At 35.0% G+C, this 72,089-nt stretch overlaps 3 protein-coding genes and 1 long non-coding RNA gene across 4 annotated transcripts; 3 read left to right on the top strand and 1 right to left on the bottom strand.

The window, feature by feature from the left end:
- Nucleotides 1-14,963: 14,963 nt before the first annotated feature.
- LOC120117101 (uncharacterized mitochondrial protein AtMg00810-like) lies at nt 14,964-15,776 on the bottom strand. The gene is made up of 3 exons (XM_039137439.1): nt 15,638-15,776; nt 15,438-15,544; nt 14,964-15,329 (listed from the first exon to the last, which is right to left on the bottom strand). Exons 1-3 carry the CDS (start codon nt 15,774-15,776, stop codon nt 14,964-14,966), a joined length of 612 nt encoding a protein of 203 aa, XP_038993370.1.
- A 25,942-nt stretch (nt 15,777-41,718) lies between these two features.
- Nucleotides 41,719-42,262, top strand: LOC120116647. Its single transcript, XR_005515576.1, has 4 exons — nt 41,719-41,769; nt 41,852-41,974; nt 42,083-42,120; nt 42,217-42,262. It is a non-coding gene; the product is annotated as an uncharacterized LOC120116647 (long non-coding RNA).
- A 9,915-nt stretch (nt 42,263-52,177) lies between these two features.
- On the top strand, nt 52,178-53,819 carry LOC120117980 (low-temperature-induced 65 kDa protein-like). The gene is made up of 4 exons (XM_039138132.1): nt 52,178-52,236; nt 52,320-52,529; nt 52,618-53,055; nt 53,137-53,819. Exons 1-4 carry the CDS (start codon nt 52,191-52,193, stop codon nt 53,802-53,804), a joined length of 1,362 nt encoding a protein of 453 aa, XP_038994063.1. The 5' UTR covers nt 52,178-52,190; the 3' UTR covers nt 53,805-53,819.
- Nucleotides 53,820-59,430: 5,611 nt separating this feature from the next.
- Nucleotides 59,431-60,141, top strand: LOC120116638 (pentatricopeptide repeat-containing protein At1g55630-like). Its single transcript, XM_039137065.1, has one exon. It carries the CDS (start codon nt 59,447-59,449, stop codon nt 59,918-59,920), a length of 474 nt encoding a protein of 157 aa, XP_038992996.1. The 5' UTR covers nt 59,431-59,446; the 3' UTR covers nt 59,921-60,141.
- The last annotated feature ends 11,948 nt before the right edge of the window (nt 60,142-72,089 follow it).

Below are 72,089 nucleotides of genomic sequence, written 5' to 3'. Positions count from 1 at the left end.
TAATTTGGGATCTTTTGTTTCCCATTCTCCTTGCAATTGATACACCACTAACGATGAATCTCCATATATTTTGAGACATTTGATTTTTCTTTCTATAGCTGCTTTCAATCCCATGACACAAGCTTCATATTCCGCCATGTTATTGGTGCAAAAGAACTCCAGTCTACTTGTAAAGGGATAATAAATATTTTCTGGAGAAATTAACACTGCCCCGATTCCTCGTCCCAAAGCATTAGATGCTCCGTCAAAGTAAAGCTTCCAAAATGCAGATGCATCATTTGTTCTGACTTCTTCATTCATGGATATGCACAACAAATCTTCATCGGGAAAATTGAAGTTCAAAGGCTGATAATCATTTGATACACGACTGGCCAGAAAATCAGCTATTACACTTCCTTTTATTGCTTTTTGGTTGACATATACAATATCAAACTCAGATAATAACATCTGCCATCTAGCCATTCTGCCTGTCAAAGCTGGTGATTCCATTAAGAATTTCAAAGGATCAAGTTTTGATATCAACCAAGTAGTATGGTATAACATATATTGTCTGAATCTTCGAGTAGTCCACACCAAGGCACAACATAATTTTTGTATTGGTGGATATCGAATTTCACAATCAGTAAATTTCTTGCTCGGATAATAAATAGCTTTTTCTTTCCTTCCAGATTCATCATGCTGTCCTAGTACACATCCCATCGAATTTTCGAAGACCGTCAAGTAGAGAATTAACGGTTTATCAGGCATTGGTGATACTAAAATGGGGGCATTGGATAAATATTTCTTAATAATATCCAAAGTTTCTTGACATTCTTTATTCCAGACTTCAGGATTATTCTTTCGAAGTAATTTAAACACTGGATCACATTTGTCAGTTAATTGAGAAATGAACCGAGATATATAATTTAATCTTCCCAAAAAGCCTCGAACTTCTTTTTTTGTATTGGGTGGTGGAAGATCTTGAATTGCTTTTACTTTATCTGGATCAATCTCGATTCCTTTTTTGCTGACCACAAATCCCAAAAGTTTTCCAGAAGTTACCCCGAAAGTGCATTTTGCGGGGTTGAGCTTTAATTGATATTTCCTCAATCTCTGGAAAAGCTTTCTCAGATTTTGAATATGTTCTTCTTCAGTTCGGGATTTGGCAATCATGTCATCTACATATACTTCAATCTCTTTGTGCATCATGTCATGAAACAAAGTTACCATGGCTCTTTGATACGTTGCCCCTGCATTTTTCAATCCAAATGGCATCACTTTATAACAGAATGTGCCCCACATGGTTACAAATGTTGTTTTTTCCATGTCTTCAGGATTCATTTTTATCTGATTATATCCTGAAAAGCCATCCATAAATGAAAACCATGCGTGTCCTGCAGTATTATCTACCAATGTGTCTATGTGGGGTAATGGAAAACTATCTTTCGGACTAGCTTTGTTGAGATCTCTGTAATCCACACACATTCGAACTTTCCCACTTTTCTTTGGTACGGGAACAATGTTGGCTACCCATTCTGGGTATTTGGCTGCCTGTAGGAAACCTGCATTGATCTGTTTCATCACTTCCTCTTTGATCTGCAACAACATTTCTGGTCTCATTCGCCTGAGCTTTTGTTGGACCGGTTTATATTCTGGATTGATTGGAAGCTTATGCATCACTATATCTGTACTCAAACCAGACATATCTTGATAAGACCAAGCGAAGATATCTTTGAACTCTTAAAGGAGATTTATCAATTCTTGTTTTATCTGGATTGTCAGAGTAGTACCAATTTTCACCTCTTTCATTTCTTCATCTGTTCCCAAATTCACAGTCTCAATCTCTTCTTTGTGGGGTAGAATTTGTTTGTCTTCTTTTTCTACCAATCTTAATAGTTCAGTAGGAACATCACATTCCAGTTCATCCTCACACCCATTGATTTCTTCCAGACATATGGGTTGCTCTAAATTAATCTCTTGATTAAATTTAGGAATAAACATGCTATTAACATGGTGACACCTGCAAATTTAAGTCGGACATATTTCTGAAAGAATATAGTAAATTTATGAAATAAATAAATGTAAAAATGTAAGAAAATATAAAGAATGATTGCTATCTGAAAATTTTAAAGAAAATTTCTTATATTTAACATAATTTCCTTTACAAGATAACAAAAAGTTTTCATATTTTTGAGCTAAACATAAAGATTAGTTCTGAATATTACTCTGCGTTAATATTAAAAACTATATGAAGATCTTCAGTGGTCCAATTGTTGAGTGTTTCTCCAGGAAAACATGGGCGAATCCTATCCAAGTATTTGCCAGTCTTGTTGTCATTCATGATCATGTTGATAAATAATCCATTCATAGCTTCTTCAACTATGTTTTGATCTTTCGTCAACTTTTCTTCTTTAAAGGCTTCAACAAGCTGCTGTTCTACATTAATTGTTCCCCCTGATCTGAATGTGGTCTTCAACTGTGGGAAAAACATGTGTTCCCAAAGGATTTCTTTCCCTTTCAACCTTGCCTTTCTGTCTTCACATCTTCTTTTCATCTCTTTGTTCTTTTGCTGAAAATTGGGCTTAAATCCAAGCCCAAAACGATCTTTCTTCATCTGTATATTTATAGGAACCGAAATCCCTTAAAGACTCTTTCCTAAACCTTTCCCAGCTTTAGCTCCGATGCCTAAAGTTTGTCGTACCGTCATCTTGGTGCAATCAGATAATCTGGGATATGGAATTTTGCTTCTTTCTGCAATAAAGGTTGCATTGACAAATTCAAGGGCTCGGAAAGAGCATTCAAGTGCATCATCATTGGTTTCAATATATGGAACATCACTTGTTATAGACGCAATGATTTCTTCTTCAGCTCCTACGCATATTAGTTGTCCATCAACAACAAATTTCAATTTCTGATGTAATGAAGAAGGAACGGCTCCTGCTGAATGAATCCATGGCCTCCCTAATAAACAATTATATGTAGGGTGGATGTCCATCACCACAAAGTCAATATTGTACACGACTGGTCCAATTAACAACGGTATTTCCATTTTCCCAAGCACCTCTTTTTGAGTACCATCAAATGCTCGCACTACATTCTGATAACTCTTCATGTGTGATTGATCCACAGGCATTCTTTGAAGTGTGACTAGAGGCATCAAGTTGAGAGCGGATCCATTGTCAATCAATACTCCTGGCAACACATGACCATGACAATGTGTCGTGATGTTCAAAGCTTTTACTGACCCCATTCCGCCTTCCGGTATTTCATCATCCGTGAACGTTATGTAATTGTCAGCGGCTATATGTCCCACAATTCTGTCAAGTTTATTGAGGGATATATCCTCAGGGATAAATGTTTGATTGAGCATTTTCATCAAAGCATTTCTATGTGCTTCTGAATTCATCAATAGATCAAGAATAGAAATTCTCGCTTATTGTTTGTGTAGTTGTTCAACCACACTATACTCACTATGTTTCAGGAATTTCAAAAATTCTTGGGCTTGTTTTTCTGTCACAGGGTCATTGAATGCTGGAGGGGATTCATCATCAAATACCTTCTGAGGTATTGCCATGGCTTTTCCTTTTGCTTTCACTTGTTCTGAAGCATTGGATGTTTCGGGAGAGTAACATCTCCCACTTCTTGTAAAGAATCCGACTTCGCTTACTGCTTCAGACGTCGATGTTGTACCCAAACTCTGTATTTTCTCTTCTGTTTTTTCTAGAGAAACAGATCCTCCTACCATTGAAACATTGGTAGTATAATTCCAAGGTACCCTACGGGTATCTTTGTATGGAAATGGTAGAGGAGTGGTGATAACTACTTTCGGCTTTATTGGTGCAGGAATCACCGTAGATGATTTCACATTAATGATCACAGGATCATTTATTCTTTGACTAGGTTTAGAATCCTCTGATGAGCAAACATCATCTTCTTTTTTCCCTGGTTCTTCTTCGAAGAATTCTATTTCTCTGTTGTTCATCAATTTTTGCACCAAATCCCTAAACTCAGGACATAGTTGAATTTTATGCCCCTTCTCTTGATGATATTCACAATAATTCTTGCCTTCATTCTGCTTTGGCCTGAATTGTTGTGGAATTATACCGGCTAAAGAGAGTTGTTGGAATACCCAAACAAAAGGAGATTTAATTTCAGAAATGTCAGGTTTTGCTTTCTTTCTGTTCTCTTCCTGAATTGCATTCACGTTTTTATCTCCATGATTTGGCAATGGATGATTTGATGCAGATGGTGTATTGAATTCCAACTTTCCAGTGTTGATCAAATTTTGAACCACCCTTTTGAATGCCAAACAGTTTTCAATAGAATGACCCGTAATTCCTTCATGGTAAACACAGTGTGCCTTTGTATCATACCAAGGAGGGAATGGTGGTTGTATGGGAACCAAAGGATAGGGCCGTATGACATCTGCTTTTAACAGCGAATCATAGATCTCAGCATATGGTACTGGTAAAGGTGTAAAAGACAACCTTTCATTTTCCTTTCGAGATCCTCTGGACTCTGCTCGATTAGTGTTTGTTTCTTCTTTCTTAACCCTTGGCTGGGTTATTGTAACACTTTTCGATGAATCCTTGTTGTAAGAATTTGCATTGTTGACTTCATTCTCTTTTTTCCGGTACATAGGTCTTTTGGAACTAGACCCCTCATTTGATTCAATTTTACCACTTTTCAAGACATTTTCAATGAGTTCTCCAGAAATGACCAAATTTGCAAAATTTCTGGTTGCATTCCCCATTAGATGATTTAAATAAGGAGCTTTCAATGTATGGACAAATATTACTGTGGCCTCTTTTTCTGACAAAGGTGGTTGAACTTGGGCTGCTGTGTCACGCCATCTCTGAGCATACTGTCTGAACGTTTCGTTATTTTTTTTCTCCAAATTTTGGAGAGTCCATCTATCAGGGACCATGTCTGTTACATGGCGGTATTGCTCTAGGAATGCTTTAGCCAGATCTTTCCAAGATCTAATGTTGGCTTTGGTCAATTGAGTATACCATTTTAAAGCTGGTCCTGTCAAACTATCCTGAAAGCAGTGAATTAACAATTTCTTGTCTTTCACATATCCTGCCATTCTGTGACAAAACATAGTAATGTGGGATGAAGGGCATGTAGTACCGTCATATTTATCAAATTCGGGAGCTTTGAACTTGATGGGGAGGATTAGGTCTGGAACCAAACTCAACTCACTAGCGTCAAACCCATAAAATGATTCAGTTATTTCCACGGATTTCATTCGTTCTTCTAAGCTCTTGATCTGTCTGGTCAGTTCTTCATTTACTTTTTCTTTCTCATTCAGCTCATTCAAATCTGGGATTAAATGCTCAGTATTAAAATCCCCTATTTTCACATCTGATATAAGTGGATTTTTGCTTGAAGATGCAGGATCCACTTGTCTATTTTCATGTGGTTTGGCTTCTTGAAATGCTGATGTACGAGCATTGATTTGTATAGGTGTAGTACCAGAATGATAAATTGGTTCTGGTGGAAAACCTAGAGGATACATAGGTTCTTGGTCGAAAGATACAGGATTTTCATGCATTTTTCCAATGATAGCCTGTCTTTTAAACATGTCCTCTATTTTCTGCATCATGCTGTCTTGTGAATTTGCAATACTCTCTTCAATTTTTTCCAGCTTCATTCTCATTTCTGCTTGTTCTTTATTATGTTGTTCCTCAATACGTTGTATTTTATCCTCCATAATTCTCTTAGTAGCTTGTCTAGTACCGTAGTGATGTTGTATTTCTCTTTTGGCCAGAATAACTGCGATTGAAAAATCTTTTAATATTATTATTTTTTTTTCAAATTTTAATTAATGAATTTTATCTTAATAATAAAAATTATACATAAAGAAAATCATGAAATGAATAATGAATGTATGCAAAATGCATGTATGCAAAAAGGTATTGATCCCAAAAAGTTAACTGTCATAGAACAACTTTCATCGGCATACAAAAGTTTCTTTATAATAGTTCATAACTACAGATAAGGCGTAGCTTTCCTATTAAGCTCTATAATTTCTTTCATTAACCATGACACCTTCTTTCCGCACTTAGAAACTGGATCAACGTGATGCTCAATTATTTTGGCTTCAACAGCTAGTTCCCCAACATATCTAGCAACTTCGCTCATTTGTACCATGGCCTCGAACACCATATTACTTCTTTCTTCACTTCTTTCAACATAGAAATCAGTTGACTTTTGCCATTGTTCATTCGTTCCTTCAAGAGTTTGCTCTAACTCAGTGATTCTGACTTGACAATTGTGCATAATTTTTTCAAGATCTCTAATGCGTCTTCGCTGTGAAGAACTTTCCTCATTACTTTCTTTGAGATCATTAGGTCCTAGACAAACCTTTTCTTGAAATAATGATTCTTCAAGTTGCAAAATGTAAGCGTTAAACTCTGAGTTTTTGTTTCTAGACTGATCCAGATCTTCTTCAAGTTTTGTTCGTGCTTCTTGCGTTCTTTGATTAATCTTCTGGATTTGAACATTCTTGTTTCTGCATCTTTGCATCCAATTGCTAGCCACTTCTTGCTCTACCTCAATTTTGGTGTTGAAATTCTTTCTTTCCAACTCCCATTTTTCTTTTTCAATATTGAACTCTTCAATCTTTTGGCCCCTGACTTCAAGTTCAGCAATCAGCTGGTTCATTTCAGATTCAAATCCCTTGAACATGATATTTTTCTCACCTTCAAATTTATCAAAGATGCCATTCTTCATTTCTTCTAAATCTCTGGCTCGATCCCTTTATCTTTGCATTTCATTCATGATCTCGCGGTATTCAGCCTTGTGTTTTATAATTCGCTCTCTTCTGTCGACCTCAAAATCTTCCATTTTTTGCTTTCCTTTCTCAAGGCTTTTGAGTAGACGGCTATTTTTTCCTTTCAGATCTTCAACTCGACTTTTCTCGATGTTCAACTCTCTGGTCATCTGTACCATTGATTGGCTTGGTCCTGATGCTTTCCAGGATTTATATAACTCTTGGTAATTTTTCTTTAATGTTCTAAATTCACCATCAATTTTTTCTTTGTTTTCTCTCAACATTGCACATTGTGATGAATGAAAGTCAATATCAACACCCAACATAGCTTTATCTCGTCTCATTTGCTCTAATTCTCTTGACCAACCTTCTTTTTCTGCTTCAAACTCAACTCTCAGGATTTCAATCTCTGATGGAACCACCTTAATGCGATCTTCCATAGAGATATTTCTTTTGCTGACATATCTCCATTCCTCATAATCAGGAGTTAGTATTTCTTTTGCTGCTTTAGCTCGGATACAAAAAGTTGTTTTCCAAGCTGTAACGGCTTCCATGATATTTCTTTTATATTTTTTGCTGTGGAATGCGAACTCAGATGAATGTAATCCAGTGGTGACAGGTACAAATTGACGACCTTCATACTGTCTTATGACCAGAAGTGGTGCATATCCAATTCCTCCCCATAATCCGAGCAGCATTATCCAATTGTAATCACCACATTTGTAAAAGAATTCCCTTTGGATTTGCCACGGGGCTCGCCAAACAACGTCATTACTTTGCAGATTTCGAAAAGCATTAATACACATATCTTTCTTAATTTCTTTCGGCCATTCTTGCTCCAGAAATTCTTTTAATGGTGAGTAATCCGTGTTAAAGCGTCGGTATGAAACCTTTTCTGTCTTCTAGAAATGGCTACGGACCCAAACATATAACAACTGGGTACACCCTGAGAATCGTCCACCTCCTAGCTTTCTACAAGCATTTAACGATCTGAAGGTCTCTGCTAGAATTGCAGAAGCAGGATTAATTTTTTTCGGTAGCTGTTCAAACAAATCTACCACTGCAGCTTCAACATATCCCAATACTTTTGGGAAGATGACCATACCATACATACTCAGAGCAAATAAATCGAATCGTACTTTAATATCTGGATGGCTCTGAATAAGTTCTTTAATGTTGGTCCAAGCAATGCCTTCGCTTTCGTCTTTTTGTTTTGTACGGGATGCCACCCATTCTTCTCGTACACCGGCAATCTTTGCTAATTTAACTCGAAAGGGTTGAGTTTTAATTGACTTTGAATAGATTCGATTCTCCAAAGCCCCTTCGATATGTAACAAAGTTGTGTACTCTTCAATAGTAGGGACCAAGTCCTCTTTATTGAGAGTGAAGCAATGGTACCCTGGATTCCAGAATTGAATTAGGGCTCTGAGTAATTCATCATCAACTTCGACATAGAGCAAATATGGGATGTCTCCGTAAGTCTGATAAAACTGCAATTTTTTGTTTGAATCCCAACTTTCCCAAATACTTCGCAAGTCTTGCATATCATTTCTTTTTAGCGAAACTGGAGCATAACTGGCCAAGTCAGATACATAATCATCCTGCAGACTGTCTCCTTCTTGTCTTTGTAAGTCCTCAGCCCACTGTCTTACTTCTAAGTTTAGAATTATTTGATTTGAACACTTTTTATCCATGTATGAAGGCTTTCCAATGAGACAATTAACACGAGGATCAATGCCTTTTATCCTGTATGATGCTATGCAAACAAAAGAAATAAAGAACACACAAAAAGAAATGAATTAGTTTACATAATAAAGAAATTTAATAATAACATTTACCTAAATATTTTTATTTAAACATGCTTTTTCATAATTTAAATAATTTAAATATACATGTAATTTAATCAATAAAATAAATAAATTAACAGGAAAGTTAGAATTCATTTCTCCTGTGTGTACACCTATTTTGGACAAGATTTCGGCATGACTTCGGATTGGAAGAGTTTCTAGGGTTTATTATATGCAGGATTTCAGATCTAGGAGTAAAGGTACTCGAACTGTCCTTGTTGATGCCCCCTTGGGCTATCAAACCCTCAATCCTAGTCCATTACAGACTTAAACGGACCGAGTTCAATTCGAGGGGATACATTTCTCTATGACTAACACGGAGAATAAATTCTCACGAAGACATAGAGCATATGAACCCCGAAAGTTACTTGCTAGGTCTGACACGGAGAATAAATTCTCACGAAGACGTCGCTTTCACTCCCACTTAAAAGGGACAAACTCAATTATAGAGCTTTATGTTATGCAATGCAAGTGTTGTGTGTGAGGAGAAATGTTCAAACCTTTGACAGAAAAATAAATAACGAAATAAAATACTTACAAGTAAAATGAAACATATAAATATTATGAAAATAATAAGTAAATATAAAAAATTTTGAAAAGAAAGAATTAAAAATTAAATATATGAACTTTTAATTTTTAATTAATAGAGACAATTTATAATTGATTTTAAAGTTTGACCAGATCCCCAGCGGAGTCGCCAAGCTGTCGTAACCGGTTTTCGTCCGAGCACAAAATATTTATTTGGCGGAAAAATTGATGTGAATAAATGGTTTTTGAAAATAATTTGGGAGTCGCCATTGGCCTTTTGGGTCAGGTAGGTCGAATACCTAAAAAATATTATTTTTTTTAAAAGAGTTTTAAGAAAACATCAATTAAAAAAAATGAATTGATCTGCGTTTATAACCAAAAATTCGTTCTTTTTAATAATAAAAAGGGATTTGTGGTCGGTTACGTTTAGGGAATGATTAGCACCCCTACAACGCCCAAAATTGGTACTTTTTAATTATAAATTGTCTCTATTATTAAAAATTCAAAATATATTTAATTTATAATCCTATTATTTCAAAATTATAAAAAAAATATTTAAAAATATCGGAAAAGGACTTCTAGGTGCCTTAAGACAGCTCTTTTCTTTGATATTAATAAATATTAATTTGAATAAAATTAAATAATACTTTTTTATAATATTTAATTTTAAAATACCAGAATAAGACATCCAGTTGTATTAAGACTGCCATTTTCTTCGATATTGAAAAATAAATGTTAAAAATAATTTATTTAAAAAAAATAAATAAATAAATATTTATTTATTATATATATATTAATGACTACATAATAATAAAAAATATTTAAAATATATAAACAAGTAAAATTAAAATAATAAAAATACAATTAGAACTATATATTTAAAAGCAATAAAATAAATAAAAATACTTAAAATTATTGACTAAATTATATTAAATTAAAATTAAAAACCTAATTCAATATTAATCAAAATTACAGGGATTAAACATGCTATTTTCTTATTTTATTAATTTAGTTACTAAAATAAAACTTATCTAAAATTAGAATATCAGATTAAAATAAATTAAAAAAATAAACTTGGGATTAAAATATTAATTATTAAAATTAAGGGATTAAATCTGTTATTTACCCTAAATATATTATTTTAATACAAAGGACTAAAATAAATAAAATTAAAATTAAAGAACTGAATTAAAAGGATTATAAATTCGATTTAGTGACTAAAATGTAAAGTTTATAAATTCAAGGGATGGCGGACAGAATTTAACAATTTAAAATTTACACAAATAGCCCTCCCCGAAACGACGTCGTTCGGGAAGGGCTATTTAAAGCCAAATCCGGCTGGCCGGAAGGGCCAGCTTCATTTCTCTTTTTTTCCTCTCTCTCTCTTCTCTGAGAGAGAGAATTTTCTCTCGCTTCTCTCTAAAACAGAGAGAAGCTAGCCGGCCGGCAGCCGTCCACCGGCATTCTTCCGCCGCCGGCCACCGCCTTCGGTGGCTGGAAAATATTTTTTTTTGTCTTAAAATATAGATCGGACCGTCCTAATGACGGTTCCGATGATCTTTTCTTTTAAATGGCTCCCAATCGGAGCAAATCTAAGAGATATACCTTCGGTTTTCGAAGGTTGTTGGTGATGTTTGGAGGCCGGTGGTGACTCCGATCAAGGCAGTGACTTTCGCGGTGAGTCTCTCTACTTCCTTTCCTTGCTGTGTTTGTGAGGTTTTCTTTTTTTTTGTTCTCTGTTTTTTTTTCTTCTCTATTTTTGCTGGTCTCTCTCGGTCTCTCTCTGTCTTTCTCTTTTTCTTTCTTGGCAGGGGCTCGATGGCTTTTATAGCCACCACTGGTGATAGCTTCGGACCGGTCCCAAAAGGGGTTCTTCGGTGAGTCACCGGACTTCCAGTGGTGACTCACCATTTGGGGAGACGTGTGCGGCTGGTGTTGAAGCAGCAAAGCTTCTGGATTCTTCAGCTAGGCGGCGGCGTCGCGGTGTGGCACTGGCAGCTGGGACGTGTCCCTAGGGTTATGATACCCTAGGGTTTCCTTGTTGGGTATATCTGGACCGTTGAATCTTGCCAGATCCAACGGTAGCAAGCTGAGACGGTTGGGAAGAGGGAAACCCTAATCTGTTAGGGTTTGTTATGGGCCATTTGTAATTGGGCCGGTCCAATCTGGGCCTGTTTGTAATTATTATTATTATTATATTTTTTTTAATAATAATATATATATATATAATAATAATAATAATTATGATAATAATTATAATAATAATAAAATGGGTAAAAAATTTAGTATCTTCAGCAGGGACACGCTAAAACCAGGACAAAAATTTAAGAGAGCACCCTACCCATGTCAACCATCACCTACGGACTACCCGAAGAACACAAAACACTGTAACCGGGTAGAATTCAAAACAGCAGCACAGGCCTAATCAATCAACAGTCTGCTGGGAACAGTGAAACACCTTGTAATCAAAGACCTCGAAAACCAGCCACATAGAAGAATATCCAAACCACTCCTCTCCAAAGGAAAATCTCAACAGTCACCGAAGAGCCGACGCCCCGATTCACTCAAACACAGCCACAACCCACAGCAAAGACTAATTTCTCTCTTCACAGCACCGCTACAAATTAATACAATAATTCAGACCAACCCAATCGGAAGCAACTCCAATACTGAGAATGAACGAACCAGCAGCTATCAGACTCAACAAGACACACCACACTCCGGATCAAGTGACCTCTAAACTTAACTGCAGCAAAAGAACCACCCAATCTTCACATATTTCGCCTAATCGATATCACAAGATTAGGAGACCTATAGAAATCCAACATTGAAAAACTAGACTCGGGATAGGGCCACTTTAACCAAGTCCCAATCATGGTCACAGCCGCTTCATATATTTGGTTCTCACTACAGCTTCTATTTTTGAAGATTACCTCATTTCTGTATAAGTATGTGAACCAAATGAAGCCATGCTCCAATGTTTTTTGCATGAATAAGAAACCGGGAAACCATACCAGAATTATACAAAAGCTTTGAAATCCCCTGGACAAACGCAGTGAAAATTCCAGCAGGCGAACCATCTTTGCCACAGCCGCCACGCTACTTCAGAGTGACAAAACAAGTGATCTTTGGTCTCAGACTCCTTAGCACAAAGTACACGTAGACATAAATCCAAAAATACAACATCCCTCTTCGCTAATTCACCTAGCACCGGAATTCTATTCAAACTTGCCCGCCATACAAAAGGACTCTACTTTTGGGGTATCTATTGTAATCTACCCTTGCTAATATTGTAATAGATTATAGATAAAAATATACCGACAGTTATGAACTATGTCAAAAATGATCATTTTAATTATTAAATTCTTAAAAATAATAGAACTATCATTAAAATATTTAAATGGTTAAAAATAATTATTAAATTTATAAATTCATTATAACATAATTATTAAATTTTATTAAAATATTAATAATTATTAAATTTATTGAATTTTTATGATTAAATATAATATCTCAATGTTGATCCAATAAGAATTCAATAAGTTTAAAAATTCCCCAATAACTCAACAAGTGCACCACTGTTTTTCATTTGCATTGCAGGCACACGTTATATATATATATAGATCACACACAGAGATAGATCAAAGGGGGCAGGTGAGGGTGAGTGCTCATTTGAAAATTTTAAATTAGTATGTATTTAGATTATTTTTAATATTTTTTAATTAAAAATTCATTTCTATCCCTTAAAATTTTATAAGTTCATTCCTTTTAAAATTTTAAAAAATTTATCTCTTAATATAAAATATTGTGTCCGTCTCTGATCAAGTAAACTTTAAAGTCGGAAACGATCAATCAGTATCAAAAACAGATTGTATTTCGAATGAGAAAATGTAGACTTGGATAGGAAACAGATGAAAATCACTTAATAGACTCACTTGTTGCACGTGTATGCATAATAGAGACATCGTCTGCCTTGGGAGAATTGAATTGAATTTTGAAACCAAGAATTTATAAGCATCAAAATCCAAATTCCCTGGCACACACCACACTTTTCAATTTAATAAAACTGTACATGCTTGTTGCTCCACAAATACGGGTGTAAATTAATAGAGTGTTCGATAAATTGTTTGTGAATTGTTTATATAATATTTATATATGTTCGTTTATTAAGTTAAATAAACGAGTATAAACAAAAATTTTATATTCATTTAATAAACAAACACAAACATAAGTGTATTCAGTTCGTTTATGTTCACGAAATAAGCTTGTTTATAGACCTATTTATAAGCTTGTTTACTCATTTCTCATTTTTTTTATTGATGAAGGTATGTATTAAATTGAATATAAGGTGAACTTTAGAGTTCAAAATGTGAAGCCTAAGGGACTCAAAGACTATTGGCATAATTTCACCACTTTCTTTGGATTGCAAATGAATATGGTTACAAACGATAAACGAACGAACACTAACACCATCAAAAATAAATGAATACAAATACAATATAAAAAATTAAACGAACACAAACATAATATAAACACCTTTAAAAATAAAAGAACATAAACACATTTTTATTTGTTTAAATGTTATTTATTCATAGTTGGGTCCACAAAGGTGGGTGGGTGTACGAGAGTGGTCCAACACACACTTATTACATTTGAGCGAAATCACAGCGGCCAGCTCTCAGTCCCCTACACGCCATCATTCATTGGTTGCCGCATGCAGATAAGTTTTGATGTTATTGTGATACGATACAAATTTGTATATTAGATTTGATCTGATTTAAAAATTTGGAATATTCAAAAAATTTAAATACTTTAAATAGTGATTCGTATTTGATTCGGAAAAATTGAATATCCGAATTTATTCTACCAAACATACTTCAGTGTGAATGTTGTAATTGATTTTTCAAAACAAAATCATTAACTGAAGTTCTAATCTAACCATCAACCTAGAATTAAGTGTTAGCTCAAGTTTAACATAAATCATATGTTATGATTCCATCATTCTTAAGTACGTCTTTCGAAATTTGATCCCACGTTACATCATATCACAACAACATATGAGTACTCTTCATAGAACAATTAATAAAACAAATAGATTACACATATTTATTATATAAATAAATTAGATATGATATTTATTAAAAGGTAACCTTTTTAAAATTAATTAAGTTTTTTAATACACTATATATAAAATAATCATATGACGAATGGATACATAATTTTTGATTGTATGTTTTATTTTTTTATTTTTTTGTTACAAAGAAGCTGTTAGACAGTGGTTTATTCATTATCGTCGACAATTATATCCCTATTAAGGAAGCATTGAAGACTGACGAGCGGATGAGATAGGACTATCATGCCCGAACAACTTGTACGCCTCAAGCGAGCCAGAGAATCAGCTACACTGTTCACGTCTCGCAACCTCGTTGTTGTTGATTCCCACTTTGTTAAAAGAATAATGCCTCACATATTTTATTTCCCTACTACTTTAATTTATAATACATTGTTCATGTAACTATACAAGAATTGGAAACTAACTGCTTCTAACTACTTCTAATAGCCCACCAAGTAACTCCTAACAAACTAACTAACATTTATTATCTCAACACTACCCCTCAAGTTGGTGGGTGAAAGATATCTGAAACCCCCAACTTGGCTGTCAAATACTCGTGCTGCAAAGTGCCAAGCGCTTTAGTCAAGACATCTACAGGTTGCTCCTTTGAAGGTATGTGTTCAGCTGTGATAAATCCTTCTTGAATTTTGTCTCTAACAAAATGGCAATCAATTTCGATATGCTTCATTCTTTCATGAAAGACATGATTAGAAGCAATCTATAATGTTGTTTTACTGTCACAGAATAGCTTAGCAGGATGATCTCGTTTCACTCCAAGTTCATTCAGCAATCCACTTAGCCAAATCAACTTTGCTGTAGTCATGGCCATACTTCTGTACTCAGCTTCTGCTGAAGAACGAGCCACTGTGTTCTGTTTTTTTGACTTCCATGATATCAAAGAATTCCCAAGTTTTATGTAGTATCTTGTTACTGACTTCCTTGATATTGGGCAAGTTGACCAATCAGAGTCGCAAAAGGCAATTAAACCACATGTACTTGAAGAATCTAGCCAAATTCCCTGCCATGGATTCTTTTTAATATATCGTACAACTCTCAATGTTGCTTCCATATGCACCTTTCCAGGCTGATGCATAAATTGGCTTAGGTGTTGTATTGAATAAGCTATATTAGGCATGATGTGGGTTAAATATATGAGCCTTCATATGAGTATTTGTAATTGCGTTCTGTCTACCATGCCTTCTTCATTCTGCTTCAAACACTTAGTATCTAAAGCATCAAAGAAATTATTATTCTGCTCCAAAGGTGTTGGAGAAGGCCTTGCTCCCCTTGCCCCAATATCTTTTATTAATTATAAACCATATTTGCGCTGACTTAAGACAATTCCTTTCTCTGATCTCAAAACTTCGAGCCCAAGAAAATACCTTAACTCACCCAAATATTTCCTCTTGAACTTAGAATTCAGTGTACACTTGAGCTGTTCTATCATATCAGTATCACTGCCAGTAATCAACAAATCATCTACATACACAAGCACAATGACCAACTTGTTTGCTACTTGCCTTGTAAACATCGAGTAATCATGCTTACTTTGCTAAAATCCTGTTGATATAAGTGATTCAGACAGCTTCTTGTTCCATTGTCTGGAAGCTTTCTTGAGTCCATACAGAGACTTTTGCAGCCGACAAACCATATGCTCCCCTAGCTGGAAAAGACTTCAGGTAACTTCATGTAAACTTATTCAACTAAATCTCCTTGCAAGAACGCATTGTGAACTTCCATTTGCCACAATGGCCAGTCAAAGATAAAAGCAAGATCCAAAATCAATCTCACAGTAGTGAATTTAGCAACAGGAGAAAAAGTCTCCACATAGTCAACACCCTCCTTCTGATTATACCCTTTGGTCACCAATCGAGCCTTGAACCTTTCAACCTCACCTGAAGCATGATACTTGATTCGATAAACCCACTTGCAACCAATGGGAACTTTACCAGAGGGAAAAGGTACCACAGTCCAAGTATTATTCAATTATAATGCTTGAATCTCTTCTCTCATGGCATGTTGCCAATGTGGATTTTGACAAGCTTCTTGATAAGTAGTGGGTTCATTAAGATGAGAAATTGAAGCTAAAAAAGGTTAAGTATATGAAGGTAAATGAGAATAAGAAATATATTCAGAAACAAGATAAGTAGTAGAAGGTGAAGTGGATTGGCAGTGCAGACATAATCCTTTAACCAATTCGGAGGATTGGATATTGTTGAAAACATTTTGTTGTTTCGATATAACAAATTAAATTAAAAGAATTTTAATTTTGAAAATGATTTTTCTAAGCATATTCGATATATTAAATCGAATATCAAAATATTACTCAAAGTATTTCAAAGTTCATTTTAAATCCTTACTCAAGTGTAAAATTAAGTTTTAATCTTAAAATAATTTCAAAACGATTTTACAAAATATTTCGAACCATTTCAAAGCCAAAAATTCCAGATTGCTCAGAGGGAACCGATTCCCCCGTGAATGGTTTGGCTCCAAGAATTCCAGTATGCTCGGAGGGAACCGATTCCCCCCACTGTTCAACGGTCGAAATATTTGAATTTTACACTTAGGGAACCGATTCCCCTAATAGGGTACCATTTCCCCCCACGCTTCAAGCAGAAATATTAATTGTTTTCACACTTAAACGGCTCCAAAAACTTCATTAATGATCCCCAACGTTCAGAAGTGATTCAAGGTGTATTTAAGCAAGCTTAGAAGCCATTGATCAAAAACAAGAAACATCAAGCAACAAGAAATCATAGAGAAACAAGAGAAAAAGCATCAAACACCAAGTTTGTGCAAATCAAGCCAATTTTCCTTTCAATATTCATTTTGCTTTCAAGAACACCATTTGTGCTCATTTGTAATTATTTTTGAGTGTTCTTTTCTTGTTCTAGAATTGTGCAAACATCTTACCTTGTGAGGTTTTCCTTGTAAGTTTGCAAATTTGTGTATTTCTCTTTGAAAAAGAGTGTGCTCAAGAATTTGGGGTATAATTCTTGAGGGAGTTGTAAGGTTACTCTTTGTCCTCAAAAGAAAGAACAAATTAGTGAATTTGTTGGAAAATCCTTAGTGTGGATAGCTAAGGTAGTGGACGTAGACTTTGGTTGAGAAATTTGAACCACTCTAAATCGTTGTGCAATTACTTTCAAGTTTCTGCAAAAGCTTCCACTAACATTTTAATTGCCAATTCACCCCCTCTTGGCCGATTTCGTCAATCGATTAACTCAACAATTGGTATCAGAGCCTCACTCATTTGAAGGTTTAATCACCTCTTGAGTCGATCCGGGAAGAGTTAAATCGATAAAGATGGCATCTACTTCCGGTTCATTCTCCATGGAAGAATCCAAACCTATTGACGTGCCTCCACACTTCAATGGAATAAATTATCGTCATTGGAAGAGGTGTATGATGATATTCATCAAATAATTTGATATGGAAGCTTAGATGATAATCAAGAAAGGATATTCCTCTCCTACTAAGAAGGCAAAGAAGTGGAGTGTTCAAGAACGGAAGGAAACTCAACAAAACTCAAAGGCTATACACATGTTGTGTTGTGCAATTGATCCTAATGTATATAAAGGAGTTTCTTCTTGTTCAAGTGCCAAGGAAATGTGGGATAAGCTTAAGGAGATCTATAGAGACAAGGAAGAAGAAGAACCAATAAAAGTGATGTGTCTATTAGCTCTCACAGAGCCAAAGGTATCTTCTAACTAAAATATATCAAATTCAAAATCTTTTAATGAGTTACAAGATGCTTATGATAAATTATTTTCGGAGTTTGAGACCATGAACTCCAAATACAATAAATTGATTTCTAAATTTATTGCTAAAAATGATATTCTTTTAAAAGCTAAAACAGACTTGGAAAATCAAAATGAAATGTTGAGAAATAAGTTAGAGCTTTCAAAAATAAAATCTGAAAACTTTGAAAAAGAAATTTTCAAATTAAATAAACTTCTTCTAGAAATGAAAATGGATTTTGAAAATCAAAAATGAAATCTTGAAGAAGGATTTAGAACTCTCAAAAATGAAATTTGAAAGTATCGAAAAAGAAAATTTCAATTTGAAAGATAAGCTTGAATGTTTAACAAGAGAAAAAGAGATCATTCTAAATAATTCATCTAGTTCAATAATGACAATATGTTCACATTGTCATTATCATGGTCATAAGGAACATACTTGTCCTTTAAAGAAAGGAAAACGATTTAAAATTAGACAAATATGGGTTCCAAAAGGAACAAGAGGCATTGAAACTAATGTTTAAGGATCCAAAGCAATTTGGATACCAAAATCTACTTAAATGTCTCTTGTAAGTGTGTGAGAGCAATGGTGATAAAGATGATGATATTCAAGATGCTCTAGCCACACATAAAAAGGGAATGGGTAACCTCTAAACTTAATATTTTTATTATTTGGTTGCTCATTTAGTTTATGCATGCATGAGGTTTTAAAATGTTGAATTATGTTTTATCTCATGTATGTTAAAAAAAATATTGTATGATGAACATGTTAATTTTTGGTAATGTTTTATAAACTCTAGTTCATCATATTATTTTTTGGTCAAAATTGTTTTTAAAATGTAATTGATATCTCTTTAACAATTGATATCGATTTTTCAAGAACTTTGGTTTTGCAAAATTTTGATCTAAAATTTTTCTTAATGTTTATGCATAGATTTTTGTTTAAATATTATAAAGTTTTAATGCATAACATTTTCAAAAACTTTATGCATGTGCTCTTAATCTCTATAATCAACATTGCATAATGTTTTATATGTGAATGGGTTAAAAGCATAATCTTTTGAAAAATAAATTTGATAAAAGATACAATGTTTTATTTTAAATGATTGCAAAATTGATTGACATTGCATCTATTTTTGATTATGCTTGTTGGTCATAAAATAAGGATATATACATGATGCATTTAGATTTTATTGATATGAATATTTTGTGCCTAGTTGCTAGGGATGAGCATGATAATTTGTTATGTTATAGGAGACTAGGACATGCTAGTATGAGTGTTTTGCAACGGCTAATTCAAAGTGATTTAGTTCGAGGGTTGCCTAAGCTTAAATTTGATAATGATAAAATCTGTGATGCTTGTGCTAAAGAAAAACAAAAAGAGTTTCTTTTAAATCCATTAATGACGTATCAACTGGTAGAGTATTACAATTGATCCATATAGATCTTTTTGGGCCAACTAGGACTACTAGCTTGGGTGGAAAACAATATGCATTTGTCTTGGTAGAGGACTATTCTAGATATACTTGGGTTCTATTCTTAAGTACTAAAGATGAAGCATTAGAAAAATTCATCACGTTTTCAAAAGTAATCCAAAACGATAAAGGTTACTCTATAACTAGTGTTAGGAGTGATCATGACACTGAATTTGAAAATCTTGGATTTACTGAGTTTTGTAATTCTAATGGTATTAGTCACAATTTTTCAGCACCTAGAACTCCTCAACAAAATGCAGTTGTTGAGAGGAAAAATCGAACTTTAGAAGAAATGGCTAGAACCTTGCTTTGTGAAAATAATTTGCCAAAATATTTTTGGGCCGAAGCCACAAATATCGCTTGTTATGTTATAAATCAAGTAATGATTAGGCCTATTTTAAAGAAAACTCCATATGAAATTTTCAAAAATAAAAAGCCTAACATTAGCTATTTTCATCCTTTTGGATGTAAATGTTTTGTTTTAAACAACGGTAAAGAAAACCTTGGCAAATTTGATTCTAAAAGTGATGAAGGAATTTTTTCTGGGTTATTCCTTAAATTCTAAAGCTTATCGACTATTTAATAAAAGAACTTTAGTTGTAGAAGAGTCTATACACGTTGTTTTCGATGATAATCCCCTTCCGAGGAAGGATTCTTGTGTGAATGATGATGTAGGTATTATAAATACAAATGAAGTTAGACATGACGTTGAAGAACCATCATCAAAGGAAGAAACAAAAGATGAGGTAACTCATGATCCTCTTGAGAATTCAACCATTGAAGAAAGGGAAGTATCTTATCCAAGAGAGTACAACTATGTCAAGGATGGTGAGATTATAGGTGATCCATCCAAAGGGGTAACAATTCGATCTTCTCTCAGAAATATTTGTAATTATGTTGCATTTATTTCATGCATAGAGCCTAAGAATATTAAAGAAGCATTAAAAGATGAACATTGGATTATGGCTATGCAAGAAGAATTAAATCAATTTGAGAGAAGTAAAGTATGAACATTAGTTGAAAGGCCTAGTAATAAATCTACTGTAGGTACTAGATGGGTATTTAGGAATAAGCTTGATGAGAGTGGTAATATAGTGAGAAACAAGGCTAGACTTTTTGTTCAAGGGTATACTCAAGAAGAGGGCATAGACTATGATGAAACATGCGCTCCCTTAGCTAGGATGGAAGCAATTAGAATGTTATTAGCATTTGCATGTTTTCATGAATTTAAATTATATCAAATGGATGTTAAAAGTGCAATTTTAAATGGTTTTATAAAGGAAGAAGTGTATGTGGAACAACCTCCAGGTTTTGAAGATTCAAAATTTCTGGATCATGTTCTTAGATTGACAAAAGCGCTTTATGGTTTAAAACAAGCTCCTAGAGCTTGGTATGAAAGATTGTCAAACTTTTTAATTGAAAAAGGTTTTTCAAAAGGGAAGGTTGACACTACATTGTTTTTAAAGCATAAAGGTAAATATTTATTAGTATTTCAAATTTATGTTGAAGATATAATATTTGGTTCTACTAATGATGTTCTTTGCCAAGAATTTTCTAAGCTAATGCAAAGTGAGTTTGAGATGAGCATGATGGGGGAGCTCTCATTTTTCTTGGGACTCCAAATCAAGCAAAAAAAAGATGGCATCTTCATCAATCAAGCTAAGTACGTCAAAGATATGCTCAAGAAGTTTGAACTGGAAAATGGCAAACCTCATGACACTCCAATGAGCTCTTCAACAAAGCTTGACTTAGATGAAGGAGGTAAATGTGTAGATGTTAAATTATATAGGTCAATGATTGGATCTTTGCTTTATCTAACTGCAAGTAGACCGTACATTATGTTTAGTGTTTGCTTATGTGCTAGATTTCAATCATGTCCTAAGGAATCACATTTACTAGCTGTTAAGAGAATCTTTAGATACCTTAAGGACACTCCTAGTTTAGGACTTTGGTATCTTAGAGACTCTAGCTTTAGCTTGCATGCTTTTTCTGATGCGGATTATGGAGGATGCAAATTAGATAGGAAAAGCACCTCCGGTACTTGCCAATTCCTTGGAAATATATTGATTTCTTGGTTTTCAAAGAAACAAAATTATGTTGCATTATCTACCACTGAAGCAGAATAGATTTCAGCTTGTAGTTGTTGTACACAAGTTTTATGGATGAAACAACAACTTTTTGATTATGAAATTGAAGTAGGTACCATTCCTATCAAGTGTGACAATACTAGTGTTATTTGTCTCACTAAAAATCCCATCCAACACTCTAGAACTAAGCACATTGAAATAAGACATCACTTCATTAGAGACCATGTCACTAAGGAAGATGTAGTTCTAGAATTTGTTGATATTTTGCATCAATTAGCGGATATCTTTACAAAACCTTTAGATAAGGAAAGATTTTGGACACTTAGGAGAGAATTAGGTTTAACTGACATATCTTCACTTAGCGTTTAAAAATAATTTGTAGCACTTTTAAGAATAAATGAAAAATGCTTAAAATAATATTTTTGATTGCATTCTTGTTATTAGTTAGGGGGAGTTTATGATTATTAGTGAAAATTAATTGTTTGTTCAAATGATGTTTAATGACAAATTTGATTGTTTGAACATAGTTAATTTTTGAAATATAAGTTGCCAATACCACTAGAATTAATTATTTTAGCACTATTGGATGTTTAAAATACAGATTTTTTTAAATATTTGACAGAGGGATTTGATACCCCCATAAGGGAACCGATTCCCCCTGTAGGGGAATCGATACCCTCATGGGGTTCTGGTTTTAACACGAGCAGAACCCAATATTTGCTCAAACCCTCTCTTCTTTCTTAAACATCGTTCACTCACTCTTTCTCTCTAAATCTCTATTTTTGCCAAAATCATCAAATACAAGTCAGAATTAGATCGTTCTTCAACTTCTAATCCTTGCAAACAACATCACATTCTCATAAAATCCAAATTTTCAAGGTAATATTTCAAAATCCTCTATTTCATTGATTTTTGAACTTATGACTAGTTTTGATTAGTTCTAAGATGAACATTATATCGGGCATTGGTTATATGATGATTTTACAACCAATTTCGTCAAAAACACTCAATTGTTTAAAACTATCTTTAAATTTTGAAATAAAAAAAAATCAAAAATTGTTGTTTTAATTGATGTTTTTGATTCAATTATGTTTTCATAAAAACTATACGTATTATGATTTTCAAACATTATTTTCCAAATAGTTTTTCAAAACATTTCCCTTTAGGATTCAGTTTAGAGAACCTTGAAATATTGAGGACACATTTGAGTTTTGGGTTTGATTATATTGCATACATGTGTTTAAATTTACAGGTTACATATTCTATTCTGATTCTTAAACCATGTCAAATCCTAAATGACCTAGGACATTGTCTAGTAGCTCAAGCCAAAATCGACCTCTTATTCCTTCACCCAATCCAAATAACCCAAATATGACCATTATGAACTCTTGTTTCAATGTACCTGGTTGTGGACAAGATCTATACCGTATGTACCATACTTGTTTTGAGTCATACAAAATCCGGGAAGAACGTATCCCTTCGATCCAAGCTATAGAAGATATGAACTTCCAATATCTTCCTACTCTTAAATCCTAGAAGTTTGATAAACTCTTTAAACTCAAACCTTTGGTTTATCATCAATTACTCCGCATTTTCTATTCCAATGTGGTATGTGTCCAAAACGAGCGTCGATCTGAAACTATAGGAATTCGATCCTATCTTTTAGGACAATTCATTTTTATTGACTCCGGCACAATCGCTACCCATTTTGGACTAGATAACTCATGTTTAATGAAAAAGAGACTGTAGATTCACCCTATAAGTCTAAGGATAGTGAGAGTACCCTAAGAACTCATCATGATAGATTCATTCATTATTTCATCTCTTGGTGGTTTAGACCATCCGGAGGTAGGTACTCCTCCCTTAGGAACATAGATATATGGTGGATATATTGTATCCAACATAAAAAGAAGATTAATCTGCCACATATCATCTTTAGTGAGTTTCCATAAACATTATTCCTTCCAAGAATATAGAAACCTTGGTTTATGGTTTTCTCCTTAGTAATTTGTTTATCAAACTCGGTCTTTGGGTCAATGTGTTTATCGTCCCGAACTCAGAACTTTTAATTGTGAAACATTTTGATGTTCATGGATTGTTTTATTTTGGGTGTTTTTTTTGGATAATTGGATATTTGAACTTACATGTTTATATATTTGGTTTGATTTTCACTTTCATTTTGAGCTTAATGTTTATTTTTGCATCATTTACATATTAGTTGCATTATGACCAATTTTTGTCATTTCACATTGTTTATGAATATTGGATTATGGAACTAATGGCTAATCTTTCTCTTGATTATGATCTTAGCAGCTTACGCTATATTTAGTTATTAATTGGCTAAATGATTTCAAAACCTTGTTTAAAATCTTTTAAAATTCTTTTTCATTTAACAAAAAGGGGGGAGAAATGTTTGTGTTTTTAAAAGAGGAGTAGTGTTAAAGTAAGGGGGAGTAGTATTTTTCAAAATCAAAATTCATTTTGAAATTAGAAAATCTTAAAATGTTTTGTTATATCAAAAAGGGGGAGGTTGTTGAAAACATTTTGTTGTTTCGATATAACAGATTAAATTAAAAGAATTTTAATTTTGAAAATGATTTTTCTAAGCATATTCGATATATTAAATCGAATATCAAAATATTACTCAAAGTATTTCAAAGTTCATTTTAAATCCTTACTCAAGTGTAAAATTAAGTTTTAATCTTAAAATAATTTCAAAACGATTTTACAAAATATTTTGAACCATTTCAAAGCCAAAAATTCCAGATTGCTTAGAGGGAACCGATTCCCCCCCAAGGGGGTACCGATTCCCCCCTGAATGGTTTGGCTCCGAGAATTCCAGTATGCTCAGAGGGAACCGATTTCCCCCAGGGGGTACCGATTCCCCCCACTGTTCAATGGTCAAAATATTTAAATTTTACACTTAGGGAACCGATTCCCCTAATAGGGTACCGATTCCCCCCACGCTCCAAGCAGAAATATTAATTGTTTTCACACTTAAACGGCTCCAAAAACTTCATTAATGATCCCCAACGTTCAGAAGTGATTCAAGATGTATTTAAGCAAGCTTAGAAGCTATTGATCAAAAACAAGAAACATCAAGTAACAAGAAATCATAGAGAAACAAGAAAGAAAGCATCAAACACCAAGTTTGTGCAAATCAAGCCAATTTTTCTTTCAATATTCATTTTGCTTTCAAGAACACCATTTGTGCTCATTTGTAATTATATTTGAGTGTTCTTTTCTTGTTCTAGAATTGTGCAAACATCTTACCTTGTGAGGTTTTCCTTGTAAGTTTGCAAATTTGTGTATTTCTCTTTGAAAAAGAGTGTGCTAAAGAATTTGGGTATAATTCTTAAGGGAGTTGTAAGGTTACTCTTTGTCCTCAAAAGAAAGAACAAATTAGTGAATTTGTTGGAAAATCCTTAGTGTGGATAGCTAAGGTAGTGGACGTAGACTTTGGTTGAGAAAGTCGAACCACTATAAATCGTTGTGCAATTACTTTCAATTTTCTGCAAAAGCTTCCGCCAAAATTTTAATTGCCAATTCACCCCCCTCTTAGCCGATTCTGTCAATCGATTAACTCAACAGATATACGAGTGGATCATCTAGACACAAGGAGATCCTTAGCTAAGGGAGAAATATCAACATGAGAAGACTCTGAAGCAAAAGGAATATCAGATGCACCTGTTGAAAATTAGATATAGAAATGGAATGAACATGTGACACAACAGGAATTTCTTGTGAAAAACTTGAAGAATTATCATCGTGAGATACAGGAATAGGTACTGAAGAATCAAGGATTAAAAAATCAGAATCAGAAATATGAGAATGTGAAGGGAAAAAAGGAGAAGATTATGCAATAGAAAAATGAAAAGGAAAAACAATTTCATGAAACACAACATCTTGACTTACAAGAAATTGTTTTGATTAAAGGCTAAACAAAATGTACCCCTTTTGAGTTAAAGAATATCCCATAAAAACACAAGGGTTTTAACAAAAGTGATGAATTTGTTAATAGTTAGAATAGTATCAGTCTTCAATCTCAACAAGAGCACCCAGGTCATACGAGTCATCAACGATGGTTAAAAAATACCTATGACCACTATGTGTAGAAATTCGATAAGGACCCCACAAGTCTATATGAATGAGACAAAAAGGAGCTTGTGAAGAAGTAAGGCTGACAGGAAATGGAAGTCTAGTTTGCTTTGCTAAAGGACATATAGGACAAGAACGTAGTAATTTGGAATCTAAGTTAACAGAATACAACAAGGGTAACTTGGTCATTGTCGAAACAACAACATGTCCCAAACGAGAATGCCAAATGCTTGTATTAGTACTAGAAATAATTGGCATACATTCAGATTACACATGACCACAATCAAACAAATTTGAATCACATGACATGCTAAAGGAAATATCAGAAGACAACTCATTTGAACATGTATGTGTAGATGACAAACCAGAAGGTGAAGCTGATGATTAAAAAATTAAAGCCCTATGTACTCTTTACCAATCCCCTTCATCCTTCCACTTGAGAGATCCTATAGGATGAAAAAGTCAGGATAAAAGCTAACAAAACAGTAAAGGTCACGGGTAAGTTTTGATATGGAAAGTAAATTGTGAGTGAAATTGGGTACACATAACACATTAGAAAGACTTGTGGTCGAATTTAAAAAGCAAGAACCAACATATGTAATTGGGACGATATTACTATTTGCAATTAAAAGGACCGTGAAGAACACAAGATATGAGATTTCAAGCATTGAAAATCAGATAATACATGATCTGTAGCACCTGTATCTAAAATCCATGTAAGTAATTTATTAAAGGCAGGTAAACAACTATCAACTATACCTGCAAGATTCACAACGGAATCAATAGTAGCAGTAGAAGACAAAAGGCTAAGGATTTGGTTGTATTGCTTCTGGTGAAGGTATGTGCCATGGGAGCAGAGGAATTCAATTTGTCTAGAGTAACATTAGGGTCAGAGGCAGCAGGAGGTTCAGAAACAACCATTACAGCTTGAGCATTCTTTCGTTTAGAAAATTTAAAATCGGATGGAAACCCTATAAGTCAGTAGCAGCTATCCCCTTTATGGCCCTTGATCTTGCAATAATCACAAACACCTTGAAACCGACGACGATAAGGAACAACAGAACTTTTGGAATAGAAAACAAACGAATCAAGATTTGAAGACATCAGAAATCTGAATGCGCTGAGTTTCCTCTTGAGCAATCATGGAATATGCCTGGTTTATCGAATGAATAGACTGCTTCAATAGGATTTGGCTTCGAACCGATGAATAGGTTTCGTTTAGACCCATCAGGAATTGAAGAAGCTGCTGCTGGGCAAGATGCATAGAATTCTGATGCGAACTTACACACTCAAAAGATGAAACCGGCACAAGTGTAACATACTCATCCTATAACATTTTTAACTTAGTGAAGTAAGTAGATACACTCAAATCACTTTGAGAAATAGTAGCAATTTCACGATTGTTGGGTTATGGGGTCCAGCGATCACCCTTAGGGATTCTATCGTGTATGGGCGCGATATTGGTGCGTGACTGCCCAACCTGCCGAGGCCCACTTGTGCCTTGCGAAGCCCCTAGGCCCGCCCGCAGCACGCTATAGATGTGGGGCTCTGCAATGCCATGGAGAACTGTGGGGGGTGCCCCATAAGAATCCACCTTGGCTTGGGGGAACCCAGTGATCACTCACTACTAAGATATGAGGTTAAAATGGCCCACCTACTTATCACCAATTGGTTTTAAGAAGGAATGGTGACCATTCGCTTCAGAACTCTGTACTTAAGCGTGCTTGGACTAGGGAAATCCAAGGATTGGTGACCCACTGGGAAGTTGTTCAAAAAATGAATGATTCGATCTTACAATTGGTATCAGAACAGGGTGCAGGTTCGAATCCCCCAGGTGTCGCTGGGGGGTGATTGTTGGGTTTTGGGGTCCAGCGATCACCCTTAGGGATTCTATCGTGTATGGGCGCGATATTGGTGCGTGACTGTCCAACCTGCCGAGGCCCACTTGTGCCTTGCGAAGCCCCTAGGCCCGCCCGCAGCACGCTATAGATGCGGGGCTCTGCAATGCCGTGGTGAACTGTGGAGGGTACCCCACAAGAATCCACCTTGGCTTGGGGGAACCTAGTGATCACTCACTACAAAGATATGAGATTAAAATGGCCCACCTACTTATCACCAATTGGTTTTAAGAAGGAATGGTGACCATTCGCTTCAGAACTCTGTAGTTAAGCGTGCTTGTATCAAGGAAAAACAAGGATGGGTGACCCACTGGGAAGTTGTTCAAAAATGAATGATTTGATCCTACAACGATGAAGGAAGAAAATTATGGAGCCATTTACCTTATTAAAACACTTCTTTAAATCATTCCACACCGAAGCTGCATTTGAGGCGAAAACAATGCCATCCGAGAGCTCCTTACTCACGGCGTTGAGAATCCAAGACAACACGATGACATTACATCTCTCCCACTGAGGATGCAAATCAGGATCGTAATTCTCCTTCTGGAAAACACCATCAACAAAACCAAGCTTGTTTTTTTACCAACAGTACGATTCTCATCGATCTGCTCCAAACGTTGTAATTCTCCAATCCAACTAGTTGATGAGAAATTAAAGGCGTACCTAAAGTATCTGAAAGATGCAAGAAAAGAGGATAATTGAAATAAACCAAGGCGGATTCATTCATCGGAGGCATTGCAGTGGAGATCATCGAACGAAACCCTAGGGAAATCAATTTGGCGAAAAAAGACAGAGAAGAGAATTGTTGCAGGAAAGACACCGAGCCACAATACTCAGTTAGAAATGGGCCGAATAGAAAAACCCAAATAATAATGGCCTGGAAACTGATACCATGTTAAAAGAATAATGCCTCACATATTTTATTTCCCCACTACTTTAATTTATAATACAATGTTCATGTAATTATACAAAAATTGGAAACTAACTGCTTCTAACTACTTCTAATAGCCCACCAACTAACTGCTAACAAACTAACATTTATTATCTCAACACACTTTAACTAGTCTTACCTCTACATAATATAAGTTTACTCAAAATTTTATAAAAAAATGTTTCATCAGTTATATTTTAAAAATAGTATGATATACGAAAAACTATATTCAATCATTTATACTTGGTATAAATATATATTTAAGTGCTTCATAAGTAAAGGTGACGATTTTATTAAAAAAAATAGGGAGTAATTAATTATTAGGAAAAGTAATCCCCAAACAATATTATTTAAAAAAATAACCTTCAAACTACCCACGTAGTACTACCTCACATTCTACAAAACGCGTTTTAAAGAACTCACGTTTTGCAAAATATGAGATTCATCAACTTTTCAGATAACTTCATTTAATTTATGGATAAAATACACTATAAATGCATGAAACTCACATTTCATAAAACACGAATTCGTAATCGCTTTTTACAAAATTCTAGGTTTAAAGGTCATTTAAAAAAAACTTATTGGGGTTATTTTTTTAAATAATACTGTTTGAGGCTATTTTTTTCAAATAATTAATTATTTAGGGTTTTTAACGTAATAACGAGAGCAAAAGTACTTCTAGCTATACATTTTGTTTTTAATAGCATCTATACATTTTCTGAATATAATTAAAATGATTTTATCTTGATAAATAGTTAAAATATTATTTTTAATATTTTATGATATAAAGATAATTTAGCACAAAAGGCTGAGGGGGTGGGGCCAAGAGAGAGATGATAGCACATGCAACTACGTGCAAATTGGCGGGGATTTGACCAACAAGAAGGCACCCAATAATAAACGTTGGGTAAACTAAACATTTAGTATCTTAACTATTACTTTTATTCTGTTTCGGTCTCTCAACTTTTTTCTTTCAAATTCATACCTAATGTTTTGTAACCCCTAGACCCGGCCTGGACGTTATGCCCAAATCTAGTCGGTTACATATCTTATTCAGAAATTCTTTTTATTTTTAAAACAACATTAAAATCCATAAGAAAGATTCATACGATAAACATATATGTATACATATGTCCGAAAATTGTATAAAACATTTACATATCAAAATATTGAAAATACAAATATATCAAGACAATAGCAAAAACACATGCCACCAAAATATAACAGAAAGACATATAGAATATACAGTGGTACAAAATTAGGAGAAATTGGTCCTCCTGATGCCAAGTCTGCTACCCTAAAGGTCTGCTGCTATTTGCAAGGTTTAAAATTTACATAATGAGCTAAAAAACCTAGTGTGCTCCTTGCGGTGTATAAAAACATACAAATAAAATATTTCAGTAAAATCGGCTTATCAAACATGTTTTAAAAATATGAACACTATCCCATCCGATCACCAGAATGTGTAGGTTCCCCATAACTGTACATTCACATGTACACCCGTTAAGGGCCTTATACATATAGCATAGGGACATGCGATAAGGACTTACCCTGTGCACAAAGCAGAGGAGCCTGCAGTAAGGTCTTACAAGTCATAAACTATGAATGATATACTTCCTCCAATAATACCCCCAATAATTGTAATAAACATGTGTGTATTCGAGTGAAAACGATAATTAATCCATTAAAACATGAAATTGTTCCATATTTAGAAATCAGGTACATAAATATTGTAACCAGAGATCATATCAGAATTATGCGGCAAATCAGATATCAGATAAACAATATTCAGAAAATCGGGTATTATCTCGTAAAAATATTTAGTATCATCAGAAATCTAAAATAGTTTAGATAGATAGTTTAAAACAGTAATGTAACACCATCAGGAAATACACCTGTACCGGTCTGAGTAATTTGATAGGAAAACCTACTACTGAGTATGCCGATTACGATCACTGACAGTGCTAGATCCTATGAATCGAAAAATCTATATCAAAATCCTAATATGAATAATAATAACCTCTATTTAAACAATTTATAGACACCTACGAGTAACTCTCGAGGAACACAAATAGTCCAGATTTGACGGACATAAAACACCGGATCTAACTGACCCTCGGTCAGGTGAAACACGAGTACCTTAATAAAAATATATTCTTGGATCAATTCCATAACCAAATCTCAAATAAATAAGCAAAATGCTAAAAAATACTAAGTATTTTCGGGTTAACGAGGTCGATTCGGGACTTTCGGATCGAATCGGACTCAAGACATCGAAAAACATAAAATATGACTTTTAAAAAATTTTAACTTTTTGGTCAAAGTCAATGGTCAACGGTTGGACCAGGTCGGGTTGGACAAGGATCGACCCATTTCCAAGCAGTCCACCAGGCGGTGGACTTTCCCCACGCGCTTCGAAAAAATTCTAAAAAAAATTTAATTGCGTTTTAAGGGGTTTTGAGACACTTACCAAGCTCGGTTCACAACGATAAACGACGGACAGCTCGATTTTGAAATGTCATAAACTTAATCTTTTTCACCCATTCACACGCCAATGGCAACGGAGATAAAGTGGACACCGGAGGACTCGAGACGACGTAAAGAACACGATGGTACTGGAGGTATCGAAAACGGAGCAATGGTCGGTGATAAATAGGCGATCAAAGGTTTCCTTCTATAAGTGGAAATGTTTGAAAAGAGAAAATTTAGTTTTCAAATGGAAACTTTTCAGATTTGGGGTTATATAAACCATAAAAGAGAAAATAACAAAATCATATCATAGGTCTTCTAATTTTTGATAATTTTTGAATTTGGATATGAATTTAATCAAAATTCATCGAAAAAAATTTTAAAAAAATTTTAGGCCCTAATTTGGGGTACAAGTTTAATTTTGGTTTCGTTTTGGTCACCCGTATTCAAAACTTAACTCTGATGTTGACATATCATAATCATAATGTAACGTCACATCATCATTGAGAAAAAAATAAAAATATCATGCCAACATTTCTATTAATTTTTCGACGGTATGTGACCAAAATGAAAGCAAATGTAATATTAGGTATGATTTAAAAAACGATTAGTTGAGTGACCAAAATGAAACAAAAGTAATATTTAATATATTAAATGTGTAGTTTAACCTAAATGTTAAGGCCTTTTGGTATTATCCATCACAAAACCAACTAAACTTTGAAATCCCACTCTTGGCAAATCATGGTTTAGTCATTTGGTAGTTACAATAACGTCATAATTAGTAATAGTATTTTTATCCGATTACACCCTATCTAAAACTGATTCAATCATAATATATTTATTTAATTTTATAAGATATATTTCGATAGTTATATTCTTTAAAAAAGTAAAATTTAATTATATGGACTAAAATTAAAATCAAATTTAATCTCATATCTTAAGATAAATTCAAAACGAATGCAATAATCATTTTTTTAAAATGAGTTGAGATCGAGTAAGTAAAAAATTCAACTCACCCGACCCGATTACCATCGCCAGTTTTGATACCACGGACACTTTCAATTTCAAAATGCCTTTTTGCTTTGTGCATTGTATTATTGTATCCTTAATTTTTTATGGGTAAACTACAAGATTGATCATTTTTGTTTAAATTTTATATATTTTCTTTCATTAAATTAAAAAAATATAAGATTTGATCACTTTTGTTTTTATTTAAATAAGATATAGTTACTAGGACGTTGGCTGTTGTTAGTCTAATGATATGACACGTTAGTAAAATGGTTTAATTTTTATTTTAATCACTTGATTTTCTCAATATTTTAAACATACCTTATATATTTTTTAATTAAACTAAGGTGATTACAAAATAGTATATGTTATAAGTATTCTCAATCATTTGATAATGAATAAAATTATTAAATTTTTAGTTATATAAATTTATTTAATAATATATTTGATACTCATTATTTACATATTCTATTAATTTAATGTTATTTTTAATTAAAAATAATTTAATAAATTATCATCCAATAATTAACTTAATTAGTAATTTTAAAATTAGAAATCAAATTAATATGTAAATATTCAGGACCATATTTTTTATTATACAATTTTTCTTAACTACCGCATCAAAGTTTAAATTAAAAATTTAATGATTTAATTGATAAAATATTTAGTTCAGTGTGTTAAAATAAAATCTAGACAATGGTTTAGCGACCTTGGAGTTCGTTTATCCAAATTTATATAAACATCCGACAAAATAGAATAAACTCAGTATTTAGTCACCGAACTATCACTTCGGTTCCATTTGATCACCTAATTATTATTTATTTTTTCTAAAATTATAACTAAAGTTACATTTTGATCATTTACTGTTAAAAAATAACGATAATACTGATGTTTCAATATAAAATCACGTCATCAATTTTAGAAAAAGTAATTTAACGACTAAAACAAAACTAAAGTGATAGTTAAGTGACTAAATAATAAATTTTCACGCCAGAGAATCGCACCTCGGGCCTTTCTGCAAACAAAAGGAAACTACTTTCGAATCCTGAAGCATTAATTACTTTGTATATGGTACGTCTCTTCTGGTTAATTATATTGTATGGAAGATTCATTATTCACTCTGTAATGCACTGTATTGATTCATTTGATTCTTGGGTCACCTTCCATTTGAAAATTCTTCAACACCCTGCATCTCCAATTTCCTCAGAGTTAAATAAAGAAATTCAGCAGTTGTTCATAAACTGTTTTCCAGTCAGAATCCCAATGCATTGAAGCGGCAAACAATAACCAGTAGGGAATCTGAAGCATTTAGACGAGTCGAAACATGTTTAAGTCATGGTGGAGCGACAAGAAGAAGATCAAAGTTGTGTTTCAATTGCAGTTTCAGGCAACTCAGGTACCGAGTTAGACTCGTAGTTAAATAATTTAGAGTTATGGGTTTATGGATGTAGACGACACTAATTTTCCGCCAACGCCTCACCCACCTCCGATTTTCCCGTCATCATGGATTCGTGGAAATGAAGCAGAAAATAACAAGTCAAAAGCCTCAAATTAGTTTTTGAATCCTATTAGGACTCTAAATCCACCCAAAAATAAGGGGTTCATCAAGCTATAAATTAGTGTAAAAATCATAGAGAAGTGGGGCACAGAAAAATAAGGAAAGAGAGGAAAATACGACCGGGAAATCATACGAAAACAGAGGGGGAATCACGGGCAATAGAGATTCGAAGCAAGTTACACAAAAAATCATTCGAAAAAAATAGAGGGAAAAAACCCCGAAATCCATTTAAAACAAGAGATCGAAAGAAAACAAAAGGGAGGAGAACCATACCTTGATCGGAGGGCTATCGAGGGAGTTCAAAAGGTTGCCGGAATCTCTTCGTCTTTTGAAGATCTGACGGTCAGGTTATCGACGGCGGAACCTTGATTCTTCGACGAGGGAGCGACAGAGTGCTCTCCCCCCCTCTCTCTCGTGTTAAGCTCTGGTAAAAAAGATAGCCCATTTTTAATTTGTTTTGGGTTTTTGATCATGTATCATGTTTTTTAATATATTAGATATATTATGTAACCATTCAAATTTTGAATGAAGCTTAGTTTAGCCACTTTCTCTTGAATTAAAGCATATGAGTCACTTATTTATATCACTTGTATATACGTGCACATATGTATATGTACTATGTTCTAAACATATACCATAACTTTAATTTATTTTTTTTAAATGTGTTTTTTCTTTGATTTTTTGTTTGATTTTATCTATTTTTATCTTATTTTCTTTATTTTATTTCGTTGATTTTTTATTATAATTATTTTTATTTTTTTACGTTTTTACTTTGATTTATTTAATATATCTTTATTTTATTTTATTTTTTATTATGATTATTATTTTTTATTTAATATTGTTTTCCCTTTTTTATTTATTATTGTGATTTTTTTATTTATTTTTTTTTATTTTTTATGGTTGTTTTCTTGATTTATTTAATAGTTGTTTATTATTTCTTATCTAACATTTTTTGACTTTTTAGAGAAATTATAACCAATCGAAGGTAAGTAATTTAAATCGAGTTTTTTTTTAAATTTTAATTTATATTTTAATTTTTCGCAACTAAGACAAAAGACAAATTAATTGGTACCAAAAGGGCAGTATAAGGGTGCTAATCCTTCATTGACTGTAACCGACTCTCGAACCCGACACATTTATGGTAAAACGCAGATCATGTAAGATGATGTCCGATCAACCTAAATATTTTTTAAAATGATCGGTGGCGACTCTAACATTTTTCAAGTCGAAGCCTAATTTCGAGCCCAACCGAAAGAAGGCCGCGACAGCTTGGCAACTCTCCTGGGGAGAGGTAAATGAGTCAGACCGAAATTAATCTTCGGTTGTCTTTTTTGAGCGAAAATTATAAGTTTAAATTTTAATTAATTTATTTGATTCTAATTATTTACCTTTGATTATTTTTCAAATAAATAGTTGTACTAACGTTTTTTTTCAATGATTTCAGATTTTCAAAATTTTCATCTCAGGCTCTATACCCGAGCTCTAAAATTTTTTTAAGTGGGGGTGAAAGCGACGCCTTCGTGAGAATTTATTCTCCGTGCGGACTTAGCAAGTAACCTTCGAGATTCATATATCTTATGTCTTCGTGTGAATTTATTCACCGTGCGGACATAAGGGAATGTTTCCTCTCGAGTTTAACTTAGTCCACATAAGCTTGTAATGAGCTTAGGACTAAGGGTCTGGCAAGCCCAAAGGGGCACCAGCAAGGAGAACTCGGGTACCCTCTTTAGAACCTAAACCGGGAGACTACAGGGAATTAAAGCTCACCCCAAAACCTTATTTCAAACCCTAGGCTGTTTTGATATTATTTCCTGCTTTATTTTCTGTTCAAAGTATGTGAACTAAAAATTTATGTGGTTAGGACTTGTTCAAAATCAACTTTCGGGATAGAGATCATGTCCGGGTAGGAATAATAAGCATGTGAGGTAGATATCATGTGGGGTAAGACTTTTCATTTTCATTATTGTTTTGATTTACCTCACTAACTCTTTTCATTTTTGTTATCTTTTATTTTATTTTTCATCATTTGCATCATTCAAAAGAGGTGTTGATTCATAAAAAATGTGTTTGTTAAATGTAAATAATTTGCATTAATGGACTAAGGGGTTATAATATAAGAGATGAAAAGCTCAGACGTCTAGCTATGGTCAAAGAATACTCAGGATGGACCGAGATTTACACTATGCACACCAAAAGTTGACTTTTTGAGCTGACAAAGGTTGCAGGGGCAAGACGAGAAAAGGTTACTGACCTGAAGAGTCCCTTCAAATACAACAAGAACAAAATGGCCAAAACGATAGCTGAAATTAGATGTCATTGTTGATGAGTTTCAGATAATTCCCATCAATGGATGGCTCCAATTGCGTTTTCGTTGGGAGCAGACTCAACAGAGAGTGAAAACCAGAGATGCAATCATTCGAGACTTCTTGGGATAAGCACAAAAAGTAGCTCATCACCTGCACGGTTTAGCCGGAGGAGCCAGAATGGTTCGACAGGGTATTCAACCAGTGACAGAAAAAGGCGGGAGACGAATCAACTTGTCAGAAGCTGTTTGAGGTCTATAATAATTTACCTTTAAAATATTTTTTGTATCCTAAGAAATAACACTTTTTCCCCAATAAGGATTATTTATAATAACAGACACATTTTTGGATCAATACATCGAGCATTTCATGCATCATGCATTCTTGCATATTTCGCATTATTTTTTTCTTTTATCTTCTTTTCTTTTTTCATTACATTAATTAACAAGAGATATCTCATAAAAAATGATGAAAGTAAGGACATTCCTGAAACATAAATTTGTGCCTCTGAGGGTACATCAAAAGGAGCCCCGATAAATAAAATGGTCGAGAAATGGGGAGCAAGTACAGATGAATTCCTTAATCCAACTAATGGGGCATCCTAATGAGGATTTATCCCATTTTGCAGCATCCTGTTTGAACATTTTTTTTACTTTCTCATATTTCTTTTTGTAACTTGCTTTTGAATTTTTCTCATATTTCATTTTATAAGGATATTTCAATGAATTTATATTGAGTATTGAATCAAATTTACAACTTCAAATTCTTTGAATATCAGCTGAATTAAAAAACTTTGTATATAATTTAGAGTCATAGATTTTTGACAAAGTGACATGATTTAAAAGTGGTTTGACCTTACCCCAGAAGATACGCTCAAACACCGTACCCTTCTCGTACAAAGAACCGATATAGCCTTCTCCTATCATAAAAGAATGAAAAGAGGCTTGGTATTTAGATGTGCATAGGTGCGGACAACATGAGGCATCTTTTGAATATGACATTACTACACTTTTTGTTTAAGACGTTCAATGATGATAATGATCTCTAAGAATAGAATAGTCGAGTATGTGAATCTAATTCAGACCAGTTGCTTGGAAATTGAACTCTAAAGATGAAATTTCTTGACTTTCAACAACACCTAGACTATAACAGGTTCTTCTTGACAAACTTAAGAAGTTGAATCCATATACTCAAATTATAATTATATATATATACAATAAAGCTTGAGCTATCCCTCTAGAGCAATTGGTTAAATGCCCCAGCTTTATGGATAAGATTCAGCTAAGCCTGATAAAGGTGATTATAATATATATACAATAAAGCTTGAGTTGTCACTCTAGAGCAATTGGTTAAACGCCCCGGCTTTATGAATAATATTCAGCTAACCTAATAAAGGTGATTATAATATTGAATTGTCCCTCTAGAGCAATTGGTTAAACGCCCTAGCTTTATGGATCCAGCTAGCCAGACAATGGCAAATTAAATAAGGAGTTTCGGTAAAGATGGACTAAGGGAGTTAAGGAACACCTGTTATAGTCAATTTCACACGAGCACTCAAGAAGTTCATTTTTAGACCGATATTTTTGCACTGCCTTTGTTAGAGGAGCCTACAAAGCTTAAACAAATGGAAAATTTCAGAGGACCAAAATAGAATGTCTAGTAATTGATTATGCTAGTTGCGTCATTTTGTCCGCATCCAATTAAAATGTCAAGCCAATCAATAACCAAAAAATGACATTTTTAAGAGGCCCACCTAAAGCCAACTCATCCATTTGAATATTTGTCAAAGAGCTATAACTCTAAAAACATTAAAAGAACTATTGATTCCTTTTATATACTTTGAACTCAGATTTTTTATTTGATTTGAGTGCAAGCCTGAATTAAGGAGCAATGTTTTACAAAATTCTTATATTTTTCCCCTCTCCTAAAATAAGAGAAAGGATAAAAACACTTTCAAACAGGACAGTCTTAGATGTGAAAGGCTGCAACCCGAAAAGAAAATAGGGCATGGTCGATTCCAAGTACAAGACCAAACTTTGAGCATCTCACATTCTTGAAAATCAGTCGGAGAGACCATATAGAACTTGTGACACTGTCAACAACCTGAGAAGAAAATGGGGCATGATCGATTCCAAGGACCATATCGCCAGACAAAGCACGAGACTCCATCCAAGAGATAAAATAAAACTAATTCATATTACATGCATCTTAGACATACTTAAGAGCATCACGTTTATCATTTTTCACATGCATAATTTTTGCAACTTTTAGAGTCAAGTTTCGACTTCATGACAAAATATACTCGATTCAAAAGCACCTTCAAAGATCAATTGTGGTGATTTAACTCAGTAGCGAGAAGCTACACCTCAAACAACTTTACATATTGAAAGATCGACAGATCTCAGAATCAATTCCACACAGGTTCGAAAGTCAATTCAGAACGAATCCAATTTACATCATAACTCAAGGCGAGAAGGGTTATTTGTCAACCATGACCTTTTGAGTTCGATTACACTTAGCTCAAATGCACATCATTTGCAGCATAGTTTAAGGCAAGAAGGGCTACCTGCCAAAGACCTTCGAGTTCGATTACACTCAGCTCAAAGGCACATCATTTGCAGTATAACTTAAGGCAAGAAGGGCTATCTGCCAAAGACCTTCGAGTTCGAATACACTCAGCTCAAAGGCACATCATTTGCAGCATAACTCAAGGCGAGAAGGGTTATCTGCCAATAAAAGACCTTCGAGTTCGATTACACTCAGCTCAAATGCACATCAATTGCAGCATAGCTCAAGGCAAGAAGGGTTATCTGCCAAAGACCTTCGAGATCGATTACACTAAGCTCAAAGGCACATCATTTGCAGCATAGCTCAAGGCAAGAAGGACTATCTACCAAAGACCTTCGAGTTCGATTACACTCAACTCAAAGGCACATCATTTACAGTATAGCTCAAGGCGAGAAGGGCTATCTGCCAAAGACCTTCGAGTTCGATTACATTCAGCTCAAAGGCACATCATTTGTAGCATAGCTCAAGGCGAGAAGGGCTATCTGCCAACAAAAGAACTTCGAGTTCGATTACACTCATCTTAAAGGCACATCATTTGCACCATAGCTCAAGGCAAGAAGGGCTATCTGTCAAAGACCTTCGAGTTCGATTACACTCAGCTCAAAGGCACATCATTTGCAGCATAGCTCAAGGCAAGAATGGCTATCTGCCACCAAAAGACCTTCGAGTTCGATTACACTCAACTCAAAGGCATAACATTTGCAGCACAGCTTAAGGCGAGAAGGGTTATCTGCCAACAAAAGACCTTCGAGTTTGATTACACTCAACTCAAAGGCACATCATTTACAGCATAGCTCAAGGCGAGAAAAGTTATCTGCCAACAAAAGACCTTCGAGTTCAACTACACTCAGCTCAAAGGCACATCAAATTCGCAGCATAACTCAAGGCTAGAAGGGTTATCTGCCAACAAAATACCTTCAAGTTCGATTACATTCATCTCAAAGGCATATCAAATTTACAACATAGTTCAAGGAGAAAAGAGCTATCTACCAACAAAATACCTTCGAGTTCGATTACACTCAGCTCAAAGGCACATCAAATTTACAGCATAGCTCAAGGAGAGAAGTGTTATCTGTCAATAAAGACCTTCGAGTTTGATTCTATTCAGGTCAAGGGCATGTCAAATTTACAACATAGCTAAAGTCGAGAAAAGTTATATGTCAATAAAAACCGTCGAGTTCAATTCCATTCAGCTCGATGACACATCATCAAGAAAATACTTTCCGGTTGAAGTCAAGGTCTTTGAGTCAAGAAGAATATCTGGGGTAATCTCTCAGCTCATTATAGCATAACTCAAGGCGAGAAGAGTTATCTTTCTATGAAAACTTTCGAGTTCGATTCCATTCAGCTCGATAACTTGTCGACTAGTTTCCGGTTAAAGTTTAAACCGAGGTCTTTAAGTCGAGAAAAAGACGTGGGTTAGCCGTGCCTTAGTGAGAAAAAACCGTTTTCTAGCAGCACAACTTAAGTCAAGAAAAACTATATGTCAACGAAGATTTCTGAGTTCAATTTCGAGGAACTATTTTCTATTTGAATTTTTAAATCAAGGTCTTTAAACCGAGAAGAAGACCGAAGTTGACTACAATTTGGCAACGAGAAGCCACATTCCGATTCAAATTTTGAACTACGACTTCAATTCCATATCATTTCAAGATGGACTCGACTTTACGACGAAGGAGTCATCTGTAACTCAATTCGATAGGGAATTATTCTTAATTGAAATATCAGAGTTAATTTTCAACTCCACCGAACGAAAATTTGTGTCTTTTTATCTTTGTCCTATTTTTCGTTCCACGAAAAAAGACAAAGAGGGGCAGCTGTAGACACTAATTTTCCTCCAATGCCTCACCCACCTCCGATTTCCCCGACATCACGTATTCTTGGGAATCAAGCAGAAAATAACCAAGTTAAAAGCTGTAAATCAGTTTTTGAATCCTATTAGGACTCTAAATCCACCCAAAAATAGGGGGTTCATCAAGCTATAAATTAGTGTAAAAATAATAGAGAATGGGGGCATAGAAAAATCACGAAAGAGAGGAAAATACGACGGGGAAATCATACGAAAACAGAGGGGGAATCACGGGCAACAGAGATTCAAGGCAAGTTACACAAAAAATAATTTGAAAAAAAAACAGAGGGAAAAAACCTGAAATCCATTTGAAACAAGAGATTGAAAGAAAACAAAAGGGAGGAGAACCATACCTTGATCGGAGGGCCATCGGGGGAGTTCAAAAGGTCGCCAGAATCTCTTCTTCTTTCGAAGATCTGACGGTCAAGTTATCAGCGGCGGAACCTTGATTCTTCGGCGAGGAAGCGACAGAGTGCTCTCCCCCTTCTCTCGTGTTAAGATCTAGTGAAAAAGATGAGCCCATTTTTAATTTGTTTTGGGTTTTGACCATGTATCATGTTTCTTAATATATTAGATATATTATGCATGTAATCATTCAAATTTTGAATGAAGCTTAGTTTGTCCCCTTTCTCTTGAATTAAAGCATTTGGGTCCCTTATTTATATTTCTTGTATATACGTGCACATATGTATATGTACTATATTCTAAACATATACCATAACTTTAATTTATTTTCTTTTAAATATGTTTTTCTTTGATTCTTTTATTTATTCTTTTATTTTATCTATTTTTATCTTATTTTCTTTCTTTTATTTCTTTGATTCGTTATTTTATTATTCTTTTATTATTTTATTTTTATTTTTTTACATTTTTACTTTGATTTATTTAATATATCTTTATTTTATTTAATTTTTTTTATTTTTATTTAACATTTTTTCCTTTTTATTTATTATTATGATTTTTTATGGTTGTTTCCTTGATTTATTTATTATTTCTTATTTAACATTTTCGACTTTTTAGAGAAATTCTAACCAATCGAAGGTAAGTAATTTGAATCGAGTTTTTTTAAAATTTTAATTTTAATTTTTCACAACTAAGACAACCAACAAACTAATTAGTACCGAAAGGGCAGTACAAGAGTGTTAATTCTTCCATGACTGTAATCGACTCCCGAACTCGACACATTTTTGATAAAACACAGATCAGTTAAGATGTTATTCGATCAGCCTAAATATTTTTAAAATTATCGGTGACGAATCTAACATTTTTCAAGTCGAAGCAAGGCCGCGACAATGGAAATATCTAATCTGATTATGCATCTTTGTTTTTTTTCCCACAGGTGTCGAAGTTGAAAAAGTCCGGGGTAGCGATAGCCTTAGTGCCGAAGGATGTCGGTAAGCCAACGCTAAGATTGGAGAAAGTTGCGGTTCGAGAGGAGAGTTGTTTGTGGGAAAATCCTGTTTATGTAACTACGAAAATGATCAGGGAGACAAAAACAGGGAAACTGGGTGAAAATATTTACCACTTTGTTGTTTCAAATGTATGCAATATTCAAAAAATTTGATAAGCATTTGTTTGTTCCCTCATTGTTTTTGAGTTTCCAATGTGATTGTTTGTTGCAGGGATCTTCGAAAGCAGGGTTTCTCGGAGAAGCTTCGATCGATTTTGCCGATTTCGCAACAGAAATCGAACCTGTTACGGTCTCTCTGCCCCTTAAGTTTGCAAATTCCGGTGCCATTTTACATGTTAGTTCATCTCTCATTGTCATCCTCTCCAAGTATTTAAATTATGTTGATTTCGGAATCTAGTATTGGTTTCACTGTAACTTGGTTGATATACATGGTGATCTATAGGTGACAATTCGTAAAATTGAGGGAGCAGAAGATCAGAGGTGATACAAGCACTAATAATCCATCTCTAGTCATTCACCAGTTACCCTTTCGTTTTTGTTCTACTTACCTATATGTAATTCGATTTCCGATGTCAGATACTTTGGAGATGGTGAAGATTTGACCATTTCCAGAGTGGGAAGCATGTACAGACAAGGCATGGATTATAGTGACAATGTACAAAATTCAACAGAAGTAAGTTCGAAATCCCAACTTGTATAGTTTAGCATGAATGATCTGGTTAAAAGAATACATAAATTACTACACAGAATGGGGATTTGGACCCTGGCGAATTATTTTCACCTTTACGGCAAAACTCAATGCCCCAGAGAGCGTCAGATACCGGCACGACTGAAAGGAAGATGCACCGGAGAACGAACACAGATTGGTCGGGAAGTTTAGTTGAGCTAGTTAATAGCCCTGATGACATACCAAGAGAATGGCACAAGGGATCAGATCCTGTTGAGAAACACAGAAGTGAAAATGCTATATTATCGAGGCAGCAAGAAGTATCGGAATTGGAGTTGCAGTCTCTTAGGAAACATATTTTAAAGGAGAACAAACGGACTCGGGACCTGTCGAGACAAATTACCAGCCTTAAAGAAGAAAGGGATGCAGTGAAAACGGAGTTCGAACTACTCAAGTCGAAGAAAAATATGGATGAGGAAGTAAGCGACGGTGGATCGGAAGACGAAAATGAGGGGTCAAAGGTTCTTCTAGAAGAAATTAGGCATGAGTTGGAGCATGAAAAGGAGTTAAATACGAATCTCCATTTGCAGCTATAGAAGACGGATGACTCGAATTCTAATCTAATTCTTGCAGTAAGAGACCTCAATGAAATGCTAGAGCAAAAGAACAGGGAAATATCTCGCCTCTCCAGCGAGATAGAAGCAAGTACGAGTATTGAAGAGGCAGGTTCGAATGAACGAGATGATACCGATGAAGTACACATGATGAAATAGACAATCACAGTTCTGAATGCGGAGTTGGAGTTTTACAAGAAACATAAGGAGTTAGAGATGCATATAGACGAACTAAGCCACGAAAACGAAAAAAATTGCATCACAGTTAAAGCAAAACCAGCAACAAGAATCAATGAAGACACACAATGAGTCCTCGGAATATTTAGCTACTATAAATGAACTTGAATCTCAAGTGCAAAGACTAGAGGATAAAATCAAGCAGCAATCAGAAGAATACTTGGAATATTTAATTGCCATTAATGAACTTGAAAGTCAAGTCAAATAATTAAACAAAGAACTGGAGGATCAGACACAAGGGTTTGAAGAGGAGCTTGATGCCATGATATGTGCCAAAATCGAGTAGGAACAGAGGGCTATCTGTGCAGAGGAGGCCTTAAGAACGACAAGGTAGAAGAATACTGCTAACGCCGAGCAGCTTCAGGAAGAATTTAAAAAGCTCTATGTTGAAATGTCGGGTAGGTTTGATGAGAATGAAAAGATGAACTTGAAAGAAGTTGTTGAAGCAAATGACCTGGAGATACAAAAAGGAAATCTCGAAGAAATGCTCCAGGAAGCCAATGAAGAGCTCAGGCTACTTAAAGACCAGTCTGCGATCGAACTAGAAGACCTTACGTACCAACTAGATCTCAAAGAAAAACAAATAGCAAAAATGTCAATGGAACTCGATGATAAGACTGCACAACTTGAATATGCACAAAAGCAAAGAAGGAAAAGTAACAGGCATTCTCAAAAGAAATTCGAATGCTCAAGACTGAGATCGAGAAGCTCGAAGAGTAGAGAAACCAATTTTCTGATCAGGCAAAGCAAAGTGATGAAACCAAAAAAGTGAAGACATCAAATGAAAAAACTGAGATTCTGATACAAATATGGATCAAAGACAGAGATGAATTGGAGAAAAAAATCGCTTCGGCAAAGAAGGAAACAGAGAAGGCACAGAAGCAATTAATTAGTATAAGATCTTTGAAACAAGGTTTTAAAAAACGGTACGCGACTGCTATTTCGGCCACGATATAGCAATTTCGCCGCTGTCCGAGTTACCCACGACGCTCACAATAACGTCCGCGACGGCCGCAATAGCGCCCGCGACGGCCACAATCACGGTAAATCCGAAATAACCGAAAACGTGACCGCGACCGCGATTTGAAACCCTACTTTGAAGGATAAAAAGGAGATGGTGATCTCGAATCTGCAGTCATAAATGCAGAATATTAGAGAGGAGTGTTATGATTTAAAGCATAGCTTGCTCCGGGAAGAAAGGGAGAAAGAAAAACTGAGAGAACAACTATCTCAATTAAAGAATGACCTGCAAAAGAAGGAAGAATAAATCAGCTCTATACAGAACGAACTCGAAAGTACCAGTGGTCAAGTGGACATCACTTCAAGGAGCAATCACTCGGTCTCAGCTCCTCAAGAGACCAAAGACATCACTAGTTTGCAGAAAAAAATGAGGTCACTTAAGGTAGTTATTCTAATAAAAGGATTAGAAAAAAAAACTGTATCTGTTATTCATGGAAAGATTAATAATTTGACAATCTTTGGAAGGAACATATAAACCTCAAGGAAGCTGCATTGAAAACACCAACTAATTCAGCTCTAAAGAAGGAAAGTAATCTCAGCAACATGATTAAAGAGCTGGAAAGCATCATGGAACAACTCGAAAGTTGTCATTGTTCTTCTACAGATCAGTGTCAAAAGTTTTGTGGATTACAAAGAATATCGTTTTGTGATTTGTCATGCGACTAGACTAAGGTTGTGAACGAGGCTAGTCGAGATCGAATATTGCTAAACTTGATTCGGTTCGAAAATTTTAAATCTGAATTCAACTCGATTCAAAAGCTTGCAAGCTTAAAATTTTCAAACTCAACTCGAGCTTAAAAAAATTAAATTTAAAACATTTTCATACTTGATTAAAACTCGAATTCAAACTTAATTCAAGTTCCCTTCGAAGATTAGTGTGGAAAAGTCAAACAAGTTGTGCGTGATTTCGGTGCATGAATTGTGTAGAAAAAAGAAGAAAGAAGAATTGAAATTTTCAGCAAGGTAGGCACCGAAAATTAGGTAGTTGTTTTTTGTTGAATTTGAGAAATGGTATAATTTAATTTAGTCATTGTACTTTAGGGTATTTATAAGATTAGTCCTTAAGCTTCAACTATAAATACCTCATCTCATTTAGCTTTAAAACCATCCCAAAAGCATTCTAGCTTTCTTCCAATACTAGAGAGAATTTAAAGAGTTTATTGAGAGTTGTTTTCTCTTTTTTATCAAGAGAGAATTATCATTGTTTTCTCATTGGTAGATTGAGAGAAGTTGTAATTCCTATTTTCTTATAGTAAAATTCTTCTACCATTGCCTGTGGTTTTTACCCTATATTATTTAGGGGTTTTTCACGTAAATTTTGTGTCACTTTTATCTTCATTTTTATTTTCTCAAATTATCAGTTGTGATTTTGCTTTATTCGATAGCCGTCTTCTGCAACAATTGGTATCCGAGCCAGATTTGAGTGTGTAATATCTGCTTATTGTCTTTGTGGTTGCCACCAAAAGGTGGATCCTCCAATATAAGAAAGTAAGAAGGTGTTACCCATTCTTTGAAGGTTCCAGAGAACTATTCACGATAGTGAAATAGTGGGAGCTATCTAGAAGCTATAACAACAAAATTTGATATTGAAAAGTTCAATGGGAGAAATTTCTCATTGTGGAAATTGAAGATGAAGGCTATCCTGAGGAAAGACGGTTGTCTAGCAGCTATCAGTGAAAGACTGGTAGATTTCACAGATGACAACAAATGGATTGAAATTGATGGGAATGCTATGGCAAACTTTCATCTAGCATTAGCAGATGAAGTATTGTCAAGCATCGAGGAGAAGAAGACAGCTAAGGAGATATGGGATTATCTCACCAAATTGTATGAGGCCACATCGCTGCATAATAAAATTTTCCTTTAGAGGAAATTGCACACTCTCCGTATGTCAGAATCTACTTCAGTGACGGAGCACTTAAACACACTGAACACGTTATTTTCTCAGCTTACATCCTTAAGATGTACAATAGGAGAACAAGAACATGCTGAACTTCTACTTTAAAGTCTACCTGATTCGTATGATCAACTCATCATCAACTTGACAAACACTAATGTCACCAGTCTAGTCTTTGATGATGTTGCAGCTGCTGTTCTCCAAGAAGAAAATCGGCGCAAGAACAAGGAAGACAGACAAGTAAATCTGCAACAAACAGAAGCGTTGACAACGATGAGAGGGAGATCAACAGAACGTGGCCAAAGTAGCAGTCACAAACATGGTAAATCGAAGTCGAGGAGCAAGAAGAATTTAAAGTGCTACAACTATGGAAAGAAGGGTCACTTAAAGAAGGATTGTTGGAGTCTAAATAAAAACTCCAATCCACAAGGTAATACCACAAACACTTCAAATGATGTTCTATGCTCTATGTTGTGAAGCGTCAACCACCGTGGAAGGCAGAAAAAGATTTGCAGATATATGGCTCATTGATTCAGGAGCAACATATCACATGACCTCAAGAAGAGAATGGTTCCATCAGTATGAACCTGTCTTAGGAAGATCTGTGTATAGTTGTAATGATCATGCCTTAGAGATCATTGGCATGGGAACCATCAAATTGAAGATGTATGATGGAACAATTAAAGTTGTTCGAGATATGCGGCACGTGAAAGACCTGAAGAAAAAATTATTATCCTATAGATTGTTGGATAATAATGCAAGCAAGATTGAAACACGAAAATGAATCATGAAGGTGTTCCGTGGAGCGCTTGTGGTGATGAAAGGCGAAAAGATAACTGCAAACTTGTACATGCTGAAGGGAGAGACTTTGCTAGAAGCAGAAGCCTCTGTTGCCTCATGTAGTTCAAATTCTGCAATGCTATGGCATCAGAAACTTGGACACATGTCAGAACAAGGAATGAAAGTCCTTGCGGAGCAAAACCTAATTCCAGGCTTAACAAAGGTAACACTTCCTTTGTATGACCATTGCATAACAAGTAAGCAGCACCGGCTGAAATTCAACAAATCAAATTATAGAGGCAAAAGTGTTATAGAATTGGTTCACTCTGACGTATGGCAAGCACCAGTTACATCCCTAGGTGGAGCAAAATACTTTGTCTCATTTATTGATGACTACTCCAGGAGATGTTGGGTGTACCCTATCAAGAATAAGTCAGACGTGTTTTCAACTTTTAAAAACTTCAAGGCGCGGGTGGAACTTGATTTTGGAAATAAGATCAAGTGTTTCAAAACAGATAATGGAGGAGAATACACAAGCGAAGAATTTGATAACTTTTGCAGGAAAGAAGGCATCAAAAGACAGTTCACAGTGGCGAACACTCCTCAACAAAATGGAGTGGCAGAGGGGATGAACAGAACCTTGTTAGAAAGAACAAGAGCAATGTTAAGGGATGCAGTCCTAGAAAAATCATTCTGGGCAGAAGCAGTCAATACCGCCTGTTATTTGGTGAATCGAGCTCCATCAACTGCAATAGAGCTAATGACACCAATGGAGATGTGGACTGATAAACCAGCTGATTATTCAAACCTACATATATTTGGAAGTATTGTGTACGTGATGTACAACTCCCAAGAAATCTCAAAGTTGGATCCAAAATCCAGGAAATGCAAATTCTTGGGGTATGCTGATGGAGTAAAGGGGTATCGCTTGTGGGATCCCACTGCCCGCAAAGTGATCATCAGCAGGGATGTCATCTTTGTAGAAGATAAGCTACAAAGAAAAGAAGACGATGATAGCACTGAAAAGTTAGAGACTACAAAGATACATGTGGAAAAAGAGGTTGAACAAGGAGATTCTTCTAAAGCAGAACCAGCATATGATGAACAAGAACCAGAGAGTTCTGAAGCTCCAACAACTCATCAATCAGATCGTGTGAGAAGACGTCCCAATTGGCACTCAGATTATGTTATAGAAGGAAATGTTGCATACTGCCTTTTAACAGAGGACGGTGAGCCATCAACATACCAGGAGGCAATAAACAACACAGATACTTCACTGTGGATGATGGCGATGTAAGAAGAAATCGAAGCCCTTCATAAAAATAATACATGGGACCTTGTGCCACTACCACAAGGAAGGAAGCCTATTCGTAACAAATGGGTCTTCAAAATCAAGCGAAATGGTGGCTATCAAGTTGAGAGGTATCGTGCAAGACTGGTGGTCAAAGGATATGTTAAAAAAGAAGGTATTGATTTCAATGAAATATTTTCTCATGTGGTTCGACTAACAACAATTCGAGTAGTTTTGGCAATGTGTACTATATTGAACTTACATCTAGAGAAGCTAGATGTTAAAACAACTTTTCTTCATGGAAATCTTGAAGAAGAGATTTATATGCTCCATCCTGAAGGTTTTGAAGAAAAAGAAAAGAAGAACTTGGTTTGCAGGTTGAACAAATCTCTGTACGGTCTAAAGCAGATTTGATTCCTTCATTATGTGCCTTGGATACAACAAACTTAATGCAGACCCTTGTGCTTATTTCAAGAGGTCTGGTGATAACGATTTTGTTATATTGTTGTTGTATGTGGATGACATGTTGGTTGCAGGACCCAATAAAGATCATATTGAAGAATTGAAGGCACAACTAGCTAGGGAATTTGAAATGAAGGACTTGGGATCAGTAAACAAGATTCTAGGGATGCAAATTCACAGAGACGGAAGTAATAGGAAGATTTGGTTTTCACAAAAGAATTACTTGAAGAAGATCTTGTCACGATTCAACATGCAAGATTGTAAGCCAATTTCTACCCCTCTTCCTATTAACTTCAAATTATCCTCTAGTATGAGTCCTAGCAGCGAAGAAGAGAGGATGGAGATGTCTCGAGTACCGTATGCATCAGCAGTGGGAAGTTTAATGTTCGCTATGATATGCACAAGACCAGACATTGCACAAGCAGTGGGAGTGTTTAGTCGGTACATGGCGAATCCAGGCAAAGAGCATTGGAATACAGTGAAAAGGATCCTGAGTTATATCAAAGGTACCTCAAATGTTGCATTATGTTACGGAGGATCAAACTTATTAATCAATGAGTATGTAGATTCTGACCATGCAGGGGATTTGGATAAAAGTAAATCTACTACAGGATATGTGTTCAAAATTGCTGGTGGAGTTGTAAGCTGGGTTTCAAAATTGCAGTCAGTTGTGGCTACATCCACAACAGAGGCAGAATATGTAGCAGCTACACAAGCCAGTAAAGAAGCAATTTGGTTGAAGATGCTATTGGAGGAGCTTGGGCACAATCAAGAGTATGTCTCTCTGTTTTGTGATAGTCAAAGCGCCTTGCATCTAGCAAGGAATCCAGAATTTCATTCAAGGACAAAGCACATACGAGTTCAGTACCATTTCATTCGTGAAAAGGTGGAAGAAGGGACAATAGATATGCAGAAGATCCATACAAAAGACAGCATAACAGATTTCATGACGAAGGCAATTAATGCTCATAAATTTACCTGGTGTCGATCCTCTTGTGGCCTGTCAGAAACGTAAGCAACATGAATGTACAAGGTAGAAAGAATGGTGTGAAGATATGATTGTTCTAATCAATTCTTCAAGTGAGAGATTGTGGAAAAGTCAAACAAGTTGTGGATGATTTCGGTGCATGAATTGTGTAGAAAAAAGAAGAAAGAAGAATTGAAATTTTCAGCAAGGTAGGCACCGAAAATTAGGTAGTTGTTTTTTTGTTGAATTTGAGAAATGGTATAATTCAATTTAGTCATTGTACTTTAGGGTATTTATAAGATTAGTCCTTAAGCTTCAACTATAAATACCCTATGTCATTTAGCTTCAAAATCATCCCAAAAGCATTCTAGCTTTCTTCCAATACTAGAGAGAATTTAGAGAGTTTCTTGAGAGTTGTTTTCTCTTTTTTATCAAGAGAGAATTATTATTGTTTTCTCCTTGGTAGATTGAGAGAAGTTGTAATTCCTATTTTCTCATAGTGAAATTCTTCTACCGTTGCCCGTGGTTTTTACCCTATATTATTTAAGGGTTTTTCACGTAAGTTTTGTGTCACTTTTATCTTCATTTTTATTTTCTCAAATTCTCAGTTGTGATTTTGCTTTATTCGATAGCCGTATTCTACAACAATTAGCAATGTTATACAGGAACGACCCAAACGGGGAAATTCGCGGGACAAGCACCATTCTATGATGGCTGCTGCTGAAAGCAAGTCTTCCTCAACAATAGCAGAACCAGTTGAAAGGTATGAGCATGTATTTTTGTCCCAATATGATCAATGCCAATCTTTTTGTCTCAAGAATTACAGCTAATTATTAAGCAATATGTATACTGTAGATGGAGTTCATCACTCCATCGACTAATCATTTATGCTTTCCTTCTTATGAAACCAGCAGTGATGCTACTAATCTTGCCGAATTGCTAAGTGAAGTGGAAGGTCTTAAGGAAAGGAACAAATCCATGGAGCGTGAGCTTAAAGACATGGAAGAAAGATATTCAGAAATAAGTCTGAAATTTGCAGAAGTGGAAGGTGAAAGAGGGTAACTTGTAATGACAGTGAGAAACTTAAGAATGGCAAGAACTAGCATGCTGGGGAAAGAACACTGAACAGGGTGAAGCAGCTGTTCCTCTAGAAGGAAATACGTGTGATAGTTTACATCAAAGTCCAATGAAGAAATCCTTATCTGAACTTGTAGCATTCTTCCATTGTTTGTTGCTCATCTTTCCTGTTAGGAGCACTGAAAAATTAGATTCAACCAATTTGGTCGAAAGCTCAAGCAGCAAATTTGGATTTTGAGGTTTTGATCAAATAGCTGGGAACCGATTTACTGCCTCCATTTTTCTCAATAAAATAATTTGTCTTTGGAAAACGACAATCTTCTATCAAATTGGGAACATCTCCTGAACCTAGACATCCCAGAATTAAAATAGGAATAAAATGAAAGTTGAGTGATAACCTTTGTAATTTGCCCTTAATTTTATTTTTCCAAACGTTAAATGATCAGTTGTCGGTATATTGATGATAACTATTAGGTCGAGTTATCAGTCAATTTTACCCAAACTTAATAAAAATATATATTTTACTTAAAATTCGACTTGAAGTCAGTCTATCCTTTAAAACATATATTCGACACCATCTGGTGTATATATATATATATATATATATATATATATATATATATATATATATATATATATATATATATAGTATATATATATATATATATATATTAATAAAATAAAAAAATAAAATATTATTATAATTATTCTTAATTATATAAAATATAATTATATATTTTAAGTTAATTTAGGTAAGATATTCATCACCTTAAATTCGACTCGACCTTATTTTATACTCTAAAAATATGAACCGTCCCCCAATTTTTAGAAAAACTTAACTCAATAAAATTAAATTGGCAAAAAAGTCACTTTTATCCTTGTAGTAAATTTAATTTATCAATTTCGTCCTTATCATTTTTTTCGCATTAATTTAACTCTCGAAGTTGCTCAATTATATCATTTTATATTTTACCCCTCATTTAAAATCTTAAATTAAAAGTTTTAAATTAAAAATTAAAGTTTAAAATTTAGAGTTTAAAAGTTATGAGATTATGATTTAAGGTTTAGAGTTATTAATTTAGAATTTTAAGTTAAAAATAAAATATAAAATGATGTATTTAAATATTAAAAGACTAAATTAATACGAAAATAATAAATTAGATACACAAAGTAACAAAATTACCCTTAATCCAATTAAATTAGATCAAAATTTGCAAATTTGAATCTTATCTCTAATTACAATGGGATATATGTCCGTGTGCGCGCCATTCTTTTAAAAATAGATCCATTGCCTCTAAAAGACGTGCAGTTTAAGCATTCTTCTGATAAGATAATAATGAACTATCCAACATAATGCCACGTGCAAAATGAAAGAGACTTACGTGGCAGGAAATGGACTACTGTCGGTTGATCATGTTCCACGTGTGCCTATGTTACAGTGCCACCGCCATGCAAAGGTGGCGAAATCATATCATTTTGGTACTTTATAAAATCCACAATTTATCTTCTCTGTAATTATCTTTCTTTTTCCTGGAAAAATGGATACTCAATCGGCTTATGACACCAACATTAGGCACCAGCATGGTGTGAAAAAAAATTTAAATCTGGATTTAGAGTAAATTTCTCTCTTTCTATTTTAACGTTTTGGACCATTGATTTTCCTGCAGGAGAAGACGACGACGACCAGCACCATGAGAAACATTCGGTGTTGGAAAAGGTTAAGGCAAAGGCAAAGAAGATGAAGGATACGATTAAAAAACATGGGCCCGGACATCACCATGAAGGTCACATCCCTGATGATCATGACCTAGACGAGGAAGACGACGATGAAGAAGAAGAAGAAATTGTTCAAGATCCTGAAGTTCATGGAGGACCGAGTATGATTTCCTAGTACTACTTTAATCGTCATCGTAGACATGTTTGTGTGTGTGTTTTTAACTTACCGAAATTCATCTGTCGTTGAAGTGTACGAGTCTGCCGCCGTAAAAAATGTCGTCTCTGGACAACCAGAAGACTTGAGCCGTACCGGAATTACAAATTTCGATAGGTTAGACGCTTTGCCAACGGATCCACTGGCATCAAGGGAAAGAAAGCGCACCGTTGGTGGCTTGGAGGCGCCTCTAATGAGAGAACAACCGAGGGTTGGCTTTGGGAAGACGACTGATACTGTCGGCGAACCTCCAGCGCCGCTGCAAAACACACCTTTTCCGTCAAGTTATCAAGTCAAAGATGACAATCCTTCAAAAACTTTTGTTCATGGGGTGGATGAATATCCAGGCCAACCGAAGGTTAATCTGCAGAGACCAAAAGGGTTGGAGGAAGACGCTACTGCGCCGAAGGACACTGCTGATGCTTATTCCACTACTAATTATCAGACCAAAGTCACAGATCCAACTAGAGAAGGTCAAAACATTTTCTAGGCTGAAAATACTTACAGTTTGTTGCTCATGCATGTTCCATTCAATTATGATAAAATTGTAACAGGTGGAGAAGCAACAGGGATAGCCCCGATTCTTCATTCGATGGATAAAATGAAAATTTACGATGAAAACGACACAGGAAAAAAGCGTAATGTCGACAAACCGATGAATCAGAGCAGCTACACCGAGAAAATCTCGTCTGCAACCTCTGCTATTGCAGAAAAAGCGGTGTCAGCCAAGAACATTGTAGCTTCAAAGCTCGGCTATGGTGAAAAAGATCCGACTACCGCCAATGAATTACGTGAAGGTCGAGATACAACTAAACAAGCATCAGCAACGAAGCTACACGGTTCTGGCTCTGGAACCGCAACCGAGGTGGAAACTGAGCAGGTTAAAGATCGGGACAAAGGGGTGTCGGTAAAAAGCTATATTGCGGAAAAATTTAAGCCTGGTGACGATGATAGAGCGCTATCGGAAGTGATTTCAGAGACTTTTCAGAAGCGAAAGGAGGATACTCCGTCAAGGGGGAAGGTGACTGAGTCGGAGGAGGTTGCGAACCGGTTGGGCACTGGTGATGGAACCAACGAAAGGGTTGGGTCGGGATCGATGAATAGTCCGACCAATAGCGTAGTGGATAAGCTTAAAGGTGCTGTTGGATCATGGTTTGGATCAGACACAACTGGTTCTTCAAATTCTGGCGATAGTCGAACTCTTCAGGAGTCGGGCAACTGATTCCTTGGGCCTGCTATAATGGAGATGATCATGTCTTTTCGTAATCAAAATGAATCCAAGTTTTTCTTTGTTCACTGTGTTTAGCCAAAAACTTAAGGTTTCTGTTTCCTCGTGTGTAGTTGGAAGTCTGCTTCCAGTGTTTTACTTGCTTTATTTCTTCCGAATAAGTGTATTTTCATTTATAATTATAGAATTGGGTCGGATATTAAAATTTAGTCATTTCTAGTTTCCACAAATTAATCAGTTATCTCTGAATTATTCGAATACCATTAAAATTTGGAAATACTTGAACTAATACATAACTTATACGTCATAAAGCAACAGCTAAATCTCAAAAAAGAGAAGGGGTGTAGTTGTAGTTATTATCATAATATAATATAATATAATAACTACAACTACCGTATAATTTTTTTTATTTTTATCTGATCTAAATTTGAAATTTTTAAAAACTTCAATATTATAAAATTTGTTAATTAAATTATTATTTTGAATTGAATACTTTTTATTCATTTAAATAGGATCTACATTTAAAATTTTAAAAACTTTAATATTATAAAATTGAATTAGATCAAAATCTAAATTCGAATCAATTATTTGTTTCTACCCAATTGAAACCAGAGTATTAAAATCACAATATTTTCCAACGTTATCAAACCTTGTTAATGCACATGTTTTACAGTTAATAATGCCCATTTTATTACGAACAAGATTGATTCAAGTAATAAATAGTTCAATATCGTTTAAGCAGGTTTCGAGTTCAAGTTCCACCACTAAAATCAGGTGTATTACTCGGGTCAGTCCGAATCAGTCAGAGCGAAATCTTAAAACTGGAAGGAAGGGCAAAAAAATAGTGTCTATTTTGTTTAAATTTAAATTAATAAAAAAAGGGTAAACTATACTGTAACACCCCAATTCGTACCCGACCCGGATACGAATTTGAGGTGTCACATTGACTTCTCAAAACATTTATTTTTACAAAATACCCAAGATTCAGTTTGATATTTCTAATAAAACCATTTACTTTCTATGATATAAAACATATGGTTTTACAAATGATCAGAGCGTATCTAATACAAATCTTTTAACTACATGCCAACTAGATTCTATATAACAAAATGCATGTTATTCATTTATGTTCTGATCCGACCTTCAGTAAGGAGAAACTAACATGTCTTGCTCCTCTTAGCTTCTCTTCCTGCTTTCCTGAACTTACGTGTGAAACACTCACACGCTAAGTCATAGACTTAGTGAGACATATAAATCTATATGTAAATTATCAAATGCATGTACATATCATGTAATACAACGTCATATTTATATACATACTTTTTCATGTAACAATTACATACACACATGCATGTCATCATTTATATTTCCTCATAACCTTATATGATTATCCTTTCTATCTCTTATATCTTGTTCATATGCTCTCTTATTTTCATATTCTATATCTTATAACATGTTCTTACATCATCATATGAGTCATTGATATTCATTCATTTATATATATTAACATATATTCATGTACATCACATAACAAATGCCATAACCCATAACACACATTCTTTATCATAACACATACACACATTCACATATATCCTCATATAAAACATGTAACACATTTCTCATTACAACTCACATTTTATTGTTATCCTTTTTGGTTAGCCCATGCACACTACTGAGAACTTAAGGTATGTGAGTACATAGAGGTTGTGCACAATGCTGTTACCACAACTCGTATAAATCACACTAGGAGCGCGTAGAATTTGTCCCGAAGGACCACGTAGATGTCCCGAAGGACCACATATAACACATATGTCCTGAAGGACCACTATGTCCCAAAGGACTACGTAGACCCTCGATTCTTGGCATGCCAACTATACCTATAGCTCTCATAACACATGACATGGGCATTATCTTTTACCTCATTACACATTCACATTTTCATATCACATAGTTCTTTCACATAGCTCTTTATCACATTTCATATGATCACATAGTCACGTAGTTTACTTTCACGTAACATTTTTCCATGAAATTCACATTATTCATCCTTTTCACACATGGTCACATCACATATACCTTTTTCTCAGATGCATATAACATATTATTTCTTATCTTTTAACTTATATTACATATGCATGTAATCTTATGTCTTATTATTTTCATATATATTTTATCATATATCTCATGATCACATGACCTATTATCATAAATACAGACATTTTCATAGTTCACACATAAAAATGCATTCAACAATTAAACATATGCATTTACTCATATACCATACATCTAACACCATATCACTACATGTTTATGCTTTAGTACTTATATCATATAATATCAGAATTGGACTCATCGCAAGTCTTAATTCCTTAACATAATGTACACTTACTATCATATACCCACCTAATCACCAATAACACTACCAAGCTCTTTCTCTTTCTTGCGCATCTTACTCTAACGACCTATCCGAACTTTGCTTTCGATCGAATCTTAACTTGATAATCGTTCCGGAACTTGTTCGTGCTTGATATCTATATAATTGTACATTGATACATATCAATATCCAATTAATATATTCTAATCTATCATTTCTTAGACCAAAAAGAAATGTCTATTTCAATTTCCCCTTGAAGTGCATCGATACATTCTATAGTGCATCGATGCATTCTTTAACATGTGCATCGATGCACTACCCATGCATCGATACACCAATCACCTTCGATGTTTTCATTTTGAGGGGGTGCATCGATGCACTAATTACATTCGATGTTTCTTCTTTAAAGAATGCATCGATACACAATGAATGTGCATCGATACACCTTGCCCATAATTTGCATTTTAAGCCCGAAAACCATCAACTTTTCACTCAATTCTTCTATTTTAAGCCCCTATCATGTCATTAAACTCAATTACCATTACTTAAACCACCTTATATCCATATAAACCATCTTTATCTTCCATATCTCATCATGATTCTTAAAATTTAATAATCTTCCTAAATTTTCAACTTTGTTATTAATCCTTTCTAACTTCATATATCTCTTATTCTTAGTGATGACAAGTCAAATTCCTTATCAAATTTCACTTATGAACTCTTTTCCAAAAATTCATCTAAAAACTCATTTTCTTTAATCTCTCATATATTTTTCATCTTGTTGTTTTAGAACAAATTAAGCTTTCCTTAAGCTTAATTATCATCTAATGATCATAACCCAACATTAAAATCAATAATTAATCAACAAACAAAGAAAATCACCTTTGAGTCAAGCCTTCACGTATGAAGAATGAAGAAGAGAAGAGAAGAGAACTCTGGAACCTTTTTCTCTATTCCCACGTGATTTCCTTATCTTATAAGGAAAATAAAAAAATCTTCTTTGTCAAATGACCCTTTTGCCCTTCAATTCATCTAATAATTACTAACAACTTTTATGATTTATTTCCAAATAAATCATTGAACTAATCCATGGTTCTACTCTAGTCACCAAATTCTAAAACTTTACAATTTGATCACTAACCCGATATTGAGGATATTACATATACAGTAGACCACTAAACTATGGTCAAAAATCAATGTGACAACCGAACTTTCAATTGAATCAATCAGATCACCCAACTATTTAATTGATTCAATCAAACCATAGGCCGTTAATTTTTAATAGAGGTGGTGACGTGTCCGTTAAGCTTAATTGGTATAATTATATACTTGGTCCTTAATATTTACATATTTTGTCAATTTAGTCACTATTTTAATTCAATTAAATAAATTTAACTATACAATTAGAACGTGACACGTGTATTGAAATATTTTATTTATGAATTTCAAATTATTTAATTAAATAATTTTATATCCAATCAGGTGGTGACACGTGTCACCACCCAATGAATATGAAAATTAAATGGACCAACATGATTTCTAAGAGATTCAAACTAAGGTCTTAGGGGAGAGGGATAGAATAGGCACCCAAACCATTAGACCAATTTGTATTTGTCTTTTAAAGGTTTGTTAAGGATAAAAAATTAAACAAATTATTTGTTTAAACAAATTATTATTTAAATTAATTGTAAACTATTTTTTTGAATTAAAAATATTCAATTTTTATAAATTAGAAAATTTTAAAAAAATCTTTAATTCAAAAATTGATCGAATAAACCGAAATTTGTTCGATTATGTTAATAATTTTTAAATAAATTTTGGTTCGATTAATGATTAAAGAAAAAATTCGGTTAATTCGATTCGATTAATAATTTTCAAATTAATTCGGTTCGGATAATAATTTTCAAACAAATTTTGATTCGATTAACCGAACCGAATTAACCTAATTTTATCATCGATTAATTCGATTAATAATTTTAAAAAAATTAGTTAATTCAGTTTAGTTAATAATTTTCAAATTAATTCAGTTTGGTTAATAATTTTCAAAAAAATTTGGTTCGGTTAATAATTTTCAAATTAATTCGATTCGGTTAATAATTTTCAAACAAATTTTGGTTCGATTAACCGAACCGAATTAACCGAATTGTTTTTCTTTAAACATTAATCAAACCGAAATTTATTTGAAAATAATTAGTCGTGAATAATTTATTTAATTTTTTAATAATTTTTTTAAACAAATAATTTGTTTAATTTTTTATCCTTAACAAACTTTTAAAAGACAAATACAAATTATTGTAACTTTAAATCATTGGGAACCTTTGACCAATGGTTTGGGTGCCTAATCTATCCCTCCCCTTCCCCAAGACCCTCGTTCGAATCCCTTAGAGAGCATGTTGGTCTTTTTAATTTTCATATTCATTAGGTGGTGACACGTGTCACCACCTGATTGGATAGAAAATTATTTAATTAAATAATTTGAAATTCATAAATAAAACCTTCTAATCATATATTGACACGTGTCACGTTCTAATTGGATAATTAAGTTTATTTAATTGAATTAAAATAGTGACTAAATTGATAGAATATGTAAATATTAAGGACCAAATATATTATTATGCCAATTAATCTTAAAGGACACGTCACCACCTCCTCTGTTAAAATTTAACGGCCGGTGGTTTGATTAAATCAATTAAATAGTTAAATGGTCTGATTGATTCAATTGAACGTTCTGTTGTCTTATTGATTTTTGATCATAGTTTAATGGTCTCCCGTGTAGTTTACCCAAAACAAAATCATGAAATAGGCCAAACTCAAATTTTAAAACCCCATGTCGGATCAGGTCACTCGGCCCATGAAAATTTCTCGTCTCCGTCACCAAAACGGCAGCGGCAAAAACGCGCCGTTTCCTATAAAACCCTGATCGAGATTGAACTCCTTGATTACTTCCTCGCGTATCAGTATCTTCTTCTTGTTTTTCACTTCGCCTCTACTCTTTTCGCAGCAGCAAAATCTCTAACCTCCTCAAAAGCTTATACAATCCCTTCATCAACCTCTTTAATTCCAGGCAAGTCCCCATTCCAATTGTTCTATAAGAAACTGTAGCTATTCAATGAACTTGTCTCATCCCAATAAACCGCTATCGTGCAATTGGGTATTTATCAACTCGAGAGCGCAACGTTTCTCGAGCTTTCCAATTCGTTGGGTTTTTGTAAAGATTCAAAGATAATGGGAGTGACCCAATGCTTAATTTGTTCTAAAGAAAATGAACACTTTAGCTCTATTCGGTCCAAGGAATGTGTATAAATCATGTGGTGTCCTAATTTTATCCAGAAAATTATGTAGCGGTAGTAGTTTATTTAGCTATAAAATTGATACTGATTTTTATTGTTCGGATGAACCCTTGAGGAGAATGTGGAAGGGTCTTAGTATTGGTTCTGTTTTTGATGAAATTCGTGATGATTGTGCGGGTTACGGAAGTGACTTCGAGGCCCGTTTTACGGCTAGAAAAGGGTTTCTCGAGAGTGGAAGGGATGATGCTAGGAGAATTCTTGAGGTTTTAGAACGAGATGGGCAGAGATTTGATGTAAAAGTTGCTATTAGTGAATTGCGGGTGAGGATCTCGGGGTTTCTTGTGAGGGAAGTTCTTAATGGAATTCTGAAGACCATAAATTATGCGAATAAAACCAGGTGTGCGAAAATCGGATACAAGTTTTTTGTGTGGTCTGGTCAGCAATAAGCTTATAGGCACACTGCAGACTCATATCACTGGATAATGAAGACATGTGCAGAGTGTGAGGAATACAAGGCAATGTGGAGACTAGTGGATGAGATGACAGAGTGGCTTCCCTACGACTGCCAGGACATTTAATATTTTGATATGCACGTGCGGTGAGACGGGCTTAGCTTGAAAAGTTGTGGAGAGGTTCATCAAGTCAAAACATTCAATTATAGGCCATTTAAGCATTCATACAACGCCATTCTGCATACACTTCTTTCTGTGAATCAATAAAAGCTAATTGAGTGGGTTCACCGGTAGATGTTAGCTGATGGTTTTCCCCCTGATATTCTTACTTACAATATCCTTATGTATGCAAAATACAAATTAGGGAAGATCAATTCCACAGATTACTTGATGAAATGGGTAGATGCGGATTTTCCCCTGATTTTCATACATAAAATATCCTTCTGCATGTTCTTGGAAATGGGGATAAACCACTTGCAGCACTTGATCTATTGAATCACATGAAGGAGGAGGGACTAAGCCCAGGTGTTCTTTATTTCACAACATTGATAGATGGCATGAGTCGTGCTGGAAACACGGATTCTTGCAAGTACTTTTTCGATGAAATGATAAAGAATGGATTCATGCCTGATGTCGTTTGCTACACTGTAATCGTTACATGATACATTGTGGCTGGGGAGCTGGAGAAAGCTCAAGAAAAGTTTGATGAGATGATTGCCAAGGGATAACTTCCGAATGTATTTACATACAATTCCATGATCCGTGGTTATTATATAGGTGGAAAGTTCGAGGAGGCATGTGCCATACTTAAGGAAATGGAGGCGAGAGGATGTATGTCACGATGGAAGGAGAGTTAGGGTTGATAGGTGATGATTTGGGGGAAAATAGAGGAAAGGAATTGAGAAAGGAGCAGCCGAGATTGTGGGAAATTCAGGAGAAATTAGGGATTGAAGGGGATTTAGGGTTTGAACATTTACCAGAGAAAGGGATGAATGAAGCAAGGAATATGGACAGGTCTGGAATGGGAAATAAAGACCCACGTGATGATGTTTTAATAGTTGGGCCAGTGACATTTGATCCAACAGTACTTATCAGTCATGGGTAGATCCTTCGGGTTGGGAGTCTTAATTGATCCAAATGCTACAGTAGAGGGTTGGAAGGAATGAGTCAGCAATTAGTTAGTTATTTTGGCTGTACTGACAGCTGTATGGTACTGTCCATATATAAATTGTACCAAATCTTTCAAGGGGATTTAGAAAAGGAGATTACACGTTTTCTGTATCTATTGTTTTCTTCTATTTCCTGAAATCCCTAAAAAATTCTTCTACAATCTTACCCTAAACATAACAATTGGTATCAGAGCTGAGTTTTAGTGATCCAAAATCAATTTTTCACGCTGGGAAAGACAAGAAAAATGAAAAAAACTGGAATCACAGAAGTACCAGAACAATCAGCAGTGGAGGTTAAGGAGGAGACTTTACCTTCTTGGTGGGCGGGGCAGAAAGAAGAGCTGGAAGGGAGGATTCAAGCGTTGGAGGATGGAATGACGGAGAATAGAGGGTATTTGCAAAGGATCCTACAGCTGGTCAATCAAGCAACTGAGGAGAAAGATTCACCTCAGTCAGTGAAGAATCAAGCAAAAGCAGCTGAGAAACAGGATAAAAATAGAGGTAAACAGCCATGTTTGATTAAGGTTCTTAGTGAGCATGAAAAGTATACTTTTCAACCTAATGAACCAGGAATATTAGCTTCTAAACCTGTGGGGTTTACTGGTACTATACCTCTGAATCAGACATTGCAGGAAGAAAATGTTAGGGGCAGTTCTAGTGAGGTTAAAGTGGACAGTAAAGGGTTGTTTGGTAGTTTAGGGCCTATCTTACCTCGTCCTAAATTAGAGTTGCAGATGTTTGATGGTAGTAATCCTAGAGGATGGGTTAGAAAATGCCAAAAATATTTTAATCTCTTGGGAGTTCCTGAGGAACAAAAACTGGATGTGGCTGCAATGTATTTAATGGGAAAGGCTGAGACTTGGTTTGATGGCTATATTATGCAGAAACATAGAGTGAATTGGCATGAATTTGAGGCTGATTTGTTTCATAGATTTTGTGAAAGAAACTATTCAGATATCATTGAAGAATTTAATAAGTTAATGCAGAAGGGCAGTGTAGAAGAGTATCAAGAAAAGTTTGAGGAGTTAAGACCCTATTTACTACAACAGCATATGCATTTAGGGGAGGATTATTTTGTTTCCAGTTTCATTAGTGGCCTCAAGGAGGAATTAAAACACAAGGTGAAAGTGTTGGAGCGCAGAAAATTGTCTGAAGCTTACAGGCAGGCCAAACTTTATGAGTTGGCTAATGAGATGGAAGGAAAGAAGTATAAATTTTCTCAAAAATTTTTTCCTTATACTTCTTCTAGTAGCCAACAGAACAGTGGGACTAAGAGTTTTCAGCCTAAGCCAATTCCACCTAATACCAATACTAAACAGAGTTTACTGGATTATAGAAGAGCAAATAATTTATGTTTTAAATGTGGGGAAAAATTTACTCCTGGACATCAGTGCAAAGTTAGGCAGTTGAACAGTATGGAAGAAGAAGAAGAATCTGCTGATCAGGAATTGATGGAAGAAGAAACTGGAGAAGAGAATGATATAGCAAAAGAGGCATTAGAAATTTCTATCAATGCTATTACAGGTAATGTAGGACATACTACCTTAAGAATTCAAGGTTGTATCAGAGGAAAACCACTTAATGTGCTGATTGATAGTGGCAGCACACATAGTTTTGTGACACCTAAGTGGGCCAAAGAAGGAGTTGAACTAGTTCAGACTCAACCATTAGTTATTACAGTAGCTAATGGAGAGAAGCTGTTCAGTACTGCCAGAAGCAATAAGGTGAGTTGGAAGATGCAATGCTATGAATTTCAGCATGATTTCAGAGTTTTGTCTTTAGGGGGCAGTGATATGGTACTGGGGGTGGACTGGATGGAGGAGTTTAGCCCTATAATGATGGATTTTAAGGCCAAGACAATTAGTTTTGAAAATGATGGACAGACTGTTCTGATTAGAGGGACTCAGAAATTACCAATACTCAAACCAATTTCCGGAGAAAAATTTCAGAAGTTAATTGCAAAAGATATTGAAGTGAAGGGAGAAATTTATTTGTTGCATGTTGAAATGGAGGAAACCATAATTCCTCTATCTTTACAAGAGTTATTAGAGGAGTTTAAAGAAGTGTTTGAGGAACCTGAGGGGATGCCTCCTAGCAGAAAACATGATCATGCTATTGTTCTTAAACAGGGGACACAACCAGTCAATCTAAGACCCTACAGATTTGCTCATCATCACAAGACTGAAGTTGAAAAACAGATTGCTCAGATGTTATCCTCATTTATCATACAAGTAAGTAAGAGTCCTTTTGCTTCTCCTTGTTTACTTATTAGAAAAAAGGATGGAACTTGGAGGTTTTGTGTGGACTATCGGCAACTTAACTCTTATACTGTTAAGAATAAATTTCCAATTCCTATAGTAGAAGACTTATTAGATGAATTATATGGGGCTACTTTCTTTTCCAAGATTGATTTGAGATCTGGTTATTGGCAAATTCGAATTAAAGATGAGGATGTTCATAAAACTACTTTTAGAACTCATCAAGGGCATTATGAATTTAAAGTTATACCTTTCGGCTTGACTAATGCTCCAGCTACTTTTCAAGCTTTGATGAATGACTTGTTTGGAGCATATTTAAGGAGGTTTGTTCTTGTGTTTTTTGATGACATTCTGATTTACAGTCCTAGTATGGCAGAGCATAAAAAACATTTAAGAGTGGTACTGGAAATTCTGTTGAAGAACAAGTTGTATGCCAAGAAGAGTTAGTGCTTTTTTGGCCAACAACAAGTGGAGTATTTGGGACACTTAATTTCAGCTAAGGGAGTGGCAACTGACCCTGAAAAAATAAAGGCTATGCAACAGTGGCCTTTACCTAAAAATCTGAAAGCTTTGAGAGGATTTTTAGGTTTAATAGGATATTATAGAAAATTTATCAAAGGGTATGGAGAATTGAGTAAACCTTTAACCAATATGTTGAAGAATGATGGATTTCATTGGTCTCCAGAGGCTAAATTAGCTTTTGAAACATTAAAAAAGGTTATGTGTGAAGCTCCAGTTTTGGCTTTGCCCAATTTCGAACAGAAATTTTTTTGGAAACTGATGCTAGTTCCAAAGGAATTGGGGCTGTTTTATCTCAAGCAGGAAGGCCTATAGCTTATTTAAGTAAGGCTTTGGGGTCAAAGCATGCAGACCTTTCTATTTATGAAAAGGAATACTTAGCCATCCTAATGGCAGTATCACACTGGAGGCATTATTTGGAGAGTGGCTCATTTGTCATTAAAACAGATCATGAGCCTCTAAAGCATTTATTGGAGCAAAAGATAACTACTACTATCCAGAAGAAAGGTCTTACTAAGTTATTGGGGTTGGATTATACAATCCAGTACAGGAAAGGTAAAACAAACAAGGTGGCAGATGCACTTTCTAGACAACACATGGATTCTGGTGAGTTTCTGCAAATGGGGGTTACTGTTATTGTTCCTACTTGGATGCATGATATTGAGCATAGTTATGAAGGTGATCTACCAGCTCAAGAGAAACTTCCTATTTTACTTATTCAACCTGACAAGATGGAGGATTGAAAGAGAATGAAGGGGGTGTTATACTTTAAAGACAGAATTTATGTGGGCAGCAAGGGAGATCTCAGACAGAAACTTATTGTGGCTTCCCATGATTCACCACAAGGGGGTCATTCAGGCATTCAAGCTACTTATAAGAGGATTAAAGCTTATTTTTTTTGGCCAAAGATGAAGCTTATGATTCAAGAACATATACAGCAATGTGAGGTATGCCAGAGAACTAAAATTGAGCACATTTCCAAGCCAGGGCTACTACAACCTATTCCAGTTCCAAACAATGCTTGGGAAATTATAACAATGGACTTTATTGAAGGGTTGCCACCTTCAGCAAAGCACAACTGTATTCTGGTGGTAATTGACAAATTTACTAAGTATGCTCATTTTATGCCACTGTCCCATCCCTACACAGTGGTGCAAGTTGCTAAGATATATTTGGATCAGGTTTATAAGCTTCATGGTCCTCCTAAGGTAGCTATTTCTGATCGAGACAGGACTTTTACTAGTCTATTTTGGCAGGAGTTACTTAAGCAACTGGGGACAACTACACTTTTCAGTACTGCCTATCATCCAGAGACAGATGGGCAAACTGAGAGACTCAACCAATGTTTAGAACAATATCTCAGAAGTATGTGTTTTTTAAAACCTACATCTTGGTCAAAGTGGTTAGCCCAAGCAGAGTGGTGGTATAACACTAATTATCACTCTGCTATTAAAATGACCCCATTTGAAGCTTTATATGGTTATAAGGCTCCTATTTTAAGTTGGTCAGGGGACTCTAGAGTGGATGCAGTGCAAATTATGATGAAAGACAAAGAGCAATTCAATGCTTTACTACGTGAACAACTCATGCAAGCCAGTAATAGAATGAAGCAGATTGTTGATAAACATCGTACAGAGAGAGATTTCCAGGTGGGAGAGGAAGTTTACCTGAAACTACAACCTTACAGACAGACATCACTCGCTCTAAGGAGAAACCTAAAGCTTGCTGCTCGATATTTCGGTCCCTACAAAATACAGAAAAAAATTGGTCAGGTTGCGTATCGACTGGAATTGCCACCGGATTCTAAATTACATCCAGTGTTTCATGTTAGCTTGTTGAAAAAGAAAGTAGGGAACCAAGGACTTATCTCGCTGAATCCTCCAGAAATGTCTTCAGATGGTCAATTGAAAATCTACCCAGCAACTGTGTTGAATCGACGAGTGGTGAAATGACACAATCAGACCGTCAATCAATTTCTTATCCAGTGGACAAACATGGCACCCGCAGATGCTACTTGGGAAGATGCGATAGTACTGAAGAGTCAGTTCCCCGATTTCGATCCTTGGGGACAAGGATCATCTGATGGAGGGGGTATTGTCACGATGGAAGGAGAGTTAGGATTGATAGGTGATGATTTGGGGGAAAATAGAGGAAAGGAATTGAGAAAGGAGCAGCCGAGATTGTGGGAAATTCAAGAGAAATTAGGGATTGAAGGGGATTTAGGGTTTGAACATTTACCAGAGAAGGGGATGAATGAAGCAAGGAATATGGACAGGTCTGGAATGGGAAATAAAGACCCACGTGATGATGTTTTAATAGTTGGGCCAGTGACATTTGATCCAACAGTACTTATCAGTCATGGGTAGATCCTTCGGGCTGGGAGTCTTAATTGATCCAAATGCTACAGTAGAGGGTTGGAAGGAATGAGTCATCAATTAGTTAGTTATTTTGGCTGTACTGACAGTTGTATGGTACTGTCCATATATAAATTATACCAAATCTTTCAAGGGGATTTAGAAAAGGAGATTACACGTTTTCTGTATCTATTGTTTTCTTCTATTTTCTGAAATCCCTAAAAAATTCTTCTACAATCTTACCCTAAACATAACAATGTAACCCAATTTTTGTTGTGTACAGTACCCTAGTGTTTGCGGAGTGCTGGAAAGCTTTCTAAAGCTCGTGAGGTAATAAGAAACATGGTGGAGAAGGGGCAATATGTTCATCTGGTCTAAAAGATAAAGAGATATAGAAGATGCTAAGCAGTAGATTATACAATATAAAGATTGTTTATTGTAACTTAATTGCCAGTATACTCATTGGTTAAGCTATGTCAGCTTTCAGCAGAATCAGCAACGTGTACCTGCTACCTGTAATAAATGTCAAGCGACTAGAAAAGATAAGTATGCACATTCTTCTTTCCCTTTTCATCTTTTGGTATTCAATTTGATAGAAATAATGGGAGTATGGAAGTCAATAGAAAGCCAAATTAATTCATCATCTCCCTTCTTAGTCATACTTTCCATTCTGCTCAGTTGCACTTCGGGTGCAAGTTAACAATGATTTTTCCTCCTTTATCTTATTGTTATTTAGTTTTATTTTTCCAAGTTGTAACTAATAACCTAATCCAGGCCCCAGGGATTAGGCAAATTATATGATAATAGTAAAAATAGTCTTTTTCCTTTAAGGATCGTACACTTGTGGTAGCTTAGGTATTGACTTACAAGATTATCCTTTTCCTTTATGAATCATTTATGTTCTTGAGACCAGGGTTTTAAAAAACGGTCCGCGACCGCGATATAGCGGTTTCACCGCCTTCCGAGTTACCCGCGACGGCCTCAATAGCATCCGCGACGGCCTCAATAGCATCCGCGATGGCCGCAATAGCGCCCGTGACGGCCGCAATCACGGTAAATCCGAAATAACTGAAAACGCGACCGCGACCGCGATTTGAAACCCTGCTTGAGACCTACCGAGGAACGTAACTTATGATTCATGAATCGTAAGGTTTGATTTCGTTCAATGAACACAAATGCAGTAAAGTTATATATTGTTTCAGTCCTTTTCAAAGTATGGCTTCCTCTTCTTTAGGTTGGCAATTTCAGAAGATATACCTAATTGTTTCCACTCTCTTGTTAAGTGTCGTATCTTATTCAAATATAGGCACCTACAATTGTTTTAATGATAATGTTGTTCATAGTCAAACACCTTAGTCTCTTAAATATCCCTGAAATTACTTGAGATTAAAAAGAATCATTTCCTTCGAGAAAGAAGACTATAAACTGATAATTTTGCTTTTCTATTTCCTTGTCCTACAGATATCATACATTCCATGCATCCCTAAGAATGTTTTCCCATGATTCCATCTATAGATTCACCTGAAAGGTAGCCTGGCTGGTGTTTCATTCCGTTTGTAACCTTATTGGCCTCCCCGGCTTTACAAGGCTGCTCACATCGGTGACTTTTCTTGTTGAGTTCGCATTGCTCATCAGATTTAATCCCCAACATAAAAAGGTGAAAAATCTTAAATGACCTGACAGGAGAAGGAATGATATTTCATTGCCTCAAGGTTTCATTCTTTAAGCTTTAGGTATTTTAACAAGGAGAAACATGTGCTAGGTTATTTTAATTCATATTTCTTTTTATAATATATAAGCACTTGCTTTTGGCAATCCTCAAAATTCATTCCTCAGTCATGTACTCCCAAACATTGATTTAGAGAAGATCAAAGACGATAGTCGTTTATATTCTCGATCTCCTATTACGTGGTCCTTTTCATTGTTGCTACTTATCTAGATCAGGTTTGGTTGAGTTGAAAGCGCAATGTTTATGCTTAGGAAACCAGGGTTATTGCATCCTCCAACATTGGGAAATAAATTCACCTTTGTAATAGTTATTGAAAGCACAACAATACTGTCATAACGTTTCCCGCGGGGAATCCGTTAGACTTAAAAAGTTGGATTTCGGGGAAAAGCGATGAAATATGATTTTGAAAACAATTTGATTTTAGAGTCGCAACCAACCTTTAAGTTAGGTAGGTTGGAAACCTTAAATAACAAAAAATGGTTTCCGTTTTACCAAAGATTCATTTTTAAGAGTTCGGGAGTCGACTACTTGTGGGGAAGGGTTAACACCCTCAACGCCCAAATTTTGATACCTAAACAATTATATGTTGTTTAAATATTGGAAATTACAAACTCGAAAATGTATTTAATGTAACATCCTCAATATCGGGTTAGTGATTAAATTGTAAAGTTTCAGAATTTGGTGATTAAAGTGTAATAATTGAATAGTTAAGGACTTATATGAAAAATGCGGTGTAAGATCAAATTGAAAATGAGTATAAGGAAAAAATGGTCATTGATAAAGGGAATAATTTAATTGTTATGGTTATATATGTTTCCACGTGGAGTGAAGAGAGAAACACATAAGCTTCCAGAGTTCTCTTCTATTCTCCTCACGTGAAGACTCATATCAAGGGTGAGATTTCTCATAAGCTGATTGTTAGTTGAAATTTAAGTTTGGTTTTGATCATTAAATGCTAATTAAGCTTAAGGAAAGTTTAATTTACTTTAAAACAACAAGATGAAGGGTGTAGGAAGAATTAAATGTTAGGAGTTCTTGAATGAAATTTTGAAATAAAGTTCATAATGAGAATTGTAAGTTGAATTTGACCTGTCACCAACTTGATTGAGGGATATGAAGTGTTAGAATTAGATTTAGAACATGTTGGATATTGAGTGAGATTCTTGAATTTTATATGGAGGATTGGATTTTTAAGTTTTAGAGGTATTGAATAGATAATAATTAGTTTAAGTAGGTGTATGCATCGATACACGTTCAATGTGTACCGGTGCACTCTCAAATAAATGAACATCGAATGCAATTAGCGCATCGATGCACCCCCTTAAAATACAAACATCGAAAGAGATTTGTGTACCGATGCATAGATAGTGCATCGATGCACACATTAAGGGATGCATCGATACACTGTGTAGTGCATCGATACATACCTTTATTAAGAGATGAAAAATAGCCTTTCTTTTAGTGTAAGAAGTGATAGTTTGAAATATATCAATTAGTATACTGATATGTATCAATGTATTACTATGTAGATTTAGAGTGTAATCATGTTCCAGAATAATCAAAGGATTAAAATCGAGTCAAAGCAGGGCTAAAGTGAGTGCATATCTCATATGAAATTGTATTGAGATAAGACTTGCGATGAGTCTATCTCTTATAGTTAAACTTGTGATTTCACATTCATGTACATGCATATTTATATATGTATTAATGCTATAGTGCTTTCATGCATAATTAATTCATGCTTTAATATGAACTTATTTGAATGAATGCAATTATATGAGAATCCATTCAGGTATGAGAAATAATGAAAATGATCATGTGTACTCATATGAAGTGAATTATGTGTTTATGTGAAAAGTGATAGAAGAGATATGAAAATGAGAATTGTATTATAATTAAGCCCATGTTACTTAATGTGAGAGCTGTAGGTATAACTGGCATGCCAAGAGTCGAGGGATTATTAGTGGTATTTCGGGATAAATATTCAGTGCCCCTAGTGGGATTTTATTCGGGCTGTGATGATAGCATTGTGCACAACCTTAGTGTAATCGCATACCTTCTGTTCTCAATAACGTACATGGGCGATCCAAAGATAAATTAAAGTGAAACTAGCATAAGAATACAAGTTTTATATATGTGCATATTATGATCATATATGTTATAGTGTAATAGATACATGCAAGTTAAAATGTCATGATCAATGGTAAGAATGCATGTTCATGAATTCATTGTTTTATATGTATATACATATATTTATGTTATGCCTCACTAAGTCTGTGACTTAGCGTGTAAGTGATTTACACGTAGGTACCAGGAATTCGGGAAGAACAAAAATAGGAGTGGCAAGAACATCAATACTCCTAGAAGATCAAATCAGAAGTAACTGATAAAGTATGTATTTTGTTGTGTATAGTGTGTTGGCATGTAAGAAAAGTGTCAGTTATGAATGCTCTGATCGATTTTGGTTATTTTGGTCAATTTATGTAAATAAATTACCTTCATTTTAATGAAAGTTTTAAATTTTCCTTGAATTTTGTCAAGAGTCAAAGTTTGAAAAGTCAATGTGACACCTCAGACTCGTATTCAGGTCGGGTACGAGTTGGGTACGGGTTGGGGGTGTTACATTTAATAGTATCAGAGCTACGGTTTAGTCGATTCTCGGCATAAACTGAAGTCTAGAGAGTCTTGTAATGTATACATGCCAACAAAATAGTGAAAACTTCTGATTTGATATAATAGTAAGTATGTTATTTTGCTAATAAAACGATATGATTATGTTTTTATAGATGTCTGGACATAGTAGTTCTAGAAGTGAAGCGAGAGATGATAGGCCCGCTGAAAGTAGCAATTCACCTGCCTGGCCAGACAATGTGAAGAGAAGGCACCTTTTGGAGTGCCTGTAGCTGATCAAGATGTATTCTTTAGGAATTTGGATGCGGTATTGGCGCGTTTCCAACCTTCTGTTACTGAAGAGTTTAGGAGCACCAGAGTTTAGAGGTAAAACTAATGAAGGTCCTGTTGCTGCGGACCTTTGGATCAATGATGTAAAAATCATGTTGGAGGGACTTCGTTGCTCCGATTCAGAGAAGTTAGATGGGGTGGTTTCCTTGCTTAGGATTTGGTGGACAAATGTTACACTGAGAATGACTAGTGATCAGGTAACATGGTCATTGTTTCTAGAGGAATTTAAACATAAATACATTGGAGGCCAGTTCATCTAGTAAATGAAACAAGAGTTCATGAATCTGAAGCAATGAAACCGTACAGTTTATGAACACGAGTGTGAATTCAACAAGCTGAGCCGTTTCACTGCTGAGTTAATTTCTATAGAGAATGATGCTTGCGAGTGGTTTGTAGAGGGATTGCGTCCTTGTTTAAAAGAGATGATTATTGTGTTGAACTTATCTTCATTTCAAGAAGTGGTGAATCATGCTAAAGTTCTGGAAAGAGCTCAAAATGAGATGTTCGGAGATTCCCAAGCTCAGACTTCGAAAAGATCGGGCACATCATTGAGTGTTATAACATAAAAAAGGGGCAGAGATGTGAGTTCTCGACCCCAAGCAAGATCAGACTCAGTTGCATCTTCTGCGAGGGGATCAAATCAAATGAGGGGTCGACAGACACAGTTAGTGGGATCTGGAGCTGGGAGATCTAACCCAAGTCAAGTCAGACAATGTCCACATTGCGGAAAGAATCACTCGGGGATATGTAGGATGATTTATGGAGCCTGCTTTAAATGTGGGGACACCAAGCATTTTGTTCGGGATTGTCCCATGTTAGCTAGTGAATATGATCAGCCAGAAAAGTCTGCCTCGGCTACCCAGAGGGGAAGAGGTAGAATTAGAAGAAGAAGTCAGTCAGAGTCCTCATCTCCATAAGAGATACATTCTACAGCTCGTGTGTATAATCTCAAGACTAGCGAGATGACCCAGAGATTATCACAGGTATTTTTCAGTTGTATGACAAGAATGTGTTTGTACTGATCGATTTGGGGTCTACTTATTCTTATATTTTTAGTAAGTTAGTAAAATAATTGAGTATTCTATTAGAAGCTATTAACAGTGAGGTGGTAGTGACTAATCCGTTAGGGCACAGTGCTCGAGTCAATATGATGTGTCGATAGTGTTCCATACG

The sequence above is a fragment of the Hibiscus syriacus genome, unplaced genomic scaffold (assembly GCF_006381635.1).
Source record: "Hibiscus syriacus cultivar Baekdansim isolate YM2019G1 unplaced genomic scaffold, ASM638163v2 tig00000916_pilon, whole genome shotgun sequence".
Lineage (NCBI taxonomy): Eukaryota > Viridiplantae > Streptophyta > Magnoliopsida > Malvales > Malvaceae > Hibiscus > Hibiscus syriacus.
Note: the sequence above shows the minus strand (reverse complement) of the source record. Positions and strands in the feature narration are given on the sequence as shown.

Bases quoted from the DNA above. Each gene is read 5' to 3' on its own strand.
- LOC120117101 (XM_039137439.1), bottom strand. From the start codon at position 15,776: ATGTTTACAAGGCAAGTAGCAAACAAGTTGGTCATTGTGCTTGTGTAT. The intron at 15,545-15,637 runs GTGAGTTAAGGT...AATTAATAAAAG, and splicing joins GTTCAAGAGGAAATATTTGG to ATATTGGGGCAAGGGGAGCA. The intron at 15,330-15,437 runs GTAGACAGAACG...TTTATGCATCAG, and splicing joins AGCAGAATGAAGAAGGCATG to CCTGGAAAGGTGCATATGGA.
- LOC120117980 (XM_039138132.1), top strand. From the start codon at position 52,191: ATGGATACTCAATCGGCTTATGACACCAACATTAGGCACCAGCATG. The intron at 52,530-52,617 runs GTATGATTTCCT...CTGTCGTTGAAG, and splicing joins TGAAGTTCATGGAGGACCGA to TGTACGAGTCTGCCGCCGTA. The intron at 53,056-53,136 runs GTCAAAACATTT...AAATTGTAACAG, and splicing joins CACAGATCCAACTAGAGAAG to GTGGAGAAGCAACAGGGATA.
- LOC120116638 (XM_039137065.1), top strand. From the start codon at position 59,447: ATGAACACTTTAGCTCTATTCGGTCCAAGGAATGTGTATAAATCATGT.